Source organism: Cupressus sempervirens, chromosome 4 (assembly GCF_028749045.1).
Source record: "Cupressus sempervirens isolate cs-2001-9-10 chromosome 4, ASM2874904v1, whole genome shotgun sequence".
Taxonomy (NCBI): Eukaryota; Viridiplantae; Streptophyta; class Pinopsida; order Cupressales; family Cupressaceae; genus Cupressus; species Cupressus sempervirens.
Genome location: NC_143121.1, coordinates 37,959,581 through 38,020,528, shown reverse-complemented (window position 1 = coordinate 38,020,528; position 60,948 = coordinate 37,959,581). Strand labels below are relative to the sequence as shown.

The 60,948-nt window shown below is 34.6% G+C and overlaps 2 pseudogenes; both read left to right on the top strand.

Annotated features, from left to right (window-relative positions):
• The first annotated feature begins 594 nt into the window (after positions 1–594).
• Positions 595–45,895, top strand: LOC149559827 (uncharacterized; annotated as a pseudogene).
• Positions 45,896–52,227: 6,332 nt separating this feature from the next.
• On the top strand, positions 52,228–53,148 carry LOC149559826 (uncharacterized; annotated as a pseudogene).
• The last annotated feature ends 7,800 nt before the right edge of the window (positions 53,149–60,948 follow it).

The window sequence follows — 60,948 nt, the reverse complement described above, 5'->3', positions numbered from 1 at the left end:
CTACTGTGACTTGCTTGGCACATACTATCTTCTAGTCTACTCGACACTATCTATAACTCAACATGTGTTAGAGTTCTGGCTCGGCTTCCATTGTATACTTGGCATGTATAGAGAAAATGATTAAGTGTATTGAAACTCATTTATCAATCTTACTTATTTGATCAATAGGCCTAATAATGTGAGCATGGTTTGTGTATGTATTTGTAAAAATTGTATAATCCTGTAATATTTTATTATTTTTTATTATATACAAGATACTACTAATCCTTTTATGTTTATATTTTATATATTTATAGCTCAAATATTTTCCCTATGAAGAAAGACCACACTTGCCAATACATGAACCCAAAATAAAATAATGAGACAATTGCTAGATTGTGGTCTTAGTTCTAAAGAAAACTTGATAAATGTAATTGTCCTTTGAAAAAGCGTAAGGACTTAAAGAATCAAAGAATTATAATCACAACAGCCCAAATTCATTATAGGCAACATGGTCATGTTAAAGGGGGACATGATTTTTGTTGATAGCTCAATGTGGATTTTAAACTAGAGGAACATGGAGGTGTGAATATCCAAGCCAAGGATAATGCTTCCATGGAAGAAGATGATCATGTGTCAGAGAACACAACTGAAGATGATAGTATTGGCACAGCCAATCAAGATAATCATGATGATGGTACTAACACATCTAATAATGGTAATGAAGATGGTCTTGATATACCTATACTTGAGAAGGAATATGAGCCTCTATACCACGGCTCCCAAAAAACTCTTATCTCTACTATAGTATTGTTGGTGAACTTGAAGCTTATGAATGGTTTATCCAATGTAGCAATGTCACATATGCTAAGTTATGTCATTTTTGTCATCTTCAATGTTATCATACCATTACTATTTATTATATTAACAAATCATATTTTTTATTTTAGGTTGATAGGTGAGTTTTTGTTACAACCATCAAACATTGTGCTTCATTTGTACCAAGAATTATCTACTATTATTAATCAAATTATAATGAAGTATCAGACAATACATGCATGTCCCAATTATTACATTCCATATCATAAACAACATGAATTTGCAATAGAATGCCCTAATTATCATATTAGTAGATATCAGGTAGATCAAATAATAGAAAAGGTGATGCACAAGGTTCTTCAGTACATTCTCATAATTCCACATCTTGAATGATTATTCAGATGCACTAACTTGGTACAATTTATGGATTACCATGCATGCAATAGAAGTCAAGATGACATTATGTGAATCCCTACATAGGGTTTTGCATTTAAGGACATAGAAGATAGGTAGCCAATATTTAAAAAGGAACCTCATAATGTGAATCTTTCATTGGTAGCAGATGATATTGATCCATTTGGAGATATGAGATCTATTTACTCAGTGTGGCATATTTTTTTTATTAACAATAATATTCCTCCTTGGATGTACACAAAGAGGGAGCACATAATGTTGTCAATGAATGTACCAAGTATTTTTTCATTTAATAGTTATCTAAATTTATTTATAAACGCGACATTAAAATAGTCATAATAATTATGTAATGTATCTATTCATTCAACCAGGTAAGTACCAAGTTAAAGATATTGAGCCCCTTATTGATGAGCCATTGAAGTTGTGGAATGGGGTCACTATGTATGACAAAGGGAAAAATCACATGTCTAGTTTTTGGTCTAAAGATGAAATTTCATCATTTAATAAGTTTATTAAAGCAAGTGTTAGATGAATTTAGGCACTTTCTCCACAATAATCATAAGTATTGAATTACTAAAAAATATCTTTTTAATGGGAAAGAAGAGACAACATCAAGGCTATGAAGAATGACACCTCATCTATGGAAGTTGGAATACGATAGATTAAATCATTGAGGTAATGTCATTCCATCTTATGATTTTTGTTTGAAATTTATATTTTGATATTGTATTTTATTTAGTAATGATGTAATTTATGCTTGTGAAAGTTGTAAAGGCATCAATGACCAACTTCTTAGAAAATAAAAAAGTTATCCACTCAATTTAGTAGGTTGTTGTACTAAAAAGATCTCCTAATCATGCATTTTTTTGATGCTATGCATATTAGAAATAATGTAACAAAGACACTATAAAAAATATTGAATGGAAGGCGTGATAGAGTAAAAATTGCCAAAATTTGCAATGACATTCATGAATCCTATCATGCACTGAAAAATTTCATTTAATCAAACAATAATGGAGACTAGATAAATATGAATTCCCTTCCTTAGTTATTAACAAAGTAGCAAAGAGATGCATTAAAAGAAGTCCTAAAAAAATTTTCACAAGGTTTGCTACAAATATAAGCATTCTTGTATCAAAGAAAGTTGATTTTAAGGTAGTGTTGAAAATACATGATTAGCATACTTTCATCAAGGTAAGCCATGTCATATATTTATAATATATTAGAATAGTTGCATGTACTTTTTATTGTATTATTTTATAATATATTGAAAAAATAGTTTTTTAAATTATTGCAGCATGTCCCATCTCTATCCATCCCACACCAGTCTAACAATAGTGTTAAACAAGGTATATATGATCTTAGAAAATACATGAGGTTATTTCTTAGATTTGTTGTACATATATTATATTTATGACTTACTTTAATTTTTATATAATTTACTATATTTTTTAATAAAACCTTGTTTATATGTTCTTGTGTGTTGAATCTCTTAGAGGTGGTTATTATCTAAAAAAATTGATAAAAAAGATATAAAATATTAGAAGAAAAAATTCCCCAACTTATGTGTGAAATGAAAAACTATCTACCTTCATCTTTTTTAAATGCTCAAGAACACTACCCCATCCATCAAGTTGAGGAGATTGAATTGTGTGGGCCTGTATAAACTAGGTCAATGTGGATGATTGAGAGGTACTTGAAATTTATGAAGGGGTTGGTTTGACAAAAAGAACGTCCTAAGGGTTCTATGGTGGAGGGATATATGGTATACTAGATCATGGTGTACATTGGTAATCTTCCCAAGTTTGCAACAAATATCCATGTAGATCACATTTTAGATTCCAACTCTATTAACAAACTTGAAGGGGTGTATTTGATGGGGAAAGTGTATTGAGGAAAGTGAGAGGTAATTATAAGATTTTATTTTAGTTTATTACTTATTATAAATATTCAATATAATTTTTTTCTAAGTGGTCTATTTGTTTTCTTTATAGTTGGTCATGAGTGGGATGCACTTCATTTGTATATTGCAAACAATCTTGATTGGATGATGGTATGGATTTAACAATCTCAATAAAATGGTTTCTCATTAACATGGGATGGTGTTGCATCATTGATTTAAAAAGCTCATTGTAATGGAGATCTTAATGTTATGCCAATGGCACTTGATCTAGCATATGGTTTAAGAGGTAGAAAGGTACATATAATATTGCTAATCATGATCCAAAAGTTTAATATCAACTCATAGATCGATGCAAATAATCTTAATATGTTTTAATCATTGTAGATAAAGTGCCACAAAGATGTGTACTACCATGGTCTTAAATTTTTCATAAAAATGTTAGACAAAACAAAGAAAACTTATTATTCTAGGATAAGTGTAATATTCAAGGTCACTAATATTTTATCTATCAATGATATAGATCCAAAAAAATCTGAAATTTGATACTATGGAATTTTGGATGATATACTTGAGTGTGGCTTTAACTCATTCAAATTAGTTCTATTTGTCATTAAATGGTACAAGCTATGGCTGAATCAAAATGATCCCGATAAGACTATTATTGAATATGATAATGGATTTACAATTATTAATACAAGGTCATTTGAGCATTTGGAGATGAGTCCTATGCTCTTCCAAGCCAATGTGAGAAAGTGTTTTAGTTTGGCATTCCACATTAACTTTGTTGGTCATTTGTCATTAGACATGATCCAAGAGGAAGGTCAATAAAGTATAATGTGATGGAAGAAGAAGATACTAAAGAATTAAAAGATGAAGTAAATGATAATCATGAATGACTGTTACACAATGATGATGATGATGATGATGTAGAAGAAGATCATGATGGTTTTGGCTGCATTGAGGATGATGGTGATGATGATCATGGTCATGATAATGGTGATGAAGATGATGATGATGGTGATTAATATGGTGGTGGTGTTGGTCATGATGATATGATGAAGGGGACAATGATGATAATGATGATAGTCACAATGATTACATGGATGAAGAGGATGATCAATGACATGATCAATGAAATGTATGTTGAGCTATGATCAATGTCACATATGACGTATTGATTTATTCATAGACATTACTTCTATATTTTTATAATTAATTTATTATGTGTTGAACTCTAATGTCATGGAGTATATACAATAATTTTGCATAGGTACCACACATAAAGTAGAGGTAAAATTCATCATGTAATTTTTGTCAACTATGAAATTTATAGCTTACATATCATATAATTTTTGGCTAACTTTTTTAGAAATATAAGGTAGGCAAGGTTACTAAGAGGGGAGGGGTGAATCAGGAACCAATAAAACTTTCTCTTACTTAACCAATAATATTCTAATCTAATTACATGCACAAAATAATGAAAGAAAATATACATTCATAAAAATTTGACACAAGATATGATGACCCAGAAACCTTTCAATTAGAAAGTAAAATTAGGGTTGGGATGATACCCATAAGATTTAGTACTATGTTATAAAGTTAACTTGTTATGGCTTACAATTGACCACTTTTGGTTATCTGTCCTATTAGGAGCAATAAGGACTATGAGCTCCACCTTGTCAAAGGATTTACAAACATACAATGAAGTATGCACTCAATTAAATGATTTAGCAAAGATTGTTAAGTCTACCTATTGCTATTTTTGCACCCTGCCAAATTTGAATTTTAAATACAAACCCCACCCAACGGCTAGTTCCTAGAGTTAATATTATTTTAATGCCTGAGAAACATCAAAAAAATTAAAAAATCAAACTTATGATATGTTTTTGCGGGCCCGCAAGTTCCTCATCGTTGGATCAATCTAGATCAACAGTTGGTGCTATGTCACTTTTGAAAGTTGCATGATGTTTTGCACTAGCGACTGTTAGTGAACAGATTGTCCTTCAAGAAAGTACATGAAAATCTGACCCTGAATGCCCAAATGAAAGAACAAATCAACACCAACAGTTGGATAGGTTATTATTAGATTAATAACCTTCCTCTAAATTTTATCGGGTATAGCTCCCCGTGAAAGATTTACAATGAATTAATTATAGGTACTTTTAATTGGAAAGCACAAAAGGATACCAAGCATCTATCTATAAACATAGAGTAGATGTGAAACCTAAGAATTGAAAAGAAAGGAAACAGAATACAATAGATTACACAAAGTTAATTTGTTGTACACTATATCACATAATGTAAATGAATACCTAACCTCCGCCCTCTTGATAGAATTAAAATTAGAGCTTTGAAAGATGTTTGGAACATCAACATAATAAAGAAACAATGAAAACAAACTATAATTTCAGGAAAAACTGGAAATGACTCAAAGTCCAAATTCAGTGGAAGGAAAAACACATTATCAAAAAAGTATAATATGTTTAACCTTTAGCCTCCCTTCCTTGACTGTAAAAGAACACAAGGACTCCTTTACACATTAAAATCGGACCATTATTTAAAGAAAAACAAAAACTATTTTCACAATATTACATCAATCACCAAAACTTTTTCTCTATCTCAGACACATAGTTCAGAAACAGAAAAATCTGCCCATGCTTTGCCTCTCCCTATCTCCCAAGGAAATAAAAAATGATTTTGCAAGATCTCCTCCCTACCCTAAGCTCAAAGTCTACAGTCTAGAAGAAGTCAGAATCAAACAAGAAAAATAATAGGACCTCCTATAGCACAAAGTCTCAGAGAAATCCAATCTTTCCCCCCTATCACTGTATTCACAGCCTCTGTTCTACTGTAGCCCAAAGTCTCCCAGCCAAAACTTAGAAAATTGGAACCCCTGTTGTCTTTGATGTTGGCATATTTAACCTATTCTTTCTTGTGGCTTTTCAGTTTCCTAACTGAATCTTGAAATTGGCTCTCTTTGTGGTTGCTCCCATTTACATCTCTTTTTTTTTCCTCATTTATGTTTTGATAACCTTATAAAACATTGATGTAAAAATTTTATAAGAATAATTTGACATATTAAGTGAGACTTGGACAAGTGGCACATTATTATATTATTCCAATATGAAAATATTGTTGATTCTGGGCAGATTCGAAATAACTCTGTTAGAAAAAATGGGTCTTGGTGCAGGATGCATAACTATTTATCCCACTATTGGATCTTGCTGAATTTTGGATATGTAATCCAAATCCTAGTTCTCCACATTCTCACCAAGGATATTTTGAAAATAGTTCTTGAGTCAAAAGTTATAGATCTCTTTTTGAGGGTCTATATGACTATCAGAAAATCTGACTTACTGAACTTGATCCAAAAAGCAAGCTTCTCTTCATATTTAGAGTTAAATCCCAAAATGACGTCTGATTGCCTTTCATCTTTTCCCTTTTTATGAATGGATCATCTTTAATTAAATACCACCACATTTATAATCTGGCAATAGTAACACCAAACACCCAAACTGAAAAATTGAATCCATGAAACTTCCTATGAAGGCTGATACTGCATATAATAGTTTCTGCACTTTGGAAGTCTTGCAGTTGAATCCATCAAACCAAGTCTTCATCTTGATATGCACTTTTGCATCTTTTGAATTGTTGGGCTAACTGAAACTGAATTATGAATTTTGGCAAAATTTTGAACTTTCCTAAGCTAGCCATTCTGCAATTCAAATTTGCCTTGAACTATCGAACCACTTTGAACTACTTCGAACTTCAGTTCGAAGTGGTTCAAAAACTCTGAACTTGAAGTTTAACTTTGATTGTATTGAACTTGTAGAATGGGTTATATGAACCATTGAACCATTTCAAACTACTTTGAACTAAGGTTCAAAGTGGTTCAAAAACACAAACTCCAAGTTTTAAAAACATGCTCATATTGGTTACTAACAGTGACATAGCGCCGTTCTGCCACATGTCAAGTGGGTCCCCTTTTCCTTGATTATTTCTCTGATGTTAGGTTTTGCCAGTTCCACGGTGGGCACCATGGCACTATTGGAAAATTTGGGCTTCTCGCTGTTAGCAACATAGTGCCCAGATGGAAAGTGATCCTATGGCAAGGTTTGGAAATATGGTGGGTCCCAAGTATGCCCCATCAAATATCATGATGTGATTTGTCAGACGTGTTGGCAGTTGGTTAGTTTTCATTGGCTAAAGATGATTTTGTAGAATGTGGGTCCTATTTCACTAGGTGGGCCACAAACGAAGGTTGTTAGACAGGTTGGCATGTAGCCAGTTTCTATTAGTCGGTATACTGACAGGACAGACCCATCTTGCTCGCCGCCAAATCAAGGAACATCTATGGTAGGCATTATCCTGCCATTGAGAGTTGCACGATATATCCCATAGCAAAATAGTGCCTCGGTGATGCATGGCATGTGGGTCCATTTTCATCTTGTGGGCCGTAGGATGAACAGGTGGCTTGTCTTCCATGGCAGCTATCAAACAGGTCAGAGTATGAAGGCAAATCTTATTGGCCCATCCAATTAACTAGGTATGCAGTCTTGCAAAAAGCTTGAGCACCATAGATGTGAATTTGATCCACGGTTGGAATCATGTTGCTATTATGAGTTGCATGATATATACCCATAGCGACATAACACCTCGGCAACGCTTGGCACAGATGACGTAATGGGCTCACCCTTCTCCAAAGTGATAGTACAGCTCATCCTCAGTGGCAGTTGTCAGATGGGACATAGTACGATGGCATTTTTTTCATTGGTCCATTCAACTAGCTTGATGTGTAGTAGTACAATTTTGTGGGTCAGTGTAGATCTAAAGGAAGATCCACGATAGGTGCTATCTTGCTATGAAGAACTGTGAGGATGTTAACGTTAGTGACATAGCACCCTTTCGCCATGTGGATTAGTGGGGCTGAGTGTTATAAAGTTGTGGGGATGGTACCACTTTGGGCTAAGTCAGATGCTAGGTTGTACCAGGTGTGCTGACAGTGGTTCATGGGTCCAGAAGTCTTAAAGGCAAGCACAAGAAATGGTGAGTCTTCATGATCGCCAAATTAAGGAAGATCTATGGTGAGTGCAATCTCACTATGAGAAAGTTCTCAAAAGATATTCATAGCGACATAGTGCCTTGGTGACATGTGTCTTGTGGGCTCGTCCAAGGTTGATAGTTAAGGGCTGGCGGTTGTGTTGTAAGCTATCGTGGTCAGGTTTTAACAAGATGGCATGGTTAGTTAGAAAAGAGTGTTCAACATGGGAAGACCTTGTGAGGTGGCAGAAAGAAAGAAGGTCGTTGGTCCATGTAGCTCATCTTGGTGCCAAGGATAGGTTGACAAGGCTGACCTTTTTGATTCATGAGATAGGAATGGGGAAAATTAAGAGTTTTACATGAATCTGATCTTCATGATCGATTCCAGCTACCAGAAGTGAATGTTGAATGAAGAGGAACACTCCACCATCTTAGTCGATCCATCTACCTGATTAGGACAATTAATGGCACCATTTCTATCTTCTCAAGGCATTATTTTTTACAAAGGATCAGATATCATTTACATTTGGATCTATACCTAGATCAAATTTTCTCCATGATTGTTCCTTACAAGACTCAATGGCGATGGTTATAGGACAGTTTTGGAGGAAAAATCTTAGTTATGCCTAAATTATAAAGAAAATTTTTGTAGATTTTGTAGATTTTGTTAAGTCAACCTTTTTTTGACTTTTCTCTTCTATTGCTCTGTAATTCCATCATAAATTCCCCTATGCCTCTAAATTGTATGATTCTCTACTTATCTCCTTCAGCCATTGGTATGAAAGTGCAAGGACTCTTTGCCTTTGCCATTGTTTTGTGAAAATCTGTAATCTGCATGACTATATCTCTACTGGCCTATGAATTATATATAAGTGAAGCTCTCTTTCCTTGTATCATTCATCTTGGTTTTTTGATCTTCGTGTGGTTATTAGATTAAAGCAAGTCTTGATGTGTATATCCTTAGTTTTATTCTGGTTCAATAGTGCATATATGGGAGGAGACTGGTCTGAACGCTCTATTTTGGTGCATCACCTCTTTAGATTAGACTAGGTAGATTTATTTTCATGCTCTCCTTCTCCCTTTTCCTCTCCAAGAGTAGTTAGGTGCACCCTGATAGTAAGAGGAAGCCGGCCTTCTCCAGAGACTCAACCTCACAGTTCAAGTCCCATAGCTTGGAGGTTGTTTCCATGTTTCACTAGGTTGTCCTCACGCATAGGCTTTGGAAAAGGGTGCAAACCTAAGTGACAACAATTTTTGGCATGCCTGGTGGGACTACATCTTTTAGAAAATTTCAAGTCTGTTGGTGTCAAAAGAGAATATTTCAAGGTCAATACTAAAGAGATAGTACTACCTTCAGTGTTCAAGCCTTCAAGAGGCTCATTCTTCAAAGTACTTGGCGACTCTAAGCTTCAAATGCATATTTGGTTCTAGTCCAAAATTGTAGTGATTTATGCCCAGAGCTAGAACAAGGACATCTTCTAGAAGTAAATTTTAGTACCAAGAGCTTTCATTTTCAAACCCTAGAAGAAGGAAGACTAGAATATCCTTATTACTAGTTAGGAGTGCAATAGTAACAAATACTCCTACAAGATCTATCTCTACTCCTCCTGCTATTAGATCTCAGCCTAAATTTCCATCAACGCATATCAAAAGATCACTTGTCTATATGGAATTGCCTTGAGCTCATACTTTTTCCACCTTTAATGGTGGGAGCCCTCTCTTGTTAGCCCAAAGACATGACATACCAATAGTTGCACTTAAAAGTATACCAGAGTTTACTGGTGAAACTTCTATCTCCCCCTCAGAACACATTCAAGAGGTTGCAAATGTCTAGAATATCCATGGCATCATAGAGGATGATGTTGTAGTTAGGCTCCTAGCCTCATCCTTGAAAGGAAAAACACTATAATGGTATAGAGGTTTAGCTCATGGTTCTATAATAGATTGGGATGGATTAGGAGCAAGATTGTGCAAACATTTTGAGGATAAGAGTGACTATTTGTCACTTTTAGAGTAGTTGACTACTATAATAAGAGCCCCCCATGAATGTATGACTAATTTTAACTATAGATTTCAAAAGACATGGGATAGAATACCTACTTCGGTGAAGCCTACCCCTAGAAATGCCTTCTTGCATTACCTTAGAGCTTTTAACAGTGATATTGCCACTACAATCCAAACTATGGGAGGAGATACCTTGCCTAATGCTTATGATATAGTGATAAAGGCAGAAAATATATTGATACAGGGAGGTAAACTAGCTCCAAGGCCTCCTATGCCTTTCTTCCCTAATGTTCCAAATAATCAACCAACAATGGCCCCTCTTCCCATAACTTCTACATCACAATCCCTTGTCCCAGTCCCTCAAGCTTCCACATCTTCAAATGGGATAGATGAAATCAAAGAAATAATGCAATCTCTAATGCAGAACATGGACAAAAGAGAGAAGGACCTTGATAAAAAACTTCAATATCAAGGGAAGAAGTTAGAAGATCATAGAAAGAGGCTGGAGGACAACTTCTCTATGATGCAGAAAATGAGCAACAAGGGGGTGACTTTAGAAAGACAGCAAGCTCAAGGTAGTAAGCCTCATCAATTGCAATATCAAACTCTAAGCGGTGGTAGGCCTCTAAATCCTAATCATTGGAACCATTCTTTTGATCAAAATAGGTAGGGTGGCCATGCTTCAACCTCAAATTTACCAAACTAGGGCCATAGTCCCTCAAAACAATGTGGCCCAAGATCAAGATTTTTGTCCCTCTTGTAACTACTCCTATGCCTATTGTATGTGTTAGAAGGCTAAATCTTTAATGGCCTTGACAGTCCAAGAACCTGCAATAGAACAAGCATACAAGGAGGACGAATTTAAGGATGCCTCAGATATGCAAAGACAGGGTAATTTCTCTTTTATGAATCATTAGATGGAGGAGCGTTGTAATGTAAACTAAGATTCCATTGCTTATAACACTAGAAGAAAAAGAAGAGCAATGGAAGATGCTATCCCTCCTCCTCCCAATCAGGCCTCAACTTTGAATGTAGTATCTCATGAGCAAGCAACAAATAATCAACCAAGTACCTTTCAACAGCAAAGGAAAAACCATGGTAGAAAAGATACAAGTGATCCATAGGCTATTCCATCTCAACTTTATACGATTGCAACTCCCAAAGTTTCCACCAAAGCACTTGCTATGCCATTCAGTGTGGTGGAGTAAATGAAGAAGACAAATGTGAACATCTCCATGTGGGATGTTGTTGCTACTATACCCATGCAAAAGAGGTTGAAGCAGCAAGAATTGGAAAGAATTGAACCAAAGGATCAGACACTTAGCATGGAAAGTGACACAAGCCTAGTACAACCATTAAGGGAGGTAGAAACAAGTAAAAAGGTTAGACCTCCTCCATTCTATGTTTCTCTAATTATAGGGGGCAAGCTAGTCCATAATTGCATGATTGATTTTGGGGCTAGTAGTTCAGTGATGCCTAGGTGTGTTGCTAATGCTTTGGGAATGAAATATGAACCCATTGTTAGGGATGTATTACAGTTGGACAGTAGTATTCTCAAGACTATAGGGATCCTTAGGAATGTAGAGATGTCCTTACATGTATGCCCTAGTTGTACTATAACCCAAGATATCTTTGTTGCTGAGGTCAAGCCATATTTTGCCATCTGCCTATCAAGAGATTTTACTGCCCAAATAAGTGGTTACATATATTCTGATTGGTCATATATGTTCTTTAAAACAAGATATGGAGCCAATGCTTCAATTAGAGCAGAGCCTCAGGCCCTCCATCATACCGAAACCTACATCCCTAATGCCATCAACATGAATTGCCCTATTCTAGAGATGGATGAAAATGACATAGTGAAGGACTCCACCACTCCCCTGGTAGAGATACCTAATTTCTTCTTGGATGAGTGGGTTGATGCATATCAATTTGACCCTATGTTAGAGATCCTTGAGACAGGTCTCAGTACATATTGTATATTGGAAAAGGATGCTCTAGTTCCCAATCTTGTGGGTGCTAAAGAAGATGTAAGTGGGATATGGAGCATGTACTTTTATGGATCAAGGAATAAAAATGGGTTAGGGGCTGGTGTGATGTTGGTTTCTCCTGCACAAGTAAGATATTACTTCTCCTTTAGGCTCCAATTCAATTGCACCAATAATGTGGTCGAGTATGAATCCTTGATCCAAGGTCTCCTACTTGCTCAAAAGAGAGGAATTCAAGCCTTAAGGGTGTATAGAGACAGTGAGTTGGTGGTTAATCAAGTGAGAAATTACAATACCACCAAGAATTATTTGCTCAAGTCTTATAAACATAGAGTATGGGATTTTTTTGAAGGTTTTAATGCATTTAATATTCAAAGCATCCCTAGAAAGGAAAACAGACATGCTGATAGACTTGCAGCAATAAGTGCATCTTATGATGTGTAGGGAATCTTGAGGAGGAGAAGAAGAAAAAAATTAGAGTGGTAGTAAGGCCTACCATCCTTGACAATAACAACCATTGGCAAGTGTTTGAGTCTGATGAGAAAATTGCCAATTTCTTGCAGAATGAGGCAGAGTTTTCAGAGAGAAATCAATTAAGACTACAAGATCAGTATGGTGATTAGATCATTCATCTCAACTCCAACAAGCTACCTAAAGGTCTCATTACCTTATAAAGTGTCTTCAATCCTGATGATCAAGTAAGAGGCAGGGCCATGAACCTAGGTGCTGATGAAGATGATCATACTCCAATCATGGTTGCTGATGAAAAATCCTTGAATGTGGGGAAGGTATGTTCTGAAATTGAACAAGAAAATTTTATTCATCTATGTCAAGAGTTTAATGATGTATTTTCTTGGACATATGATGATTTAAAGGGTTTTGACCCAAGGTTATTTCAGCATACCATAGATTTAGTTGATGATGCAAAACCAGTAAGACAAAAATAGAGGCCAGTGAATCCTAAAATTGAACACATAATGAGAAAAGAGCTTTCCAAATTGATTGAGGCCAATATAATTTTTCCCATCAAGCACTTATCATCGGTAGCAAACCTTGTCCCTATTAGGAAGAAGAATGGGGAAATTAGATTGTGCATAGACTTTAGGGACCTTAAATAAGCTTCCCTTAAAGATCGCCATCCTCTCCCTTCTATGGAGAAAATTTTATCCAAGGTCAATGGTTCAAAGAGATTTTCATTTCTTGATGGATTTTCTGGCTACAATCAAGTGCTGATTAAAGAGTCTGACAAGTACAAGACTACATTTACCACTAAATGGGGTACCTATGCTTATTGTAAGATGCCATTTGGGCTAACCAATACAGGTACTACATTTCAAAAGGCAATGGAGATGGCCTTCAAAAGATTGTTTGACAAGTTTGTCTTAGTTTACCTTGATGATATCACTATGTATTCAAAGGATGTAGATGATCATTTTCATCATCTCAGACAAGTATTCTTAAGATGTAGAGAGTTTGGGGTTTCCCTTAACCCAAGCAAGTGTGTCTTTGCTACTAACCAAGGGAAATTATTAGGACATATTGTATCTAAGGATGGCTTAACCATTGATCTAGAGAGAACAAAAGAAATACTTGCTCTCCCTCTTCCTAAACACAAGAAATGGCTGCAAAGTTTCCTAGGTAGGATAAATTTTGTGAGAAGATTTATCCTGAATCTTGCCACTATGGTGAAACCTCTTACAGTTATCCTCAAGAAAGGTATAGTCTTTGCATGGACCAAGGAAGGGAAGGAAAGTTTTGAAGAGATCAAGGCAACCATAGCCTTAGCCCCTACTCTCATGAACCTAAATTTTGAGAAGGATATCATTCTTTATACCTTAGGTGGTGAGTCAAGCATTTCTACTATCTTGACCCAAAAAAATGACAAAAATGAAGAGTAGCCCATAGCTTTCTTTAGTGAAGGTCTTAAGGAATATGAAGATAAGTATATCTATGTAGAGAAGAAAGCCCTTGCAGTCATCAGAGCTTTGAAGAAATTCAGACACCTCCAATCCCATTACAAGATTCATTTGTTAGTACCCCATGCCAGTGTGAAGGAGTTCCTTTTAAGAAAGGATATTAGTGAGAAAAGAGCTCGTTGGATTACAAAGGTAATGGAATATGATGTTAACATTTATATTACCAAGCTAGTAAGAGGGAAAGGATTGTGTAAACAAATGTTATCATCTCAAGAACCAGATGAAGAAGTTATCATGGTATTAACAGAAGAACAAGAAGCAAGAAATGATGGCCCAAGGAATTGGATGGATGATATGAAGAGCTTCTTATTAGGGAATGGATACCCTCAAGGATTAGATAGGACTAAAAGGAGACAGTATAGATTACAATCAATCCCTTACGTCATAGTTGATGGTATCCTTTTTAGAAAAGATTTTAATGGAGCCCTATTTAGATGTCTTGATATAGACCAGGCTGAAAGAATGATCAAAGAGCTTCATGATGGTCCTGATGGTGGCCACTTCTCAGCTAAAACAACTGCAATGAAGGCCATGAGGGCTGGTTATTATTGCCCATCTCTATTCCATGACTGTCATAAGTATGTAAGGAAGTGTGAAAAATGTGCCTTCTTCTCTGGAAAAAAAATACTTGCAGCTCTTCCCCTTCATCCTATCTAGGTGGATCAGCCTTTTGCTCAATGGGGATTGGATTTCATAGGCCCTATCAATCCTCCTTCCAGTTCTAGCCACAAATGGATTTTAGTTGCTACAGATTACTTCACCAGATGGACAGAGGTAGTTGCATTGAAGGATGCCATTGAATCTTTAGTTATTGAATTCCTTGATGGAATTGTGACCAAGTTTGGTGCCCCTTCAACCATTATTTCAGATAATGCAAAGTATTTTGTTGGAGCTTAGATTTTTGCATGGGTAGTGCACCATAATATCTATTTGAGCACATCCTCAAATTATTAGCCTCGGGGTAATGGCCTGGCTGAGTCCTCCAACAAGAACTTGATCAAAATCATTAAAAGGACAGTTGAGGATAACCAAAGGTGTTGGCATAAAAATTTAAGGACTGCACTATGGGCTGATAGGATAACACCTAAAAGATCAATAGGAAATTCACCATTTGTGCCGGTATATGGCAGAGAAGAAAGGCTTCCAATTTCGTTGGAATTTCCATCCCTGGAACTAGCTCATCAGCTAGAGTTGATTGAAGATGATGTCATGACAATGAGAATAGTAGAGCTGATGGAGCTAGAAGAAAAAAGAAATATAGCTATGCAAACCCTAGAGACACACCAGCAGTAGGTGAAAAGGAACTTTGACAAAAAGGCTAGGGTCAGGATCTTTAGGGAGGGAGATCTAGTTCTGAAATGGGACGTAGATAGGGAAAAACCAAGAAGACACTCAAAATTTGACACACTGTGGAGTGGTCCCTATCTGATTGAAATTTGTAAACAAGCCAATGCTTTCTAGTTAAGCAAGCTTGATGGTGAGACTCTACCCATCCCAGTCAATGGGATTTATCTTAAGCCATGTTTCTGACAAGGTTTGAGGTTCCATGTACATAGTAGTTTAGTTATGTTCTCTATTTGTTTCTTGCTTTCCAAGAAGTGCATGAGCATAGGCTATCTCTTTGTTAGATAGCCACTTTTCAAAATTTTGAAGGTTGCAAAAGGAGTTTTGGTCTCTGGTTCCAGTTGCAGAGACAAAGTTTTCTGGATTTTCCTCCTAGAGGTAGGGTTAGGGTTTCACAATGCTCAGAATCTACATGTTTTTTATGACTCTGTAACCCAATGAATGCTTCAGGCCATTGGTCATATGCGTAGCAAGCTCACATCCCCTGTGAGTCACCAAAAATGTTTCTATTTTTGCACCCTACCAAATTTGAATTTTAAATACAAACCCCACCCAACGGCTAGTTCATAGAGTTAATATTATTTTAATGCCTGAGAAACATTGAAAATTTTTTAAAATCAAACTTATGATATATTTCTGCGGGCCTGCAAGTTCCTCATCGTTGGATCAATCTGGATCAATGGTTGGTGCTATGTCACTTTTGAAAGTTGCACAATGTTTTGCATTAGCAACATAGCACCCTTCTGTTGCGTGTCAAGTGGGTCCCCTTTTCCCTAATTGTTTCTTCAGTGCTGGGTTTTTCCAGTTCTATGGTGGGCACCATGGCACTATCAAAAAATTTGGGCTTCTTGTCGTTAGTGACATAGCGCCCAAACAGAAAGTGATCATGTGGCAAGGTTTGGAAATACAGTGGGTCCCAAGTATGCCCTATTAGATATCATGATGTGATTTGTTAGACACATTGGCAGTTGGTCAGTTTTCATTGGCTAAATATGATTGTGCAGAATGTGGGTCCTGTTTCACTTGGTGGGCCACAAACGAGGGTTTTCAAACAGGTTGGTGCATGGCTAGTTTCTATTAGTCAATATACTGATAGGACAAACCCATCTTGCTCACCGCCAGATCAAGGAACATCTAAGATAGGAATTATCACGCCATTGAGAGTTGCACAATATATACCCATAGCAACATAGTGCCTCGATGATGTGTGGCATGTGGGTCCATTTTTGTCTTGTGGGCTGCAGGATGAATAGGTGGCTTGTCTTCCATGGCAGTTGTTAGACAGGTCAAAGTATGAAGCCAGATCTTATTGGCCCATCCAATTAACTAGGTACGCAATTCTACAAAAAGCTCGAACACCGTAGATGTGAATTTGATCCATGGTTGGTGTCATGTTGCTATTGTGAGTTGCACGATATATACCCATAGTGACAGAACGCCTTGAAAATGCATGGCATAGATGACTAATGGGTTCGCCCTTCTCCAAAGTGATAGTATAGCTTGTCCTCGGTGGAAGTTGTCAAATGGGTCATAGTACGGTGGCATTTTTTTCATTGGTCCATTTCGCCAACTTGATGCACAATAGTACAATTTTGTGGGTCATCATAGATCTAAAGGAAGATCCATGATAGGTGCTATCTCGCTATGAAGAACTATGAGGATGTTAATGTTAGTGACATAGTGCCCTTTCCCCATGTGGATCAGTGGGGCTGAGTGTTATAAAGCTACAAGGATGGTACCAATTCAAGCTGATTAAGATGTTAGGTTGTGCCAAGTGTGCTGACAGTGGTCTGTGGGCACAAAAGTCTTAAAGGCAAGTGCAAGAAATGGTGAGTCTTCGCAATCGCCAGATTAAGGAAGATCTATGATGGGTGCTATCTTGCTATGAGAAAGCACTCGAAATATATTCATAGTGACATAGCAGCTTGGTGACATGTGTCTTGCAAGCCCATCCAAGGTTGATAGTTAAGGGCTGGCGGTTATGTTGTAAGCTGTCGCGGTCAGGTTTTAACAAGATGGCACGGTTAGTTAGAAAAGAGTGGTCAACACAAGAAGACCTTACGAGGTGGCAGAAAGAAAGAAGGCTATTGGTCCACGTGGCTCATCTTGGTGCCAAGGATAGGTTGACTAGTCTGACCTTGCTTATTCATGAGATAGGAACAGGGAAAATTAAGAGTTTTACGCACTGATCTTCATGATCGATTCCAGCTACCAGAAGTGAATGCTGAATGAAGAGGAATACTCCACCATCTTAGTCGATACATCTACCTGATTAGGACAATTAATGGCATCATTTCTATCTTCTCATGGCATCATTTGATATAGAGGATCAGATATCATTTGCATTTGGATCTGTACCCAAATCAAATTTTCTCCATGATTGTTCCTTATAGGACTCAACGACAGTGGTTGCAGGATGATTTTGGAGGGAAAATTTCAGTTATGCCTTAACTATAAAGGTAACTTTTCTAGATTTTTTTAAGTCAACCTTTCTTTGACTTCTCACTATTGTTTCTCTATAATTCCAGTGTAAATTCCCCTATGCCACTGAATTGTATGATTCTCTACTTATCTCCTTCAGCCATTGGTATGAAAGTGCAAGGACTCTTTTCCTTTGCCATTGTTTTGTGAAAATCTATAATATGCATGACTATATCTCTGTTGGCTTGTGAATGAGATATAAGTGAACCTCTCTTTTCTTGTGTCATTCATCTTGGTTTTTTGATCTGCATGTGGTTATTAGATTAAAGCAAGTCTGGATGTGTATATCCTTAGTTTCATTCTGGTTCAATAGTGCATATATGGGTGGAGATTGGTCTGAACACTCTATTTTGGTGCATCACCTCTTTAGATTAGACTAGGTAGATTTGTTTTCATGCTCTCCTTCTCCCTTTTCCTCTCCAAGAGTAGTTAGGTGTACCCTAATAGTAAGAGAAAGTCGGCCTTCTCTGGAGACTCAACCTCATAGTTCAAGTCCCATAGGTTGGAGGTTGTTTCCATGTTTCACTAGGTTGTCCTCATACATAGGCTCTGGACAAGGGTGCAAAACTAAGTGACAACACTACCCTATTAAAGGATTTGACTACCACACCTATTAGGATGAACTAGTGGCTAATCTCTGATTTGCAACTCTAATTTGTGATAGATAAATCTTTGCTATACCTTATACTGCTTGTAACATTCTTTAATTTGCACTTCTACTCATCATATTCTCTTCACATATATATTGGATATGATAAAATGCATTAGATATATATCAATCCAAATTACAACTTACTGAAGTCAGCTACAATATCAATTTCATCATAATCCACAAAGTTGGCTCAATTATTGTAACTCAAGCTCTAAAGACAAACTCGATGATGTTCTAATATACAACAAACACTATCAATGCTCAACAATCTTTGGCAATCAATTGAACTTTAATATCAATCCATAGTGATCACTTCCAAGTAGCTTGAACTTGGTTAGCACTATGTGACTTGGTAAACTCTAAGAAACTCAGTAGTAACTAGATCACTCAGTTGACACTACATGACTTGGTCAATACTAGATCCACTTTGTTAACCATGTGAGCTTAGTAGACACTATTGGACTTTATTAACACTATTGAGCTTGGTTAACACTGTGATCTTCTTCACTTCCACTGATTCGCTTGATAGCCTCTACTACACTTTGTTTGCACTAAACTTTGTATCTGAAGGTCAATAAACACTACGTAGCTTAGAGAACACTACAAACTAACTTACGTGCTCAATAGACACTATATTCTAACTACTTATCTTAGGAACAACCGAATCACTTGGATAAAACTACAAACTAAATGATAAGCTCAGTAGCAACTATAGAGCTTAGTAGCAATGTCACCAATTGATGAAGTGTTGAGTCACTAATAGACAAATTGAACTTTATGTCAATAATTAAGATAAGTGATCTACATATGTAGGAAATTTAATGCCTTTGACCAAGATCATGCATAGTGACATGGATCGATAGGTATAAGTCAATAGACCCTATAGATAAAATTTATTATTTTTGTGTTGACTCTTTACCATCCACATCAAGTTTAGTCCTACTATGTCTCTCATTTTATGAATTGCAGGCATCACTAAATAGGTAGTTATCTGATCTATCTTTCTCGAGTGAGGAAAATGCAAGAATAGAAGACAAAAGTGAGACATCTAATAGGTCTAAAATAGGGAGATCAACTAGAGGTCAAAAAATTAGAAGAAAATCAATAAACAAATACATTTTTTCCTTGTTCAGGGAGGGTCTTTTCTTATGATAATGAGACCAAAGGTGATAGAAAGGTTCCCTTAAGGTACACACATTTTCAAAAAGAATGGGTACCCAAGGAACTACCTCCAATTAACATGATTTTTTATGTTAACAAAAGGATTACTCACATAGCTCCATCTTCATTACATGGTTTGGGCTTATTTTCCATGGAAGGCACAAAGGTCAATTTTAAGAAAGTTATTGAATTGATGGAGTATGTAGGACCTTGTTACAATTACAATAAGTGGATGTGGATTTTGTAATATATAAAAAAAAAAGTATGCATAGATATCCATTATCACCAAATTGTATACAATGCAAATAAAATGATCAAAGTAAAAGGATCACTATGTATATTGAAGAAAGGCCAAAAGCAACAAGGAATATTGCAAGATTTATAAATAGTTCTCAACTTGTGTCAACTAATAAGTGATCAAATTGTATATTTGAGGCATGTGAGGGAAATCATGTTTTTGTATGTGCGATAAAATCAATAAGTGTGGGGGAAGAGCTTTTGATAGATTAAAATTTGAATCATGTAGATACAAAAAAAATTACTATCATAGGACTAGTAAGTATAACATATTTTAAACCAATTACCTCCAATCAATTTGACTCCAATATACAATCTCCTATTTTATTTATAATTTTTTTTGGTAACTCTATTACTTTAATTTTGATGTTAATTGCTAAGAATTGCTAATCTTTTTCACATGGAAACATGGATCCACCACAAGGCATATGTGGGGATGTACCTTAGACACCTTCAACAAAGGTAAGCCTTAATTAGTGTAATTGTACTAATTATATAGAAATAAAATGTCACATTATTATGTTCTTTTCTTTATGGCTTTGGAGTTATTTTGGTATAATTTTATTGATATCGATGTCAAAACTTGATACTTATTGATAGGAAAAGAAAAAATAGCAACAGATCAAATATGATTTGAAATTGAGGCAGCATGTTTAGATGACATCGCATTTAGTGTTGACCCCAACTTCATGGCTACTTAGATGATAAATAGATATAGTAAAGAAATTCTTACCCTTGTCTTGGAACAAAACAAAACTAAGGAGATAGTGGCATTTGTAGATGAATTGATACATAGAGTTAATTATATGAAGGTAAGCAGTAATTAATCTTAAGTAATAATAAAATTTCAATAGATGTTTATATTTTATGCTATCTTATGGATTGTGATCTAAAATATGATGTGTTCTTAAAGGAATTTTTGACACCTGTGAACATAGTCAACATGGTAAGGGTTGTAGTGCATAGCCTTCATGTAAATAACCCTTAAACCTTTAACCATTCATTTAAAATTTGCATGCATTATTGACTCAACTTATATTTAGGATGCATCTAGTACCCCATTTTATCTTTATCCATTACAAATGTCTTTGCTAAAAATGTATTCTTTAGCTCATGATGAAGTGTGGACGCCTCCTTCAATCACCACTCTGATATTGTTGACTGCAATGTCAACAACAAGGAGCTTATAGACATCTTCATCTATACCAATTACAATTGGTAAAACCTTGTTTTGTTATATTTTGTTACACTAGTACATTTGCACTTGTTTTTCTACCAAAATTTTTGACCAAAGATATGATTCCTTCTTTTTTTTTTTTTTTCATTCCTGTGTTGGTCGAAAATAAAAATTGTATGCCCAATTTGGTCAAAATTTTGACCAACTATGTTTTCCTAAGTTAAATTTTGACCAACTCAATGTTATAACCAAAAAAAATGTTTCATTGATTTTCTGAGTAAAATAGAAAAATTTCATTCATTTGTGGGTAATAAAGGTAAGAGCATGGGGAAGCAATTAAATTTGTATTCATTCATATGTTGGGTGGGCTTTTCTATTTTGGCTTTGTGCAAATCCAACTGCATACACTAAGTCTAGGCATGGTTTTAGGTTCTTCAACTTCTCTAGAGATTCTCTTGAAAATTGCACACAATTTTCCTGTGTATTGACCACCAACCTACATCTTAAGTAGAAATTTGAACCTTCCTACCCTACTATTATATTCTATGGGGCAAGACCTAGAAGTTGTGCCCTTGGTGGGTTCACTAATTTAAACCTTGTCCAAGGAATGGGAAAGGCCCAGAACTAGGAACCAAATTGCCAAGCAAGATGGAACAACCTTAGAGGGAAGGAAGGTAGGTGATTGATCCATCTTCTTCAATACTCTTCCCATATAATTTTAGGGGTTGATGCCAGATACTTCTATAGTAGTTTAGGAGTTCTTAGATAAGATAGAGTTGGGGCTTTTCTCATTTTGGCTTTGTGCAAATCTGGCTACATATGTTGAGTTTGGACTTCTATTCTTATGTTATTTAAGGGGCCACAAAATGCTAAATTTCATTGGGATATATGTTAATGAGAAGTGCAATTTTCATCTGTGCTACATTACATTAAGGGGCCACAAAACAATAAAGAAAAATTAAAAGACAAGGATGGAGTCAGTAATTGTTGGCATTACAACAATACACAAGAGGATACAAATTTTTATGTTGCCAAGTTAGAATTTATTTCAAAATATAATGGTATCCACCATCAAATAGAAATGGGGATCTAATTTACTTGCAAATGGAGTCAAGCAAGAGCAACAATTGGCCATGGAGGAAGAAGTCCACTCCAACAAACACCCACATTGCAAAAGCTTCCCAAAAGAAGGTAAGTTTCTTCATCCAAATTGATGCACTTGTTGCTTCTCATGCTGATATATTTTCATTTTTGTAATAGGGGATGGAGACAAGAACACCCAACAGCATTCCAAATTATGGGAGATGGTCCCAAAATAGTTTATCTGAGACCCTTCTTACCGATAACAACAGTCTCTTTCAACAACAGCATGCCTAGATTGCTAAAGAATCTATTTCAAGTTCATTTCTTCATTTTCCTATACATGAATGTGTTTGTGTAATTAATGGAACAAGCATCTTGATGATGGAAGAGTCTTATATATGTGTATGGAGGCATCATCTCCATCAATAATTTTAACCCCCTCAAAAGACAATTTAGATTTGTAGGAGTCAAGAGTTAAACACTTCTCTACTCACACTATTGTAAACCTCTTTAACCATAATTTGGAAGGAAACCATCACATTTATATTATCCATAGCTATGAACTCATGCTTACATATTATGCATGGTTTTAGGTTGTTTGACTTCTCTTCCTATGTTGTTTTCTTGTATGCCCTTGTTTTGAGTGTTGAGATTTTTTTTCCTTGTTGTTTCAATGAGAAAATTTAGAGAATGATTTAGGATCTTAAAAACACTTTAGATAGCTCTAGTTTCTTTTCTATAAGAATTGTTAAATACTTCTACTTAGTATTTTTTTCTTCTTCTTTTTGGGGGGCGAGGGGGGGACTTTATGTCATCTCCAAGTTCATTTTGCTATCAAAAGTTGTGGTAGATATAATTGAAAAATGTGGATGCAAAGAAGGCACATTAACTATTTGACATAATGCCTTTGAAATAGCATTTCATGGAACATGGTCAATAAAACATTAACACAAGATGATTTTGTGAAAAGATACCTCAAATAGATTATAGATTTGCATCAAGAAAACATGGAGAAGATTTTAGATCTAGATATTCTCTTGCAAATTGCATAGAAATTGTTTGATATGCCATCAAAATAAATTACTACCTCTTTATATGTCATGCTTACATATTATGCACAGTGATGATTTGTTGGAAGCAACTTTGAGAATGAATATATGTGAGTGCCTATTCAATGTCATGAGGATCCACTTTCAAAACACATTTTCTTGTTATTGAGGTAGAAGGAATCAAGCTTGGATGATGCAATAAAAACTAGAGAATGTTTCTCTGAAACATTTTATGGCTTCTAACCTCCTCCATTATCCATAGCTATGAGCTCATTCTTCTAGCATTGACACCAGTAGTTTAGGGTGAGCAATATCCCTACTAGTATGTTCAACGTCATTTTATTCATTGGAGAATCTTTGTTCATTTTTCCTATGTTTGTAGGTTTTCATTGTCTCTTCAATTAGAAGAAAAATGATTTAGATTAATTTGTTCATTTATTTGATTCATCTCTTACTATTAATTTTGATGGGGACACAACCCAAGCACAGAATGGACACAACAGGAAAGGGAAAATTTTATTAACTTTTTAAATAAGCTAATACATTTAGTACAGAGAAAATAGACTTCAAAACATGCCCTATGGGCTTATAATAGTATAAATCTAGAGATAATTTCTCCTTTTAGTACCTCCTCTCAAACTCCACTCTGAACTGCCATTTACAATGCCAAAAATGTTCTTAAATAGACCTTGGAGGGTTAAGAATTAGCAATACATTCTAGAAAGTGCTAGTAGGCATCCACCAACCAAATAATAGGCTCTAGAAGTTGCATTAGAAGTTGGCACAAAATTAGAAGAATCCAGAAATGGTAACTGAACTTTTGGGAAGCATAACTTTTGAACCGTAGCTCCGATTGACAAACTGTTTACATTTTTGAAAAGCTCTCAAAGCGCTCTATAGCCCTATGGACCAGCTTCACTCATCCCAAATTTTTTGGCCCTATTAAAGGTCATTTAATGCCCCTAAACTAACTTTGAAGCATTCTTAGGAGGTCTCCAAAAACCAAAAAATTGCAATAACTTTCAAACCGTGGGGCCTTTCAACCTGATTCTTTTTCTAGAATGCTCTAAATTACAATTACAATATTTTGACCAATTTACACCTTCTAGTTCACCAAAATGATGGCTCAATTACATACTCCTATTTTTTTTGACATTTACACATATCCCAAGGTGTTCAAATACTCTATCCGAGAACACTAATAGTGGAACTATGAGAGTTGGAACCTTTATTTGACCCAAATGGGTATCCAAAAATGAAAACACATGAAATAGAAACTAAGTCTAAGTACATTTTTTTGGTTCACACAGGATTGCCCTTATACCTCTGGATGCTCCTGCAGCAGACACCCAGGGTAGATTGAAAAGTGACCCTGTCACTTTATGAATGGTAGAGGAAATCCCAAATGGGAAAACTCAGCTGTTGATATCCAAGTTGAGTCCTTGATCGGCTGTCCTTACCACTTGACCAAATACTCTTCATACTACCTATTTATGGTACTCCTACCCACATGATGATCTAGAATGTCTTCTATCTCCTCCTTCTTAGAAGCAAGAATTGGACATGGCTCTAACATCGGCTCCTCATTTGCACCATCATCATGATACTCTGTTAAGTCTACAATGTTGAAAATAGGAGAAATGTGAATACCATCTAGCAACTCCACCTCATATACATTTCCTAAGTCATGTTTCTTCAAAATTTTGCAAGGGCCAAATTTCTTCATTTTCAACTTGTTGTAAGTACTGGATGGAAATCTTTCTTTCTGTAAGTGTACCATGACTAGATCCCCTACTTGGAATTCCTTTTGTCTTCTTCTTTGATCAACCCTAGCTTTATACTCTTGATTCATCTTGTTAATGTGTGCTTGGACCTCCCCATGTAGATGCTTGATATGTTCATCAAATTTGTTAGCTTCAGCACTTGTCCTCTCCCCTTGCTCTATCTTCCTCAACTCTGGTGCAGTCCTTGGGCTACTTCCATATACAATTTGGAATGGTGATTTTCCAGTACTCCTATTTATAGAGTTATTGTAAGAAAACTTTGCTTGTGGTATAATCAAATATGATCCCTTGGGCTTATCCACAACTAAACATCTCAGTAAATTGCCCAAACTTTTGTTTACTACTTTTGTTTGGTCGTCAATCTGCGGGTGATGTGTGGAACTGAATTTCAAGTCTGTTTTCAACTTCTTCCACAATGTTCTCCAGAAATAGCCCATAAATTTAGTGTCTTTGTCAGAAACTATACTCCTTGGGAGACCATGTAGTCTTACCACCTCTCTAAAAAACAAGTCTGCAATATGGACAACATCATGAGTTTTGTGGCATGGAATGAAATGTGCCATTTTGGAGAACCTATCAAGCACCACACATACTGAGTCATTACCCCTTTGTGTCCTGGGAAATCCAAGAACAAAATCCATACTTATGTCCTCCCATGGCTTTGATGGAACAGGAAATGGCTGATATAGTCTAGTACTATGACTAAATCCCTTGGCAACTTGACAAATCTGACAACTCTATACAAACTTCTTCACATCCTGTGAAATCTGAGGCCAAAAATAATGTTCTCTAAGAATGGAAATGGTGTTATCTCAACCAAAATGTCCTACCATATCTCCATTGTGCTTCTCCTTAATCATATTTTCCCACATGGAACTCCTTGGAATGCATAATTGATTGCCCTTGAATAACATACCATCCTAAATCAGATAGTCTAACCACTTAGTTTTGTCTACAGCAACAGGCTCTTTACAAGCTTTCCATGCTTCAGCAAAATTAGGATCCTTAGGGTAGAGATTCTTAAGTTCATCAAACCCAGCTACTTCAACATGCATTATTGTAAGCAACAATTGTCTCCTACTTAGTGCATCTGCAACCCTGTTAGATTTTCCACTTCTATGCTTCAACACAAATGTATAGCTCCGCAAGAACTCTACCCACTTCATATGCCTTTGATTCAATTTACCTTGGCTATTTAAGTACTGTAATTCCTGATGATCAGTATACAAAAAAAATTCCTTTGGAAATAAATAATGCCTCCATTTCTTTAAGGCTTGAACTATTGCATAGAACTCTTGATCATAAACAAAATACTTCTTTTTCGTATCATTCAAATTTTCACTAAAATATGCAATAGGCTTACCTTCTTGGCTTAATACAACCCCAATAGCACTGCCACTAGCATCAAAATCCACCTGGAACACCTTTCTAAAATCTAGAAGTGCCAACACAGGTTGTTCTGTCACCTTCTTCTTCAGCAATTCAAAACTTCTCGCAGCTTCCGCAATCCATTTGAACTCTTTTCTATCCCCTCTTATTGTGTCAGTTAGGGGTGCACATATGCCACTGAAATTCTTAATGAACTTCCTGTAAAAACTAACCAGACCATCAAATAATCTTACCTCAGTAGCAAACCTTGGAGTAGGCCATTCCAAGATGGCTTTTACCTTCTCTGGATCCATTTTGAGACCTTCAGGTGATATAACAAACCCCAAGTAGACTAACTCCCTTTTTACAAAGATACACTTCTTCAAATTAATTAACAGTTTCTCTTCCCTTAACCTTTCAAGGACGCTACAAATATGCAATAAATGTTCTTCCAAAGTCTTGCTGAAAATGAAAATATCATCCAAATAGACAATAACAAATTTTCCCAAGAACTTCTTAAGTACCTCATTCATAAGCTGCATGAAGGTGCTTGGGGTGTTCGTCAATCCAAAAGGCATGACTAGCCACTCATAAAGACCCTCATTGGTCTTGAAGGCTATTTTCCACTCATCTCCTTCTTGAATCCATATCTGGTGATAACCACTCTTGAGATCTATCTTTGTAAAGTACTGAGCTCCACTCAAGCAGTCCATAAGATCATCCATTCTTGGCAAAGGAAATCGATACTTGATGGTTATCCTATTTATAGCTCAAGAGTCTGTACACATCCTCCACTCTCCATCCTTCTTTGGTGCCAGTACTGCAGGTACTGCACATGGACTTGAGCTCTCCCGAATCAAGCCCTTCCTCAATAGCTCTTGAACCTATCTATTTAGCTCCTCAATTTTAGTAGGAGTCATCCTATGAGCAGCCTTGTTAAGAAAACCAGCTCTTGGGATTAAATCTATCTGATGACTAATTTTCCTTATCGGTGGAAATCCTTCTGGAACATTATCAAAAATGATATCTCCAAACTCACCTAGTAAATCTAAAACTTCAAGTGGTATTTCACTACTACCTTCTTTATCTTTCCTAGGAATCAAAGCATAGCACATACACTGATGTTTCATGCCATCTAAAAACTTCCTTCCATCAACAAGACAAATCCTAGCACTGCTAAATAGCTTTTCAACTTCCTTTTTTATGGGCTTCAGTTTGTGGCAAACTCCATCCTTTGTTACAGAGTATGTATTTGCATGATCATCATGTACTGCATGCCTATCAAACTGCCATGGTCTTCCCAACAATAGATGGAAAACATCCATTGGAATAACATCACAAAGAACTTCATCATGGTAACTCCCAATTTTGAATTTCACTAAACATTGTTCACTTACCAGGACCTTATGATCATCTTTCACCCAAGAAATCCTATAGGGCTCGGGGTGTTTCTCCCTCTTGAGCTTCAGCTTAGAGACCATCTCCTCTGACACCAAGTTATCAGTGCTACCACCACCAATGATCACATCACAACATTTATCCTCACACTTGCACCTGGTATAGAATAGACTCCTCCTTTGTCCTAGTTCAATCTCACTACTTAGTAGGGCCCTTTCATCTACCAAAGTCTCTCCTCTTTTTGCATCTTTTGAATGTGATGATTGTGCATCCTCATCCACATGAGCAACCCTAGCTTGACCCTTACCTCTCCTATCTGTCCTTCCTTATCGTTGAGGGCATTCAAAGGCACGATGACCTTCTTCATTGCAATGGAAACAAGTACCACGAAAGCCTCCTCTTTCTTTTCCATGTCATCTACCTCTTCCTCTCTTATTTCCAAAGTCTTGATCTTGGGAGCAGTTGAAACCCTCATTCCTTTGGTTCCTACTAGTACCCACATCTTCATTTTTCTTTTGGGTTTCATTTCAGCCTCCAGATGACCTACCACTACCCCTTCCTCCTTGACCACACCCTCTTTGTCTCCCTTCAAACCTTTTATTTAGCTTCTCTTCAACTCGTAGGGAAAACTAGTATGCCTCTTCAACACTGGTCATTCTTGCCAAACTTAATTCCTCCTGGATGCTAGGTCACAACCCATTGATATAACAAGAAACCTTCTCCTTGTTTTCTTCTACATGCCCTGCTCTAATCAGAAGTCGATAAAACTCCTCTATATATTCTTGGACTAATTTTCCTACTTGCTTTAACCCATGCATCTTCTTAAATAAATCAAGCTTTTAGTCAACAGGAATGAATTGCTTCTTCAATTTGTCCACCATACGATCCCACCTTGTGATCTTCTCCTTTCCTCTTCTATTTCTTTCCAATTGAACCTCTTGCCACCAGATTTTGGCATGGCCTTTTAGTTTGGCCTTTGCAAACTTAACCCTATCTGGATCCCTGATATCCTCATACTCAAAGTACTCTTCTAGTTCATTGATTTAGTCGATCAACTCATCTGGTTTTAGATTTCCTAAAAATACACCCACATCAATTGTAGGTCTTTTCCCAAACTTATTAATGGCCCTAAAAAGCCTTTCCTCTGCCTGATTTAGAACTTCCCCGTCAAATTCCCCTTTTGGTCCAATTTCTTCTTCTTCATTGTCATCCTCACTTTTTTCACCTACAGCAACATTTGTTCCTCTACGGAGCTCCTCTTGTGATGCTTGGACCTGCCTTTGGAGGGCTCTAACCTCCTCAAGATTAATAGCTTCGTCCCTTCCACCACGCTCTCTTTGTGGAGGCATCTTCTTAACTCAAACCCACAACCACACAATCCTGGTGCAAACTACCTCATAGTCGGTGCTTTGTCTACACACTCAGGAAAACCAACTCTGATACCACTTGATGGTGACACAACAGGAAAGGGAAAATTTTATGAACTTTGTAAATAAGCTAATACATTTAGTACTGAGAAAATAGACTTCAAAACATGCCCTATGGGCTTACAATAGTATAAATTTGGAGATAATTTATCCTTTCAGTACCTCCTTGCAAACTCCACTCTAAACTGCCTTTTACAATGCCAAAAATGTTCTTAAATAGACCTTGGAGGGTTAAGGATTAGGAATACATTCTAGAAAGTGCTAGTAGGCATCCACCGACCAAATAGAAGGCTCTAGAAGTTGCATTAGAAGTTGGCACAAAATTAGAAGAATCCAGAAATGGTAATCAAACTTTTGGGAGGCATAACTTTTGAATTGTAGCTCTGATTGATGAACCTAACTTTGAAGCATTCTGAGGAGGTCTCCAAAAATTGAAAAATTGCAATAACTTTCAAACCGTGGGGCCTTTCGACCTGATTCTTTTTCTGGAATGCTCTAAATTAAAATTACAATATTTTGACGAATTTACACCTTCTAGTTCACCAAAATGATGGCTCAATTACATACTCCTTTTTTTGGCATTTACACGTATCCCAAGGTGTTCAAATACTATATCCTAAAACACTGATAGTGGAACTGTGAGGGTTGGAACCTTTATTTGACCCAAATGGGTATCCAGAAATGAAAACACATGAAACAAAAACTAAGTCTAAGTACATTTTTTTGGTTGACACAGAATTTCCCCTATACCTCTGGATGCTTCTGCATCAAATTTTTGTGGGAGTTTCAAATAGATAGATCTATGTCTAATGTGAATCACGGATTTAGCCAAAGTGTTTAATTTAAATTATGGATTTTATTGTACTAGTTTCCTCTTTATTTCGGTCATGGGATACTTGCAAGAAGTTGGCTATGAAATTTATTCTCTAAATAATTCATCTCCATCTTCCTCTACATATTACTATTGAAATAGTAGGGGAAATTTTGATTTCATAGTTAAAATTTCATCACTTTTCATAAACCAACTTGAATACCCAAATCTTGTTATAATCATCACGCTAATTCTCTTGCCCACTCTAGGGTTCCATATAATCACATACGTTTGATCAATTTATTAAAACTATGAAGCAGATTTGTCACTATTACTCAATGGTTATGCACATTTAATTTTAATGGGCATTAGTTCAAGTTCCATAGCCTCACGTCTCTTGCCAATATTCCTTGAATCCAAAAAATGGTGGAACAAATTCCTAAGATTTTTCTACCAAATTCATTTAGCAAAATACAATATGAGACTTATGTTTCTACTCAAGTGTACAATTTATCATTCGGTGCCCATTAATCTAAATTCCCCAACATCCATTCTCTTGAAAAATACACCATAAGCCTACACTAATGTTTGACCAAGTTCTTAAAAATAAAAAATTCCATACAATTATTGAAAAGTGAAAAAAGTAAAAGGTTGAAAATAAAATGCAGTGGACATGTAGACATGTCTTCTATCCAGTAAGAATTTAGTCATCTTTTTGATCTATTTTAATCACTTCCCCAGTGAAATAATCATGAATGTTATCATTAACATATTGCATAATAATTTCTAATAGAAGGCACTGATAAACCAATAGGTTTAGAACTAAATTTGAATTATGAGTTTGTATTTTCCTTGGAATAAGTAGTAGCAAACATCCACTTCAGCCTTTGACATTCCTTTTGAGACAAAATTATCATATCTTTGGAACATCAACATTCTCTCCTCCTTGAGGCTCATTTGTAAATCTAAGGCCAAAGACATCAGTCACAAAGTAGAATGTTTTTCTAGGAGCTAGAATGATCAATATAGTCAGCCACTCAAACAACAAAGAAGCATTTAGCAACCTCATAGAGATCCCAATAGGTTGGTTGAGAGGATAGAGTTGTATCATCCAGCTAGGTATTGTTCCAAAAATGAATTATCTATCCATCACCAACCCGCAATTTTAAGCCTTGCTAAAACACATCCTACAATCAAGGATATTATTCCATATCTTGGACCCACTACAGAGCCCTTGCATATTAAGGAAGTGATGGAACCTTTCCTTATTTAGGTATTTTACAAACACGATGTCACACCAAGTGAGTTTTTACTTGTTAAGATTTCATTCAATCTTTTGCAAGAAGGACTTTGTTGAGAGATTTTATTGATGCCTAGTCCTTCCATTATCTTTAGCTGGTAACAAAGTCTCAATTGACCACTGCCATCCTCTTCTTTTCCTCTGTTTTTTATCAAAGGAAATTTCTTTGAATTCTTTCAAGCTTTTCAACCAAAGAATTGAAGATTCAAAAGAGAAAGAAAGTAAATAGAGATCCCTTGCAGACAGGTCTTTAGGAGCTATAGTTTACTAGCATTACTAAGAAGTTTGCCTCTCCACCCAGCCAACATACATTATGTTCTCTCAAGAATGGAGCTCCAAAAAGAGTTGGAGACCTCTTTTATTGTGTATGGCAACTTAAGATAAGTATAAAGGAGATTTGTACATTGGTAGCCAATAATATTCCTAATTTTATTCTGGAGACTATTAAACGATTGTTTCATAGGACAACAAGGGGCAGGGTGGAAGCAAGACATAACCTAAGGAGTTTATTCTCATTTATCATCTACAAGAAGTTTCTCTTGAAATCTTCTACCAGCAACAGGTGTGGGGATAGGAGATTCAACCTATCTGATAACTCTATGACATCACTAGAAAAGCTTGTGGAAACCATTGACCATTGACCAAGAAAATAACAAATGATGGTCACACATTCCTTGATTAGGGTAATCACTTTCTTTTCAAAGCCAAACCTTTCTATAGCTTTGAAAAGAAAGTCACATTTGACATCATTGTGAGCTTTGGAGATGTCTAGTTTTAATGACATCCTTGACTACCTACATTTCTCCATAGAGTGGAAAACTTCATCGGTAGTAATGGTTGTTGAGGATTTTCCTCCAAGGGATAAAACCTTTTTTGGTTACAATTAATGAGGTTTTCCAGTATGGATTTAATCTAGTTAACCAAGACTTTAGAAAAAAAGTTGTAAACCATATTACAAAGGCTTATCAGCCTTAAGTCATGAAGAGAGAGGCTTCCAAATCTTAGGAATTAAAGTAATGAACAAGTAATTTAATTCTTAAAGAATTTTTTATGTTCTAAAGAAACCATAAAATCCATTTATGTTTTAATAAAACCTTTTCTTTTTTTTAAGGTTAGTTGCATTGTTCATTCATGAAATCATTCCTTTACTTCCTCTCAAAATTCATATTGGAGGAATTGATGCATCCATCATATTAGTACTTTTAATTTAGTTTGAATCATAGTTCTTAGGTTCTAACTAGAGTACTTAGCAAGCCCAAAATGTACTTGGCAAAAACTTTACAACTTAAGCCATGAGGAAGGGTTGGCAGATATTAAAGAAGCTCGATGATATGGGGGGTGCAAAGAGAAAATACATGGTTTTATAGCAAAACCTAAGTGTGAAAATATGTTTTAACCAATTTTTTACTTGTATCAATTGTTTTTACCTCTATTTTTTTTACATTTGTAATTTGTGAGTTAAACTTGTAAAAGCTCATAGAGCAAAAAGAGTAGAGATTACTCAACAACTTGGTGAGCACTCTTAGAGTTTGTAATCTATGGTTTGGATTTTAAATTGATTTTCTAACTTTAGAGTTTACAGAAGTTCTTATTCCACTACCAAGCTGCAAAATATCTTGTTCACAATTGATATGTTAAAATTTAGGTGCAAAACTCTTAAATATGCATCTTTAAGGCTGCTACAGTTGTTGTATCACAAGTTATTGACCTTTTTTTTAACCTACATATTCATAGAGGATACAAAATTTGATTGTCATACCAAGTAAAAAAACCCTTTAACAAATTGAAAATCATGCTGGCAAAGAAACTTGCTTTGGCTCATCCCAACTAGAAAAGGTTCCATAATTATGTTGATGCATCACTTTGTAGTTGGATGTACACAAGCTTAGATGGAAAATTTGGATTAGTATAACTTTCTAGTAGGGTTTCAACAACAAAAGAAAATTATCATACTGCCATATAGTGAAAAGTATCAATTTTTAGGTACAAAATTTTATCATTTATTTTTGGAAAAATTCTTTTGTATTATTCTATCATTGTTGTATTTTCTCAATAAGCTAGTAACATGGTCAAATGTCTAGGTGGTTGTTACTCTTACAAGAATTCACATTCTATTGTTGTATTTGGGAATTGTTGAGTCCATGTAATAATTGATTAGTTGTTAAGAGTAAAAAACAAGTGAACTAATGAAATGAGTTGGAGCTAATTATCTAATTTCAAGATTACTTCAAATTGGGAAACTGCCTAAATAGTATGACCATATAGGGTATATGTATGTACATTCATATTTTCCCTCATTACCATTGAATAACAGAAATCAAATCATAATAAAGTGTATCATTTTTGCTGACCAATGGATTCCATTATATTGGGAGATCAAGTTTAAAAAGATGTTTCCGATAAGAAGTAGAGGGTTTGTGAAGATAATCCATCAAGGTGAAGCATGATTGCATGCTTATCATGAGACCACAACTAGGAAATTTGTGCTTGTTGGTTTAAGGGGACCAGCAATCCACCAAGATAATTTTGAATTGGCAAAAGTTTGTAATTATTTTCATAGAATAGTAGAATGGAGAGAATCAATTTGTAGATGTTACAATTACTAGAGCTTGTATGCTTGAATCAATTTTTACATTGCTTAAACTAATACCATCTTCTTTTTGCTTCCTACTTTGAATCTTCAAAAGTTGCAAGTTACTACAAGATCTCTGGATGTTTCCAACCACTATCATGGGTCATTCACCATTTGATGGCATTAGAAGTTGCTTGATAGTTTTCTTTTCTTGCACAATTTATTTCCTAATCCTTCAAAATGACTTTGATTTGTCCAGGATGGTGATATTTGGACTTTCAATGTAGGGTCTTTGAATGGGCCTCTTCCAAAGACAGTACATGTCAATTATGAGGGTTTTGTAGAAGGTTAGCATTTCTTCCTCTAATAGATTTTAGTTGGTAAGTGGAATTCTAGGAAATTATGTTAGATGATTGTCATCCTATTTGCTTAATGCATGACTAGAAAAATGAGACCTTAAGGAACAACTTTTGATTCTGAATTAAAATATGAGATACTTTCCGGAATGCATGTTTAATAGTAGAAGATGCATTTAGAAGTATATTGAATAATTCTTAAATTCTAAAGTTAAATATGGTGTGAAATACATGTTTCTTACTTAAAAGTAAGCTTATAAATATTCTATAAAGTACTTTTCTTTTGTTACAGCTATGTAATCTACATATTTGCTAACGGAAATATAGATGGAGTAACTGAGAGGGGGGTGAATCAGTTACCACAAAATAAATCCATAGATCCCTTAAATGTTTGATAAAACTTATTAATGTTGTCACTCGGTAAACATGTTGTAACTTAGTAAATGTAGTGTATGTTATACTTTAACAGATCTTAAACATTCATAGTGATTCACATGCAAGCATGAAAGAAATAACATGAACACATGAGACACTAGATTTAATGTGGAAACCCAATATAGAAAAAATCACCAAGTAACTAGCTACTAATTTTTACTCTTCTAAAGTAAGCCTTGTTAGGAGCCAACCTAGCTAAAGTTTACAAGACACACTGTTAGGTGTGACCTTGTTAGAGGATTTAATAACCCTATTAGGAGTGGCCTTATAAGAGGTTTTTAGAATAATTCAATGGAATTGTCACCTTGTTAGAGGATTTACAACTGGCTATTAAACCAACTCTGCTAAGAGATTTTGGAATCACTACGACAATGGTAAGAAAGTGACAATGAAATGACCTGAATGAGATGCAACTGAATTTGCTAATTATAGATCTCTATTCTACATCACACTAGATCCTTCTTGATCAAATATAACTTTTTTGCTCCTCGAGGATATCTGACCATCATTCAAATTCACTCACACTTTCTTCTTCAGACAATCAATACACTTTCATACTCGCTTATACACTAGGATCTCAACTTGACCTTTTATTTATACCATTTAGATTATAGTCGGCTAAATTACAACTTACAATTACCAATAATCATTATCATAGTCAGCTAGAATCAATACTTTAAATAATTAAACTTCATTTCTCAAATCAAAAAACTTTATTGGTTGACCCTGCTCGGTAAACACTGATCCTGAAGTGATTTCCTGTGTTAACCAATAGAAGCTTGGTTAACACTGCAAACTTACAAAATCCTTTGGAAACCTAGTGAACTCGATGAACACTGAATTCTAACCAATTTTCCTTCGTTAACCATGAGAGCTCAGTTAACACTCCTTTCTACCACAATTTCCTTCGACACTCGAGTGAGCTTGGTAGACACTGTCTATGCAGAGTATTTTCTAGGAATGCTTAGTAGCAAAGGAAAATTGCCTTGCTAACCAAGTGAGCTTGGTAAGAACTATCTGATAACTAATATGACATTTGTGTAACATCAAAGATAACACACAATTAGACAATTGAATCCAACAATCTCCCTCTTTGGCATTGATGGCAACACAACATATCATAGCACAATGAAATTTGAAAACAAGTCTTTCTCTGATAAAAAAAAATTATTCTTAGATTTTATGCCACAAACTTCTCTAATGTAGTAATCTCCCTCTATGAAGGAATTACATAGCTTTTTTCTCAAATAGTAAACTCTCCCTCAAACAAATTTCAAAAAGATGTGACAGTAAATTCTCCCTCTTTGACAACATATGCCAAAGACAACACATACCAAATGAGTATCAATGTACCTTAAGTATTGGTTCATATATAATGTTCCCTTGATTATGTTGCATCAACTAATAGATCTTCAACTTGGTTCCTATTGATGCATCACTAAAACTTTATTTTAGTAAGCTTCAAATTGGTAATCACCCCTAACTTACCTCTTGGATACAAGAATGCATCCTTAGGTAATGGCTTGGTGAATATGTCTACAATTTTTTCTTTTGTATGGACATATTCTAATTTGATTTCTTTATACTACACCAATTCTCTGACAAAGTGATATTTTATAGCAATGTGTTTGGTTTTGGAATGCATCACTAGATTCTTTGATATGGTAATTGCACTTGTATTATCACAAAACATAACAACTAGTTCTTTGATCTCAACCTTCATGCCTTCCAACAACTATTTAAACCAAACAATATTTGAACAATTTATTGCTACTGCAACATATTCTGCTTCAATTGTAGATTGGGATGTGCAAATTTATTTTTTTTTTCTTGTCCAAGATACCAACCTTTTTCCAAGAAAGAATGCTCCACCACTTGTACTTTTTATGTCATCAATGTTTCTTGTCTAATCAACATCAATAAACACTTTTAAGTCTAGATTTCCTCCAAGTTCAGACCATAAGCCATAATCTTCAGTACCTTTCAAGTATCTCAAGATTCTTTTCATTGCCATCATATGATTTTTTTTGAGTTTTGCCAAAAATCTTGCCACTATACCAACTACAAGAGCAATATCAAGCCTTGTATGAACTACATACTATATTTTTCCAATCATTGATCTATATAAGGTCTAGTCTACCTCTTTTGAATCATCATCTTTGGTAAGCTTTAGTCCAGTACACATGGGGGTTCCAACTAGTTTTGAATCTTCCATACCAAACTTGTTGAGTATCTCCTTGATATACTTAGACTGAGTGATGTAGATACCATTCTTTCTCTCTTGAATTTGAAGACCAACAAAGAACTTAATCTCACAAAACATAGACATTTCAAATTCTTTGTTGATTTTCTCTAAAAATTCTTTGCATAGATCATCATTCCCTATGAATAAAGTATCATCCACAAATATTTCTACCAAAACAATCTTGGTATTTGTCCTTCCTTGATGTACAAACTACTATTATCATTAGTTTTCTAGAAACCAATCTAAATAAGGTAGTTATGCAATCTCTCATACCATATTCTAGGAGCTTGTTTTAGACCATACAATGCTTTGTGTAATTTGTAGACCATGTCCTTTTTGTCTGGATCAACAAAACCTTCAGGTTGTTCAATGTAGACTTCATCATTAAGAACACCATTGAGAAATACATATTTAACATCCATCTGATATACCTTAAATCTTTTATGTGCTACATATGCAAGTAAGGTCTTGACACCTTCCAATCTTGCAACAGGATCAAAAGTTTCACCATAATCAATATCTTCTTTTTGAGAGTAGCCTTTACATACCAATCTAGCTTTGTTTCTTGATACCTTACGATCTTTATTCAACTTATTCTTGAATACCCATTTTTTTCCAATCACATTTTTATCTTTAGGCCTAGGTACAAGAGTCCAAGTTTTGTTCTTTTCTATTTTCTCTATCTCTTCATTCATAGCCTCAATCCAACTTTCATTTTCTAATGCATCTTTTACATTTTTAGGCTCAAAATCAGCAAGTAAACATGTACCTTTTAGCTTACTTCTTGTCATAGCACCTTCTGATTTATCTCCAATAATCTCATTTGGTGTATGATGCCTTCTAACATACTTGGCCAATACATTTTCCTTTCCTTTTGAATGAATTGCATTGTCATCCTCTTGAACTTCAACTTCAGGTTTTGGTTGCTCTGACTTGGTGGGTATTGGCTTGGTAGCTTCAGAATGTGACTCGGGTCCCTATGACTCAGTTTAAACTTCTTGCAACTCGATGACTGAGGAAGACTCGGGAGTAGAAGTCTCTTTATTGATAGATGTGTTTGGCAATATATCAAGTTCAATGTAAACAAATCTCTTGCGGTCCTCTAGTTCCTTTTTGCTTTCTTCTTCAATCCTTTCTACAAACTCATCAATTCTCACATGTGCACTTTCTATGATTTTATGAGTAGACAAATTCAAACATCTATATGCCTTACTCTTGCAATAATATCCTAAAAATATACCTTCATCACCTTTCACATCAAATTTTCCTTTTCTAGATTCTTTCAAGATATTAAATTTACTTCCAAATACTTTTAGGTAACTTTCATTGGGTTCATAGCAATACCATAACTCATAGTGGGTTTTGAATGAGTCCTTCTTCAACTGTACTTAGTTTAAGGTATGAACTACAATGCTCATGGCTTCCTTCTAGTATTTGATAGTAGTGTTCTTTTCAATCATCAAAGTCCTTGCACAATCCATGATAGATCTATTTCTCCTTTTAACTATTCCATTCTTCTCGAGAGTTCCAAGGGTTGATACCTATCTTTTGATTCCTCTTTCAATGCAAAAGTTATTTAATTCATTGGAGATGAATTCACCACCTCTATCTAATCTTAATCATTTTAATCTTTTCCTTATTTCCTTCTCTACTCTTGCCAAATATCATTTGAATTTCTCAAATACTTCTGACTTCTCTCTTAGATACATAACAGTCATCATCTAGAGTAGTCATCAACAAAAAGAATGAAGAATTTTTCTCCACTATAGCTCTCAATTCCAATAGGTCCACACAAATTAGTACACACAATTTCCAAAATATCTTCATATTAATAGTTTTTACTTTTAAAACTAGTGTTTCCCATTTTGCCAATTTGACAATTCTTGCATAAATCAACATCAGGTTTCTTCAAACTAGGAATGCCTCTTACTCCCTGAATTTGCTTATTTTCACCATGTTATCAAAATTTACATGACATAACCTTCTGTGCCATAACCAACTTTCTTCAACTTGAGCAATAAAACATGAGCACTCACCAAGATCAAAATAAAATAGATTACATTTTGTCTATTTTCTTGATCCAATCAGTTTTCCTTTGTCATCCAACAGTCTTGCCTTGCCATGCATGAATTCCACCTTGAATCCAATATTGATTAGCTATGCCACATTCAATAGATTATTTTTTAATCCTTCAACCCAATAGGCATTATCACATACAAGTTCTTTGGTTAATGAGATTTGACCTCTTCCTTTTATGCAACAAGTTTAATTGTTGCCAAACCTTTTGCTACCACCATCATAGTCTTCAAAGTGTTAAAACTTTGTTTTGTCACCAGTCATGTGATGTGAACATCCACTGTTTATGATCCATGTATAATTTTTTCTCACATGAGAGATAAGTGCCATCTTATCTTCATCGTCATCATCATATTCATCTTTTATAGCAATGTAAACTATTTCATCTTCACTGTTATCAGAATCCTTAGCCATAAAATATGTTTTGTTACCTTTTTCCTTAAATGATTTGAAATCCTTCTTGCCATTTCACTTGTGACCTTTCTTTTCATCCTTGCTAGCTTTTTTTGGGAACCTAGTAGCAATGTGACCAATTTCTTCACATGAAAAATAGATTAGGGGAACTTTACCTTTGTATTTTCCTTTGCCTCTAGAATATTTCCTTGCAAGTAGAGCTTCAGCAACTTCAAGATCACTGTCAAAACTTTCCTCTGATTCTTCTTCACTTTTTGATTAAGTGTCAATTATTTTCTTTCCTTTTTCCTTAAGTGAAAGCTTTGCCTCAAATTTAGATTCAATATTCTTGGAAACTGGAACATAATTTTCATAGTTATCTAAGCTCAAAGGTTGTCAATCTCCCTACTAAGGTATCCAAAGTTATCGTATGATTTGTCTCACACCTTCTTTCATGAATTTCAGATACTCTAACTGCATAGATGGGAAGCAGTGTTCTAAGAACTTTACTTACAACTATTTCTTCCTTGATCTCTCCTCCAAAAGCTTTGATTGCACTGACACTTGCCTTGACCCTTTCAACTTATTTGGAAATGTTTTCATCCTCTCTCATTCTCATATAATCAAATTGTCCTCTAAGGCTTTCTGTTTTGGCTCTTCTCACATTTTCATCAAAACCATAGATGTCCTTCATCTTGTTCCACATTTCAAAGGTAGTTTTGCAGTCCTTGATATCATCAAATTCATCATAGCTTAGAGAAGATGCAATATCTATCATCATGGTGTTATGAGTCTTTTTTCTTAGCAATTTCACCAATAGATAATGTACCAGAAGGAATTGTGTATTCTTCATCAAGGTATTTCAATCTTGAATCTCCAATAAAAGCTAGATATAGTCTTATGAGACCCTACCATGTTGAAAAGTTATCTCTGTTAAGCCTTGGAATTTCTCTTTTGTAAGACATCTTAACCTTTAGCATAGGTCCTTGAAACCTTTCCTACAAGCACCAAAAGCTTTGATACCAATTGATGGAAATATTGATGGAGTAACTAAGAGGCAGGGTGAATTAGTTACCACAAAATAAATCCACAGATCCCTTAAATGTATAATAAAACTTATTAATGATGTCAATGTCACTCAGTAAACATGATGTAACTTGATAAATGCAATGTTTGTTATGCTTTAATAGATCTTTAACATTCATAGTGATTAACATGCAAGCATGAAAGAAATGACATGAACACATGAGACACTAGATTTAACATGGAAACCCAATATGGGAAAAACCACCAAGTAACTAGCTACTGATTTTCACTCTTCTAAAGTGAGCCCTGTTAGGAGCCAACCTAGTTAAAGGTTACAAAGTGCATTGTTAGGTGTGACTTTTTCAAAGGATTTAATCACCCTATTAGGAGTGGCCTTGTAAGAGATCATTAGAACAATTCAATGCAATTATCACCTTGTTAGAGGATTTACAACTAGCTATTAAACCAACTTTGTGAAGAGATTTTGGAATCATTGCTATAATGGTAAGAAAGTAACAATGAAATGACCTGAATTAGATGCACCTAAATTTACTGATTACAAATCTCTATTATGCTTCACACTAGATCCTTCATGATCAAATATAATTTTTTTGCTCCTCAAGGATATCTGACCATCCTTCAAATTTGATCACACTTTCTTCTTCAAACAATCAATACACTTGCATACTCACTCATACACTAGAATCTCAACTTGACCTTTTATTTATACCATTCAAAATATCAATTCAGCTCAATTATAACTTACAAGTACCAATAATCATTATCATGGTCGGCTAGAATCAATACTTGAAATAATTAAACTTCATTTTTTCAAATCAAAATCCTTCATTGGCCAACCCTAGTCGGTAAACACTGATCCTAAAGTGATTTCCCATGTTAACTAACAGAAGCTTGGTTAACACTGTAAACTTGCAAAATCCTTTGAAAACTAAGTGAACTTGGTGAACAGTGACTTTTGACCAACTTACCTTCATTAACCATGAGAGCTCGGTTAACACTACTTTTTACCACAATTTCCTTCAACACCCGATTGAGCTTGGTAGACACTATCTATGCAGAGTAATTTCTAGGAATACTCAGTAGATAAGGAAAATTGCCTTGTTGACCAAGTGAGATCAGTAAGAATTGTCTAATAACTAATATGACATTTGTGTAACATTAAAGACAACACACAATTAGACAATTGAATCCAACAATTTACAATTCTACCTTTTGTTCTTTTAAAATCTTCAAATGACCTATGGTTTGATGACTTATTAGATGTCAAAGTTGGGAATGAGCTATTTGTAGATGGTGACATGGTGAGGTTTGAAGTAATAGAAAAAGAAGGTCCCGACATGAAATACCAATGTAGAGATCCTAGATTGTTACTACCATGTGCAAAACTAACATTTTGGAGGTAGGGAAAAGTGGTTCATGAAAGGAATGCCATGCCTCCCACAATATCTTCAAAGGTGATTTCTCATTCACTTAGATGTCACATGTGTTTGTGTTGAGATTAAGTTCTTGCAGACCCTAATGTTCATTTCATCTTGTAGGACTGGCTTGACATTGATTTTGGGATTTTTGAGGGTGTTAATTTCATTGCAATATCTTTTGTGAAGTCAAAAAATGTAGCTAGACATTTGAAAAGCTATATTGCTACCTAATCTTGTGACAAGTAAAGAAAAGATTTCTAAATAAACTTCACTAATTCTCAAGAAAAAAAAATTACTTGTTTGTTAGTATGGTTTTATTATGATTTTACTAATAGATGCACTATAGCTTTTGATGGTAGTTTAATAAGTATATCTCTCACATTTAATCTACACACAATTAAATGTGCAGCTTGACATGGGTGTACTTTGGATCCTTATTCTCTGTAGTGATATTGGTGTCATTGCTAAAATTGAAAGTGTCAACTCTCTAAATAATCTTGAAGATATAATTTGATTGTCTAATGGTGCTATGGTAGCAAGAGGAGATCTTGGAGCATAGATTCCTTTGGAATAGGTTGCATCTATCCAACAACAAATTGTCTAGCTATGTTGGCAACTGAACAAGCCAGTTATTGTTGCATCTCAACTACTTGACTCAATGATAGAGTACCCTATACCAACAAGGGTAGAGGTAATTTCATATTAAGTATTGGACCTTATTAGGTAAAATTTAACAATAATTCAATCATCTCTTTTAGTTTTATAGTGATGGGAGCTAAAAATATATAGTTGTTATTGAGTTTAGAATCTTTAGATAGTGTTCAAAAGTAGTAGCCTTTCCCTATACAATGCCTCTTTCATCTAGTAGGATTTCACCTACACATCACTTTGCAAGATTTCTCTATATATAGTATCACTCCATTCACATGATATGCTAATGGAATTAAGTTAACAATGTTCAAAATGGGGATCGGCAAAAGGCAAGCCAGGTAAAATCAAAGAATGATGTAGTATTTGTAGTTTGGGAAAAGCTATGATTTTGTTACCTTTCATTTAAATACAGTGTGTAGAGATAATAGTAAACATACTATGGAAAGTCAAGGTATTGTTTCTTTAAAAAAATTACTTCTACCTAAGAGTGTTTATTATAGAATATTTTTCTTTTATCTGAGAGGATTTTTGAAATAAAACAAAGCCCTAGCGCACTTCAAATCATATGTTGTGCAATTATACATCATGACATACTATTCTATTGGCTAAACTCTCATTAAGGTTCAAAGTTGAACTTAACAAATTTATTGAAAATATAATATACAAGAGAATTTAAGATGCCCTAATTCTATTCCTAAACTAAAAAACTTTAGTCTACCTTTGCTTCATATTTTCTACTTGTAAGTGCAAGAATGAACCTCGAAAAAGATGGATAGATAGGAAATGGCAATGCAGTAGATTACATCTACTCATGAATAATTGTAAGCTTACTTCTATGAATTAAATTCTATTAGCTTTCTAGGTTTAATTGTGTTTTCCCTAAAATCTCAAAGCTTCAAATGTTCCCAAATTTCTTCTACTTTTTCTTGTGGATGATTATACAAAATTATAAATCACTCTATTTTTTTATATGGATACATAAATACTCATGTTCATTGCCATAGGCAACCTCAATCTCACATTGTTTTCCTTCTCCCTTTAGAAAGGTTTTACACATAATTATCTTCTTGTATGAAACATGCATGGTTAGAGGAGGTTAATTTGGACAAGGTTCCTAGCTCAGGTAGAACTGGAAGAGAAATAAGTCAAAGAACAATTCAAAAGACCAAACATTCAATTCCAACTGAGTGGTAGACTTATATGGGATTCACCAAGAGACTCACATAAAGAACAGGTCCAATTTTCTTTAGAGTATGGAATTATAGTTATAATTAGTTTCATGGTATCCAATAGCCTTCCATATCCAGCAAGAGCTTTTGATATGGCTCATTGTTCATGTTTTTTGATTCTATGGAATAAGTATGGTATGATATTTGATATGTCATGGATGTCTAGAAAATACACTAAATGTGCACATTAATTTCATTTTGGTTTGTAGTTTAAATCCATTAGAAGTGACTATTTGTCATGTTCTTGATTTACGTATGTTTCTATTCCTAATAGGTATCTACTTGTTTGTAGTTGACAAGCTATTAAGGCCTGGTGGTTACTAGGTTTTATTTGGACCTCCAATACACTAAAGCAACATTTAAGTGTTGGAAATAGACATCTAAGGACTTGAAGCAAGAAACAAGATGAAATTTAGAATTTTGCCTATAGTTTATGTTGGAAAAAGATTGTTAAAACTAAAAACCTTGTAATTTGGAAAAAGACATTAGATCGCATGACTCCTTTAGGACATATCAATAGCATTCTGACACCTATTCCATTGAATGAACAACTTCAATCAAATTCTAGGGTACAAATTTCTCTTTTTTATTCTCTTGATTTTAATAAATCATTTACATACTTCAAAGATTCAAAAGAATGTGAACCTGCAGTATGTATTCATTTTTTTGGTACTGGTTTTGTCATATCTTTGACTAAAATTGTATTTGATGGTGTCAAATGTATTAACTATAATCTACAATTTATATTCCTTGGTCCTTGGTATGTGATCCAAGATGAGATAATTCCATAATATCAGTTTTGGTCATTTATTGACTTAGATTAGTGGGAACCTATTGAGTGTGTTTGGAATTAATTCATATAGGAAGGAATCAAGCCCGCTCTTTGAAATATCAAATAGTGTTGGGGGAGAATATTCCTACAGAATTTTATAATTGGACTCATGATATTTGAATTAAGCAATTGGATGTTTTCCTCTTGTCAGTATCAATTTTGTAGTGCTTTGAATATGGAGATTTGTTTTATTCTCTGAGATTTGTAGTTGTATTTTTGGTCTCAGTGTTACTTGCATCAAATACTTGATTACATGTTAGAGAAGGTATTGGTCTCCTGATCTCCTAATTTATAGCTCAATTTACTACACTAAATTCAATTCCAATTTTCACAGTATAATTTTTAATTCCAATTTTCATAGTATAAATAATCAGATTTTGAATACATGTATGAAATAATCAAATTTTGAAAAAGGGGTCTACTATAAATTTTAGTTCAATTCCAATCTTCTATGAAGATCTTAATTTTTTCTTTATTATCTACATTATTATTATTGAATCCTTGTTATATTTTATTTTTTAGAGTAAGTGGCAAATTTAAGATGATTGAATTTTTTGAGTGATCTATAACATGAATATGTTTGTGTGCATAGGCAAGACCTAAAGAGGTTGAGTATAAACTTAGTACTACCAGGTATCCAATGGTTGGCAATAAATTACCACCCTTGCCACCATCCATGCATAGGAAGTTTGAAAATGTTGACAAGACATAAGATACAAGCACATTAACACAAAGAAATCTGCACACTTATGCTCTACCAGTTCTAGTTTGTGGTGGAAGTAGGAATACAACTAATAGAGGAAGTAAATTTGAAATGGGATTAGGGATAGTAAGTGGAATTGAGATTGTTTCCTCTCTATGGCATACATCTCCATTATCACAATCCAATAATCAATATACAGGATCAAAAAAGAATGAGTTGAATCTTGTTAAATCAGCTAAAAACCTTCGTACTACTCACATATTGAGTCAAAATGGCATATTAAGAGGTCAACCACTTTTGGAAGAGCCAAATATAGGCATTCAAGTAAACACATTACATGTGCCAACTTCAGTTGAAAGGATGCCTATGGTAAGTTTTGATATTCGAGATGCTTCTAATTCTAAGAGAATCAAATTGTTGGTGTTTGAAACTACTGAGCAACAAAATTCTCAATATCACAATGAAATTACTCACACAATCTAAGGATTAGCCAATTCCTAGTAGCAATTACATGAATAAACCACTTTGACCCAACTTCAACAAAACCAAAAATAGTTTTCTACTCTTTAGGCTCTGCTAAACCAAGGTGGCTATACCTAGGGATGATTCTAATGCAAATTGTGGTATGAAATTATCTTAGTTTCATTTTGATTCTCATCTTCTACCCTCAAGCACGTACACAATTTATCAATTTTCTCTAAAAGCTTTTAGATCTATATGCATCCCCTATAAGCAGATCTAGTTATAAATCTCCTATCAGTTTACAAGTATTCCTAGAATTACTGGCTATCTAAGACTTAGAAAACTATATGCAAATGAGTGGTAACCAGCATTTGTGACTTTAAAAAAAATGGAATGAAATGGTTCTAATTTTAAAATAATTTGATATGTAGCAGCAAAATTCACCCTTGCTCACTTCTGACTTATGTGACTAGTGCCTTATCCATTGCGCAGAGTCTTAACTATTGGTGGGAGATCTAATTCAAATAACTTGTAAATGAATTAATCAATTTTAATCACCCATTTCCATTCTTACAAAGTATCCTTTTATAAACTCATAAACCCTATTGATTCATTGAAGAATTTCTATAATTCCTTGAATTAAAAGCAACAGTGAAATTAGTATACAACCCATCCAAATTGCATTCAGCCAAGTTAAACCTTATTTAAATGACTTCAAACTAAACAAATCCACAAAATGGAGATAGAAATTGATGACACAAATATAGTGTAAATACCCCTTTGTATTATCCTTTCAGATGACTATTACAATGACCAATAGAAATAAATTAAAAGCCCATAACAGATTGCTTTCTCTGTCATTTTAATATGTTATCAGAGAGTACAATTGGATTGACTAAATGTACTTTTATTGAAAGAAAAAAAAATTCTAAAAGTTTTGGACCCCCCACAATGCCTTGAAAACTCAGTTATATAACATGAGTTGCAACAAGCAAAGGGCAATTGTGGTTGACAGGTGTCTTTTTACAACAATACAATCACTCCTCATAATATCCTAGACAACTGATCACAAAAAGAATCATCAAAATTGCTTGCAAATGCAAACAAAAGCATCATAGCTTCAAATTTGTCTTTTTCTCTAACTACTCCCCATTGGAAAGGCCTTTATCTCTGTGATTGCTTCTTAAACAATGACTTCTCTCTTAGTGGACCACTCGCATGTCTTGGTTGTTGTTAATTCATTAACTAATTTTTGCCACCTGGCATCTATAATCACTTTTCCTTCTGTAGTAAACCTATTTAAATCAATTTCAATTTTGAATAGGGTATGAACCAACTCATTGAAAAGACACTCATCAATATCATTTTTGAAAATGCAGGCCACTTGTGGTAGGTCAACAATATGATCAAAGGAATTAGACCACTCATTGAGATCCTTTACTTTTCCATCAGAATCAAGAATAGAAAGAATTAAAGAATGAAAACCATTTGTCAAAATCTTCATTTTACTTTGTATTACCACCATCTTTCCTATAAAAAAACTAGAACAAATCTTTCACCGTATCCATACCTTCTTTCACAACAATAACTTTATCTAGCAAGTTTGGCTTTTTGGCTAACAATGGTATCAACGTGTCAAAAAATTTCATATACGGTCCCCATTGTTGGAAAATTGAATCAAGCCATCCTACTGCATCCTTGCACACATGTTCTAAAGATTACAAATTAATGAATGTACTATAAGCATCTTGAGATATTCTTTTCAAAATACTTATCCTATGGCTTAATACATTCATCATAACACTTTTCTTAGTTTTGTTGTTAGATAGAGGAGTCTTTGTTTCTACATTCACCATTGGCACTGGCACTATTACCCCTATAGGTATCTCATCTATCTGAACCTCTACCTCTACAGCATGCCCTTTTTCTTCCACTTTCCTTAGTGCTTGTTTTGCCTCTAATGCATTCTTTAGTTGTTCTTTGAGGGATATTATTTCTACTTCTAGATTTTGAATTTTCTCCTCCAACTCTTCTATTTGTTGTCTTTGTACATAATTTTTTTTAAGCTCCTCTTCATACAATGTTATGGTGTCAAGACATTCATTATACACTGTAGCTAGCTTATCCTCAATTTCATCCACCTTTACCTCATTCATGAGAGCAAAGTGTTTGACCAAGCTAGAGATTTCTTTCCCGGTAGTGTTCTCTAATGTCCATACAATCGTATTTCCCTATGTAGTCTCCTACATATCCATCATTCTGGGATTTTTGTTGTTAGGGACCACACTCCACACTACTAGGGTTTTTGTGTCTATATTAAACCCCGATCTTATCTTAAATCCTTCACTGCTAGTGGCCTCATAGCTTATAGCTTTTCCTTGTCTTCTCATTTGATCTAGAACAAAAGCCCTCTCAATATCCCAATGTGGTATTAGAATCATACCACTCCTATGTACTATCTCTCTGGCTTCTGCAGAGGTCATTGTTTCACTCTCAAGGTCATATGCTAGTAGTTTTTCAACTAACTCTCTATTCTTCTCTAGATCTTCCCCAGGCATAAGACTCAATGTGAGCTCATTTTGTTTTATTTTATAAAGAAAACTTTTAAATTCTGATGATTTAATGAAATCATCATCTTCCATGAATTTCTCAGATTGAATGAGCCTATCATCCAATCTTGATGCTACAATCTGAAGCTCAGTAGAGGCCTTCCCTGCTTTTGTATCCCTTTGGTGTAAATGATTTTTCCTAATATCAAAAAATACTCACTATTCCCTAGCATTACTTGTAGGGCTCTACTTACCACCTTTTCAGGGATGTGCATTGTCTTTTGTCTTTTATTTCCTTTTGGCATCCAAGTTGAAGTTGATGGTTTCTCCTATTCTAACTCAATCTCTAATTGTGTATCTAGCTTAGGATATTCTCTATTTACAATGGCTTCCTCTCCCTCTAGTTCATGTGGCATTTGTGACATGATGTAGTTAAAATTATCCACCATTTTTCTCAATTTATTAGTATATGGAATCTCTGTATAGAAACCCTTAAAATCAGCTTTGGTCCTCTTCAAAGCCTCCTCTACTCTCCTTTTCTCCTCATATTTCTTCAATAACTCATCAGCCTCCCCTGTTGCTACTATGTTGGCAATTAAGTCCTCTACATGGAATGGCTTGCTTGGAGGCAGGATGTATCCCCTAATGGCCTTGACCTCATTGGTAATGTAATTTTTGGGGTCATACATCCTATAAGGCCCAGTAGCAAATTTGTATTGGCCTAAATACTCACTTAATTCCTCAAATGAATTCTTGCCTATTTCAAATTCTCCCACTTTAAAGGTTCTACAAACAAAATTAGGCTTGTGTAGAGAGGGAGGGATCATTTCTTTATTCATCAATAAAAATTGCTAGAAGAATTCAATAATGGCCAATCTAGGGGGTAAATGTTTAGGTAGAAAATGAGAAGGCTATGGGCATGCAAACACTCTCATTAAAGTGCACTCCTTTAAAAAATAGATACTCCCCTAGTTATGATCTAATTTGGTTTTTTCATCTAAGAATGATGGCCTAAGAAAAGTCTTCAAAACATTTGGTGCCCTAAAGAAAGTATGATCTAATTGTCTCATGATAACAGAACTGAATAAATTGAAAAACACAAGTGCATTTGAATAATGAAAGTTTTTATCCCAAATTTGAGTCCACAGTTGCTCAGGTAACTCACCAAATTCATAAGAAGTTTGATCAATGAAGTCTGGACTGATGTAACCAATGTTGTGATATAGAATAAGATGCATCAGTAGTGAGTAATGGTGGAATGTGAAATTCTTCATTTCTCCCTTCTTTGCACTTACAAGCTGATCGTGCATGTTGTTAATGATGAAAGCCACATAGTCACACTCCTTATGGTGGAAGGGATCTTGTATATCACATGCCATCAAAAATAGGAAACCATAAACACAATCCTCTGCACCATCAGTCCCCAAAACTTTGTGTAGCCCATAGACTGTGTTCTTGAAATAGTTCTTAAATCTGCTCAAGGGTAGAAAATCCCCCACTTTCCTTGGAATCATTCCTACCTTTTTCACATTATAAGGGATATGGGGTAACATGACATTTTTTACAAAGTAGGTGTTATTACTCTCAACTTTCCTCTGCAAGTCCTCAAGGTCAATAGGTGAATCCATCTGACCTTCCAATCCAAAAGCTTCTATAAAAGAAGTTCTATCCAATGTGCACAAAAAGCTCCCATTATGTCTTTGAAAGGTTCTTGTGACTGGATTATAAGAATTTATCAATGCTTTCAATAGGTCCACATCAACAAATACTTCTAGATACATCCCTAACTAGAAAATAAGGGTCTCTAAAGATATGGTCATTTTCTGAAATAGCATTTGATGACCCTAGAAGGATTTTTAGCCAGTCCTCTGCATGCTTGTTTGGTTTTTTGACCGTTGACTTCTTCTCACTCTTAACAGCACCCTTTTTCCTTTTCCCTTCCATTATGATTTCCACAACATCATCACCTTCATCTTCAACCTCAACCTCTTCTTCAAGAATTTCTTTGACTTCTTTGTCAGCCATGTTCTCTTCAAATTATATTTTTATTTCTTTCACAGTAGCACAAAACACACAAAGCTCTACAACTTTCAAATTTTAGAATAGAGTAGAAAACAAGCTTCTTCGAAGTGGAAAATACTTTGATATTCAATCAGCTCTTTGATGTTTTAATCATGCAACTACTAGCCTTTTTAAATAAATTTAGCATGCACGAGCTTTAAAATTGTTCATGCAAGTTTTCAGCAAGGTATATCAACCATGAAATTTGATCTTAGTGTACTTTTTAGTGCTTTTATTTTACTTGGCTATGGTGATTTTGTCCTTTCTACTTACTTGGTATGACACATCAGCAACTTTTCTTCAAAATTTGGTCTTCTTTTCTTACGCTAAGTCAAGACCTTTCATTCTTTGTAACCCTAAGAACACCTTTGGTAGGCACTCACGTTCCTCTGGTGATGCTTTAAAAGATCCCAAGCATGAGAGCGTTAGGGCCTTTTAAACACTGCACTGAGATTTCTTTTACGCCTTTATGCAACCCTTCACCTCGTAGAATCTCAAACCTTCTCAACTAGTGTCTTTGTTCTTACATGTCAAACATCCCTCATATTAGCATAAAACCCTCACCGATACCTTCTTTTTACCTTTTACATTCATACGCACATGTACCAGCAGAAAGCCTAAAAAACTCCTTCACGCTACTTCACTTTCTTCATTACCCAGGACACCATAAGACTTCAAATTTCAACCTTTGATCATACACTGAAAGCTTTACCCATAGAATCATAATACCTTTTACTTTTCATAATTTATCTTTTACGCCCTTATAGGCAACCTTTTACCTCGTAACATCGGAAAGCCTTATCAAATGATATTGTGCTCTTACATTTATCCTTTCTCATAGAGGCATAAAGTCTTCTCTTCATCTCCCTTATCTATCCTTTTATGCTTATACACTGAAACTTAACTCATAACCATAAAAAATAAGGATAAAAGGCTCTTTTCTCATATGCTTAACTTGCAAGCATAAAGGCATAATGATAAACTTCCTTTTCACTTATCAACGACCAAGATTTGATCTTAGAAAATTAGAAAATAACATCATCATTTATTTTACACACATGCAAAATTTAGAACTTAAGTTGTATGCAATGCAAGCTAGGCCCATCTAACCTGATGAAATGTCATCATTTGATTTGCCTACACCAGGGCCCATCTGACAACTCAACAAGTCCCACTTAACATGGTCACCACTAAAACATGACTTTATGGTTATCCTCCAGCTTAAAGAGTGTAAGCACATAAACATGACTAGACATTACTTTTTCTCTTACGAAATCCTTTTACCTATAGAACTGTAAAACATTTCATGTATCCTTTCAAACCATCCTTTACATTGTGCTAGGGTATTATGCTATTACGCCTTCCATTAGAATGTACAAGCATAAATCACAACTCAATACTCTTTCGCCCTTTCGCTCAACTGTTTACTCGTAACCCCATAAAGTGATCTAACATGTCTCCCTTAAAACCCTTTTATGATCACACACTTAATTACTTCAATGTATGACTAGGAATACCCTTTGTAGCTTCTTCCACCCACCCACTTAACTACTCACAGTAAACTCGTAATACAACTTTTAAAGCACAAAAATAACTTTACGCTTCTTCACTTAAAGACCATTCGTATGATCGGGAAGCCTCAAGATGAACTATTCTGCTATTATGAAAAATAAAAATGTATCCTCGTAGAACATGAAATCCTTTACACTATTACGCTGCATTATGAAACGTGACCACAAAAACATGAGGAAGAAGGTATTCCACTCTTACATGAAACCCTACACCGTAAAATCGTAAAGGGAAAATTTTAAGTGCTTTGCAAATCTTTTTGAAATTTTGAAAAGAGACCTAGGGTTTTTTCACACTTAGGGTATTTTCATGGCTGAAAATTTGAGAGACAAACCTTAAGAATTTAATAGATTTCAACAACACACGAATCAGGGCACGACTAGGGTAACTTAAAAATTTTGAAAATATGAGGAATGAAAATCCTAATCTGCAAAATATAAAGACCTAACTAATTTTTCACCTAAATTTTAGATTTTTCTTACTGTGAAAAATTAGGCCAACACAAATGACATATTGTTTTAGGTCCATTGACAAGAAATTTGTGGTCTAATCAGTCAAGTATACCTCGTAGTGGCCCATTGAAATCTAAGCATATAGAATCTTCATTTAAATCTAGAACTATCCTACATTCCTCAATATCTCATCTTGGTAGTCGTTCAAAATTCTCTCCCAATGTCTCACCTCCTAATCTATCTCCACCCCACAAAACCACACTATATGAGCTTCCCAAGACACCTATTGATTCAGTGAAGCCCTTAAAGTCTTCTAACTTATCTAATATAACTCATTCAGCACCTTTGTTGGGTAAGAAGAGTCAAGAGAATTTAATCGTACAAAATCCTGGATCAACAAGCCTAAAGCTTGCATCTCCATTGCCTCCACCTCCTCCTTGTCTTGCAACTCGTAGTCTATCTATACCATCTAGTGGTCTAAAGGGTCATTTTTTTGCAGCTACCAAAGAGTACAAAAGTCTCAAAAAATATAAAGCTCCTTAAGGAAGCTCCTTTGCCACCTTTGACGCCCATCCCATTTCCTAGCACTAGAGCAAAACAATCAAGTGCAAATATTTTTGGCAAATCTAGAGAATCATTATAAATGAGTATGCTTTACAAGAATATATATTTAGTTTTATTTTTCCTTGAAAGTTTCCTATTAAATCATAATGTGTGACCATGCCTTTATACTCTTTTAGATCTCAGAGTATTATGTAAATGGTGAAGTATATAGTTTACATGTAAGTATTCATACAAAGATTGAAGAAGTATGATACATCTGCTTTGATGAGATAACAAGAGTTTGTGTCTAATGTTCATGATATCATAGAATCTCAAACAATCAACCCTTAAGAATTTTAATTATAAGCACTCTGATAATTCAGGTCCAAGTTTAAGTATGAACTTTTGGTTACTTTAAAGAGGCAAATATAATTCTACAAATATGATTATCACCATCTTTGATTATTTTCCATCTTATTTATGTGATGATCTTGTTGTGATGCTATCTTTGTTTCAGTCTAGATGCACGTGCATTTCTTTATCTTGATAATTGTGGATCAATACGACCCTTTTTGGTTGTGACAAGGCTCCTTAAGGGCTTGATTATGGTGTATAAATATGAATAGATGTGATTGATGTCCTTTGAGAAGTAATTTAGTCTTCTTCAATAAGTTTTGAGGAGGCATGATTGTAGAAGTCACATCAAACCATTTTGTCTCATGCAAAAAATCACACTTCTTCATGTAGCTTAATCAAACTTGTTAATTTGGTCAACTAATTATATTTCCTTTAGTGGCAATCATGGATGCTTTCCTTAATATATGAACTATTGTTGTTTGTTATAAATAAATCATAGTTATGGATTATCTTTTCTCCTTACACAATATTGTCATTATTATCATATTCATTATGTATATCATCTTGATGAGTCGACTGGCCACTTTTATCATTCTGCTCAATCCATCCAATTGTAGACTATTGGTTCCTTGATTGTCCAATGATCAATGATTGATTTTCATGCATATTTACCTTTCATATAAATTTTTGTGCATAGTTTCTAAGTTTACCTTTCATATTACTTGTTGTGTATAGTTGTTGAGTTTTCTTACACTATATAATAGTTGTTTCTCATCCCACAGCTTCTATATTTCTAGTTCATGTGTTGTTGAATTGCTCAAAGGGTGAATCTTGTCTGAGGTAAGTCAACCATATGCTTTTACAATGTCAACCTCATGGAGATTAGAAACCTTATATTAATGGGTGGCTTTGACCCCAAAAAAATTGGCTACATCTACATCACTCACATAATTGATGGTGACCTATGCATAAATGTCCAATTGTTCCATGTTGTATCAAGCAATTGTTTCTTATCCAAGCCATTTAATTTGTAACCTTTTAAATCTTTGCAAATATAAATTTGGAGTAGGAGAATTTTTCTTCTCAAAGGTTTCCTCTGATTGTAAAGTGTCCATTCCATTATCTGTTGAACAATCTTCAATAGATAATAGAATAAATGCTTTACAATGAAAGGACACCTTTGAGAAAGAAAATTCTCCTGCTCCAAATCTTTGTAGAGATTTAAAAGGTTACACATTAAATGGCTTCAATAAGAAATAGTTGCTTGATACAGCATTAAAAAAAATTGACCAAACATTGGTGGAAATTTTGACCAATTCTTGATAGTTTTCTACCAAGAATTTGTCAAAATTTCCACCAATTATTAAAATAAATTGACCAAACATTGGTGGAATTTTGGACCAATTCTTGATATTTTTCTACCAAGACTTGGTCGAAATTTCCACCAATCATTAAAAAAAATGACTAGAAACATTGGTGGAAATTTTAATCAATTCTTGATAATTTTCTACGAAGAATTGGTCACAATTTCTACCAATTCTATAAAAAAATTGACCAAACATTGGTGGAAATTTTGACCAACAATGACAAATTAGAGCTAGCAAAAATTAAAAAAATTTGACAAATGTATTAGCCAAAATTTTGATTGGTCAAAATTTTGACAAGAAAATTTACCATTAACTACTTGGTCAAAATTTTGACCAAAATTCATCGAAAACTGAGTCCAAATTTACTAGTGTTATGTGGTTATCATACATTGATAATTTTTTTTGGTGCAACTTATACTCATGGAGCTAATTTGTGTACTAATATATACATCCACTGTTGATACAATAACAGAGACCACTACTACTAAAGCTGAACCATTTCTTAGATTAGCCTATGTTACTAGTACTAGTTCATTTGCAGGGTCATTATTGTTGAACAAGAAAACTATGTTTTCATTAAAAGTAGCAAAGCTTCTAAGTACTTTAAATTTGTAATTATTTACATTGTAACTGTGGTTTACTTATACATAACTCATTTTGTACTGATAATCCCATGATATTTGTGTAGGAAATGATGTTTTTTTATGATACTCTTTTTGAAATGACATTGAAGCTATTTGGTCCCACCATACATAAAAGGTACATAGCTCCATATCATTGGTACAATATTTTTCTTTTCTTCCATTTATTCTACTATATTAAATTTATGTATCTAACAATTTTTTTTTACAAAAAGATGGAATGAATAGGGTCCTGAATTAAAAAATCAGCTTATTACATCTTTAGAGGACCTCTTTGGAAAAACATTTTTGACAGTTCCCTACTTCTTAAAAGAGCATCCAAACATATAAATACTATGAGGGATCAATATAGAAGAGCTCTAAAGGATAACCCAAAGTATGAGTGTCCTCTTATGATTCCACCAATAGAGTGGAATTAAATAATAGAAGATGCAAAAGAGAAAAGGCTACAAGGTATAAGAATTGAACCAGAAGAGGGAAAAAGAAGGTAAATCATGATAGTATTAAGTAGAATCTAATCATGCACTAATTAGTGATCTTTGTAAATATATGGTCTAACATGTTTAAAACTTTTCATAAATTGAAGGACACATCAAAAGCTAAAAAAGTGAAAGTACAAAAGGTTGGCCAACACAAACTTGGCTATGATGGCTATATCAAACTTCACTCTCAACTTGTAAGTAGAAGCAATGGAATTTCATATCAATTTTTTTTATATAAGGTCACAAACAAATTTGTATAATTAAGTTATACATGAAAAACTTACAATATTAACCAAAAAATACAGGGCACAAAATTTAATGTAAAGCCCATGGATGAAGACAAAAAAAAATGCCTTGAAGGAAGGCTATAGAGTCATGGTTGCATGACTATGCCAAGAATCTAAAAGCCATACAAAGAATATGGTGCACTAGATGAGACACAGGAAAATTGGTCAAATCAAAAGTAAATCGAATTGAATAGTTGAGAAATTTCATGTCTGGTGTTAATTTCCAACATAAATTGACTATTTTTGTTTTATATATCAAACAATGATAACAATGTGCATGACATTTCACTACAGCCTTCAAATCCTATCAAAGAACATGTGCATGATGAAGGCCATGATGTGAATCATATTGGTGGAGGTGTTAATTTTCTATTGGAAATAAATTGTGTAATTATTAATACAATTAAACATCTTTGACTGCAATTGGTCGTATGTGTAACCTTTTTTTGAATATTTTAGAGCATGTTGAACATCATGGTGAAAGAGTGGAGCATGTTCAAAGTGTTCAAAAAGTTAAGGTGGTGGCCAATCAAAATGTTACTATACATGATGTGGAATTGTTAGGTAAAGAAAATGCATGTTATGTTGTACTAGTTAATGATATACTTGTAATAGTACAAAAAAAAGTATGCAAATTTAACCCATTTACTTGTTATTGCAAGAGACCCACCTTTAGTGCAGCAGCCTCATGTTCCTCAAAGCAAGAGGAAGAATCATAATTTGGCATTATAGCTAGAAGAGGAGAAGAATGAGGAAGATATTGATGCTCCTATTAGCCTTTTCCTTAATAAATCTAAGAAAAAAATGATTTTTTAGAAACGCTCTTTGATAAACTTTGTTGGACAATGAAAGAATGTTATTTAAGTAATTATCCATGAATGTTGCATATTACTATTGAATTTTATGTCATGTTAATGAATATTTTTATGTGTTAATGAATTCTTGATTAGTGTGTAGTATTAATGAATTTTATATCATAGTAATTAATGTTATGTGATTGTATTGATTGAATGTTATAGTTCATTAATGGATGAATGAATGAATAAAGTATGTAATTAGATGTTAATGGGGAATTTAGATTGATGTTAGGGGGATGGGGGGTGAGGCCAGATGATCTTCCACCTTCAGGTGGTTTGCCTTTTTAAGTAGAGAATATTAAAGTATTCTTGAAACCAAGCGAAGCTCAAACTAACATACCTTCATTATTTAATCAATTTCATTCATTCTAAGTCTTTGCTCATAAGTGCATTTTGAATGTGTCATTATTAGGTAACTATTGAATAACAAATTGGAAGGGCCAATACTCAACTTTTCTGGGATGATTTGACTTCATTTTGTGTAAGAATTCTCTTCTTGAATGCATCATATCAACATAGTTTATGAACTATTTGAGATCTTATTGGTCTATTTCATTTTTCAAAGCTTCCTTTGCTTCTGAAAAAACTAACATTAAAATCATATTTTATTTCATATACAAATAAATTAGTATATGGACACATTGAGAAGGCTTTCATTTAGGGGTACTCTATACTTTATATGTGGGATTCTATTATTATTTGCTAATGTATTATTGGTCTTGATTTGTATGTGGACTTCTAGTCATTTAGCAGGGATGCTCCTTGTTGTCTGTGCACTATTTGATGTTGTTGAAGGTGTAGCCTTGCCCTATATGAACACCACAATTTCAAGGTAAGACTTCAAAAATATTACTATACTAAATTAATTCAATTCATTTTCACTATAATTTAATGTCATCTTCATGATATAGTATTAAAGCACTTTTACCCATGGTATTCAATCAAAGTTTTATTCCTCTTTGTTTTTAGTATTCAACTATAGATGCTCGAGATAACTTCAATATGTCAACTATTTTCTTGTTATTCAAAGTGGTTTCCTAGTATGGAATGGGTTACAACAATAGGCCTCTCAATGGCTGGATTTCATCTAGATAATGTGATAATCTTACTTGGTTCTGCAATATCAAAATCAGAACTTTTTCTTATTCATGATGGAATTGAGTATTCTCCAATGTCTACTAAAAATTTCACTATCTAGACTACTCAAATAATGCCTCCTTTTTGTCTTCTATTTTCTAAGTTACCAACATGGGTGGTAATAGTTGAAAATGTTACAAATAATTGGGTAAGATGTATAGAAAAGGATATCTTTACTTGAACATCAAAAGTCCATCTTTTTTATGTCTAATATTTTTTTCTTCTATTTTTTTTAGGGTTATTTTGTTATTATCTCTACTTTGGAGGCTCTTGAGCTTCAAATTCTTGTAACAAGGCATGCTTGAGGTTCATCTCTTCTTCTATAATAGCCAATTTCTTGGCAAGATCATCCTTAAATTGGGCCACTCTCGCCTTCAACTCTAGAGAGTGGAAATAGGACACAAATTTCCTTTTGGTTGGCAAATATCCCAATGCATAATGGAGAGACAACATCAATTTGGCAATTTTGTGGAAGCAAGAAAAGGCTATTTCTAAAATAGAAAATTTCTTTATTTCAAAGAGGCAAGAAGATAAGCCTTTCAAAATAGTGAAATTTGATATTTTAGAAAGAGCATGAAAGTTCTTTGAAATTTTTTAAAAATGGTTAACATGAAAAGTTGACCCCAAAAAGATGTATGTCAACCTGTAGCTCAGTTAAAGAAGAAAATGAGTTCACTAAGGCATAGAGTAAATTGAACTAACTTGGTTAATGAAGAACCTGAGCCAATTGGTGAAAGAAGGAGCTGGATAACTCGTAGCTCGGTCAAAGAAGAAAATGAGTTCACTCAGGAAAAGATAAACCTAACTAACTTGGTTGATGAAGAACCTGAGCCAACTGGTGAAAGAAGGAGTTGGATAACATGAGATGTTTGCCACCAAATTTTGTCAAACTCTCAATCAATCTTGGTTAAAACCTAACAAATACTGGTCAAACTTTTGACCAATTTTAGTTGAACATTTGACAAGGCATTGTGTGCACTTCTGACCAAAACACTAATAAGGGCATTGTAATGTGTTTGGCATCTTGGTTCGATGGACCAATCTTTTCAACCAGTATTTGTCAAAGTCTCAACAACCATGATGACCAAATATTGGTTCCAATTTTAACAAGGGTGTGCACTGAATGTTCAATGTGAATAAGAATTCATCAAAATTTTGAAAGAAAAATACCAATTGTAAGAATTTGCCTAAGGGAAAAATTCACCCAGAAACTAAGAACTCAAACACAAGCACAACTGTAGACCAGAAAGAGAGAGTATGATCAAAATGACAATATATTATTCAATATGCAATATCAAAGTACATTAGGAGTGTCTATATATAAAGGCCTCTAAGATACATCTAGAATACCTCATAATTAGCTACATGATATGTCATACAACCAAGCACATGTCCACCAAATATGGGTTATCCTCCATTAAGCACGGAAGTAAGTGTGGTGATGAGAGGATAAGCCTAAAAGGGTGTGACATGCAAATCAGTGTTGTAGACACCATGTGCTAAAATAGAGTTATGTACTCCTGTATTGTCAACATGACAACTCAAAAAGGTGTGCAAACTCCTAAGTGTCTCACAAAATAAAATAAGAAAATAATGCAAAATAATAAAATAATGCATTAACCTAAGTAAACTTAAGTGTAAATAGTAAATATGTATTTACACCAACACCCCCCCTTAAGTACAACATAGGGGAATGCCCTTAAGGTTACAAAATTAGGATGAAGATGCATAATGGGTCCTAGCTACTATGCCATGTTAGGTACCCATTTACATAATGAAGATGCAATATCTCATAAAGTGGAGAAAGAGGGAAAACCTCATGGGAAAAACCCTCCCCAGAAAAGAGAGATAAATAGGGATGCATTGATGGATGGAGTAATCAAGACCCCCCCATTATGACATACATCCAGTATATACAAAAGTGAAGAATGAGAGAAGGTAGAGAGACAAAATAGGATCCCCCTCGAAGGAGAATGTTGACAATTGAAAGCCACTCCAAGGAAGAAGTTGGTCCAAGAATGCAAAATGATGTTCCTCCCCTTTGGAAGAAACAAAGGAAAAGGTACAATCTTGAAGATGTATGCTGGCCCTAAAACCTACTCAAGTATCCCTATGTTGATGTTGATGCTTGCCCCTTCCAATTGTGCTGAAAAGAACAAATATAGATCTGGCAAGGATGTTTGTTGAACCTATTCCACTAAACTATCTATCTCCTCAACTAACAAAGAGACCTCCTCCAATTGTTGTACATAATAATCCACAATCATGCCAACATGTTAAGATTGATCATGTGGAGAATGGACATGAGGGTTAGAGTGAGCCCTTGCAACAATTATAGAAGGATCACCTTCATTAATGAGAAGATGTAAGTCCTCAAGATTGTCTCCCAAGTCAACTGAAACTGGAGCTAGAAGATGAGATGTACCATGTTGTGCTGGACCTTTCACTATGGTAATGTAAGCATGTGGACTAGACTGATGATGTGACCTCTCACTACAACTATCAATAGAATCCCACATGTCTAAATCTGTTGAACAATTATCACTAGTGTCACTATCAATTTCCACTATGTATGAAGTGTGGATAGGATTAGAGGATAAGCTGGGTGAATTTTCCACAAAGTGAACATCCTTCCCCACAAAAATCTCATGAGTCTTTGGATCCATCAGTATGTATGCCTTCACATTGTCTTCATACCTGATGAAGGTACAAGGCCTAGGTGTCAGTGCCTTGCAACTCCTGGAAGATAGGTTTTCCCATGCTAGACAACTA